This window comes from Apium graveolens, chromosome 8, assembly GCF_009905375.1.
Source record: "Apium graveolens cultivar Ventura chromosome 8, ASM990537v1, whole genome shotgun sequence".
NCBI classification, from domain to species: Eukaryota; Viridiplantae; Streptophyta; class Magnoliopsida; order Apiales; family Apiaceae; genus Apium; species Apium graveolens.
This window is the reverse complement of record NC_133654.1, coordinates 2,345,703-2,409,841: the sequence shown is the minus strand read 5'-3', so window position 1 is coordinate 2,409,841 and position 64,139 is coordinate 2,345,703. Positions and strand designations below refer to the sequence as shown.

General features: G+C 32.8%; 4 protein-coding genes across 4 annotated transcripts; 1 reads left to right on the top strand and 3 right to left on the bottom strand.

Annotated features, from left to right (window-relative positions):
• Positions 1-12,548: 12,548 nt before the first annotated feature.
• LOC141676629 (uncharacterized) lies at positions 12,549-15,321 on the top strand. Its single transcript, XM_074482322.1, has 4 exons — positions 12,549-12,567; positions 13,673-13,721; positions 14,209-14,281; positions 14,989-15,321. Exons 3-4 carry the CDS (start codon positions 14,209-14,211, stop codon positions 15,282-15,284), a joined length of 369 nt encoding a protein of 122 aa, XP_074338423.1. The 5' UTR covers positions 12,549-12,567; positions 13,673-13,721; the 3' UTR covers positions 15,285-15,321.
• Positions 15,322-27,652: 12,331 nt separating this feature from the next.
• Positions 27,653-28,540, bottom strand: LOC141677661 (BURP domain protein USPL1-like). Its single transcript, XM_074483672.1, has one exon. The coding sequence runs from the start codon at positions 28,538-28,540 to the stop codon at positions 27,653-27,655; it is 888 nt and encodes a 295-aa protein (XP_074339773.1).
• A 9,821-nt stretch (positions 28,541-38,361) lies between these two features.
• LOC141677655 (BURP domain protein USPL1-like) lies at positions 38,362-39,249 on the bottom strand. Its single transcript, XM_074483663.1, has one exon. It carries the CDS (start codon positions 39,247-39,249, stop codon positions 38,362-38,364), a length of 888 nt encoding a protein of 295 aa, XP_074339764.1.
• A 9,602-nt stretch (positions 39,250-48,851) lies between these two features.
• On the bottom strand, positions 48,852-49,808 carry LOC141676764 (BURP domain-containing protein 5-like). Its single transcript, XM_074482475.1, has one exon. The coding sequence runs from the start codon at positions 49,728-49,730 to the stop codon at positions 49,071-49,073; it is 660 nt and encodes a 219-aa protein (XP_074338576.1). The 5' UTR covers positions 49,731-49,808; the 3' UTR covers positions 48,852-49,070.
• Between the last annotated feature and the right edge of the window lie 14,331 nt (positions 49,809-64,139).

The following is a 64,139-nucleotide window of genomic DNA, read 5'->3' as shown; positions in this document are numbered from 1 at the left end:
CAGAAGGAAGATCAAAAACACTCCTACCAGGATTCACTAAAGCAAAACAAACTCAACCTTTGAAGACTACTGCAAGTCGTTTTGAAGCTAGAGTAGTTACTGGAAAGGAAGCAAGAGATAAAACTGGATTGGGAAGTGCTGATGAAAGGAGAGTACACAACACTACCAATGATCCAACTTCCTTGTGTGAACCAGGAATTGGAGCAACTCCTGAAAGATTGAATCAATTGGAATCTGTACAAATGGTTTACCATACCTACTTGAAGGAACACATCTTGTTGTATTTCATGACAAATGGTAGGGTTTATCATATAAGACAAAATGCCATTCCATTGAAGTATTTTGAAGAATTAGAGCATGTATTATTTTTACTTCAAGTGGATGACAGATTGACAGGGACTGCTGCAGATTATTTGAAAGAACAGATTCAGAGACAGAAAAGACTTTATTATGTTAAGTCTGACAGCATATATGTTCCAAAGTACAGAAATCACAATGGTGATATTGTTGATATGAAGCCTAATACTGCACAGATTAGAACATATCTTGGTATTAAGGGGCTTGAATTCAATCTAGAGTCTGACAAAGCTTATGTCATAAGACTAGATCGGGAGTTGAGAAAAGCAAAGATTAATGATCTCAGAGCTGCAATATTTCAAACTGGTGAAGATACTGCAGAGCTTAAAGATGTCAAACGGAGAATGATTGATGAACTCAGATATGCTGAGAAATGTTTGTTGAAGAATTATCTCAGAACAACTCCTGACATCAGAGAGATCAGAAAATGATGAAGCCAAGTCAAAGATCTACAACTACTTAAATTATGATGTGTATACAGACTAAAGTTGTTATCAGAAGTGAATTGGTAAAAGCTTTAAGGACTGTAAGTTGTAGTTATCTTGTCTATTTCTCATGCATTTGTACTTAATGTTTTTGACATCATCAAATATCTGTTAAACTTGTATATTTTGCTAATTTACAAGTTGGGGGAGATTGTTAGATATATTTGATAATGTCATGGCTAATATGTTTTATGTTTAGATTTCAGATCTTATTTGAACAGAACAAATCAGTACTTAACTAATCAGTACTTATACTGGACGTCAGAACTTAAGGGATATCAGTACTTATGTTATCAGGAGATAAGCATCAGGAGATAGATATCAGAACTTAAGTGCTGAAGGATGATCAGATAAGGACAGTAGCTGATTAAAGTTAAGAAGATCAAGATAAACATAAGAAGAGATATGCATGAAGAAGGAATTCCGTAAAGAATGGAATACTTGGAAGAAAAGATATCTGATTGATATATATTAGGAAGCAGAATTATATTCCATATCAATTAGCGATTATCTTGTAACTGTGTAATATAAAAACACAGACATAGGGTTTACACCATAAGTGTTATCATTATCGAGAATATTATTTACTGTAACCCTAGCAGCTCTCGTGATATTTTGTTCATCACTGAGAGATAACAGTTCCAGATTGTAACAGAGTTTATTGTTTCAATAAAGTTCGTTTTCTGTTACATAAGTTCTTGAAGTTTGATTTGATTGTAATAAACACTGTATTCACCCCCTCTACAGTGAAAGTGTGACCTAACACATACAACCTGGTATAAAAAATATGCTGAAAAATATTTCATCTCAGCATCCAATAATATTAACAAAGTTATATTTTGTGATGCAGTAGGGATTATATAATTACTTTTCGATCATATATAATATTCGTAAAAGTAATAACTTTTACTGTTATTAAAATTACATGTATATTTTGCTTATTTTATAAATGAATAATTTTATTTATTATCCCTACTATAGTTAGGAGCTCCAGACAACCCTAAAACTTTTATAGTTACATATATCATCTAAATTAAACCAAACCAAACATACCCAGTATATCCCGCTTAACGCAGAGTCTTGGGAGGGTAAGATGTACGCAGCCTTCCCCTCATTCCGACGAATGAAGAGACTATTTCCCGAAAGACCCCCGACTTGTGTGTGCGTGTTAAGAATATAAAAAAATAAAAAGAACAATATAACATATACGCAAGAATTAATACTCACTTCAAACAAACAAAATATCTGATGACTTAAATCGAAAAAAGTTGAAACAAACCTTAGCTCATGGTATAATACATATGGGACATACCTAACTATTTGTTGCTTGTTGTCTCGTCGCCCTCAAGTTGCAACCAATCGGGCAAGAAGTTTGAAAATCCACTTTGAAATGGGTAATGATGAAAAAATACATAAAAAATAACCGCTCGAAAGAAAGTTGGTTCCTATGATGAACAAGATACATTTTCCTAGTATCAAAGTTGCTTCCAAATGAAACTGTATAACGGACAAGAAGATAACCGCTTTTGTTCCAAACTTGATCTCGATCCAGTGTTTAGGGAAAGCGATGATATGGTAGAATCCTCTGCACCCATCCTCTCTCACTCTAATTTTTATCATGTAATGATGTATTATGACCAATCTCCTTGAAATACTGTGCCAATCTTGATTTGCGTTCTTCTTTTGAGGGAGTAGGGGTGATTTTCTTTATTATTTTCATACCAACGGTATCTCTTTCCATGTTTTTATATCATCTATTATCTATTATTTATATAATAGAGTAATTAGGGGTTTATTAAGACAATTTATTCATGTGAAATTACTAAATTGCCCTTCATAAATATATCTTAGTAAATGTCAAATTTAATAAATGTATTAATTACGTCTGCCTCAATAATTATTAATAATTCAATATTTATTACTACAGTATTACTCCCTCTGTTTTTTTTATTTGTCGTTTTGACTTTTGCACACATTTCAATGTGCTTTGACCGGCTAGTTAGAAATATAATTTTAAAAAGTTTCTTTTTGTGAATTATAATATAAGTTCTCTACTTTTATTTAAAAAAAGAAAATTTTACAAATGATAATTCTAACTATCCGATCAAAGTATATTGAAATATCTGCAAAAGTCAAAGTGACAAACAAAAAAAGAGAGGAAGTATTATGTATTAACAACTTATAATTATGTAGGTATTTTTTAGTTATATTTATTATTATAGACTCTTATTATAATTTTATATATTATAATTTCATTTTTAACAAATAATTCAACATGTTGGACCTTCTTTTTGTATACTAATATTACATCCAGTTGTTTTTGACCTTTCAGAAAAAGGTTGAATTTGTCAATTATAAAATTTAAAAATTTATAACATTCACAACTACATCTTTTACCAACATTATCTATTAGGTATTTTATACAGTCGCTATAGACTCAATTTGATGTTGCTATAGGCCTAAAAATGCTATAGCAGCACATTTGCTATGTTAAATCCTGACAGTAACTATAGCTATATATAGCAATATTAAAATTACTCTACTATAACATACCATTTCTCGTCATTATAGAATTATATAGCAACATCTAGAGGATCTTACAGCAACATATTTACTGTGTTGTAATAGATGTTCTGATTTTTAAAAAAAGTGGGCCCCACAGGGGCCCCCATAGGTTGACCCACATGTTGAGACAACCTGCGGGGTCCACGTTTTAGGGCTCATGTACCTATTGCAGCATACCTACTACAACACATAATATTTTACAAAAAAAGCAATTTTCAAAACCGGTTTTATGTTAAAAGAAGCCATCTATGGCGTAGTGGATCGACGAAGATAGAGGTAACATAGAGGATGTCCCCCGGCAGGTAAGTTTCCTTATAATAGGAAGTTGGTTCGACAACTCCTACTGGGTCTCAGAATAGGAAGCCAAGTCCATATTGGTTTTTTTTCCCCAAGAACTACGTCCGACATGATCCTCTATATAAAGAGATACGTAGGCACATTGTTAAGGCTGGAGTTTGATAGATTCGAGAAGGCAAACATAAACTCTAGCGAACTCAACCACTTTTAGGCACAAAACCAACACTCTTCGGTGATTTCTTCGATCATCGGCCACAGTTGCAGATCTTAATTTCGGCCGCGATCCTCAATTCTTTGTTAATCAAATTCCTCCGTTAACACACATATTTATGATATTTCGGGATATATATAGGTCCGTCCCTCGCACGGATTTTTTTATGCTAATTTAATTTTATATGGCTTATGCAACTGATGAGGAGAGGATAAAAAATAAGCCTGATGACATTCCTCTTGAGGATTATGGGGAGATCCTTACGTTCAGGTTAACGTATAATTACATGTTTTCCTTTACAATTATGTTATTTATGTTGGGTTGCGAGCACATAAATGCAACGGAAACGATAATTAAAAATGTGAAAAATCAGAATTTTGAAACCCACCGCAGGATCCATGTGAAAAACAGATATTTAATTCGTAGATCAGATTATTTACCTTAAGAAGCTTTACGAATTGGTTGACTAATGGAGATCCAAAACTTGTTCAATCACCACGCATCCCGCTCTCGCGATCTACGCTCTATCGGTATCCACACGAATGTCTGAACGCAAGGATTGAATGTGTACTAGTACAAAATCGTTTCTTCTTACTCTCCCCATCTTCTCTCATGGTGGCTAGGGATTTTCGTAAAAGTCTTCCTTTTCAAAATCATCCACACAAGTGATATTATATAGAGAGTAGAAAAATAATTATAACTCTTAACTAATTAGGAGTTATTATTAATTCAAAATTCCTATTTGTATAATAATTAAGTCACACTTAATTATTTAACAAATGAATTTCATAATTAATATTAGTAAATTCAAATATCAATATTTATCTAATTAATTAAGTCATACTTAATTAATATTATAAATAATTCGAATTACTTTAATATAATTTAAATCCAATTTAAATTAAATAATACTTCAAGCATTCTTTGTGTGTGACCCTATAGATTATTATTACGTTGGCAACGAATTTTAAATCTAATTTAAAATTGTAAACAATGAGCGGTATCTAGTAATACATCATTGCTACCCAAGTAATAATAATTGAATCGGTGATCGATTAAACCTTTCGTGAATAATGTACAATATAATATAATTCCTTTAACCAAATATTATAGATTAAACTAGAGGCATGTAACGTGTCATCCTCATCATAATTTAATCCAAGTTTGCTTGATCAATGAGTAGACTATTATATCAAACCAACATTTGAGCGTGGCCACACATTTCATAGTCTAGCTCACACAAGAGGCCAATAATATCACTCCTAAAATAGGAGGGTTAAATCCCATCTAGATCATTCATATTTCTCATATGATTCATAATATACCCAATGTCCACTTTTATCATTACCCGGTCAAGGATAACTTTTAATGGAATCAATGTATATTAATTCTCGTATAGAAATATAATGACTTCAGGTCTAAGGACCATTACATCATTATCACTGTGAGAATTACTTATGATACAACAGACATGTAGAATCTCACATTGGGTCTGTCCAGCACCATGTACATATACATCTACTTGTGTTTTTGACTTTAGTATCACTATACCTATGATCAATGAGATGTGATCATCAGTCAACAAACACACCAGTCTTAATGCATTATTATTCTCCCTTAATAATAATACTCGATTAGTGACCTTAAAGAATATTGATACTATTCTCATAATCTCATTTCTAAGTCACGTGCTTAGAGATATAGAATTGCTTATCATATTCCAAGGACATTTATTAATCTAACATTTATATCGCAGTAAATTAAGAATTAATAAATTATAAATGGAATAATCGATAGAACATAAACATTAATAATCCTAATGTCTTAAACTAAAACATCATAGTGTTGTCTCTAGGGCACAAACACTAACAATCTCCCACTTGAACTAGAGCCAATCACCCATGTATCTAATACTCATGGAACTAGTCTGACCATCATGATTATGCTGCGACAAAGCCTTAGTCAGTGGATCTGCAAGACTATCATTACTATGCACTTTACATTTATATCTCCTTGATCATTAATCTCATTAATAAGGTGATATCTCTTAAGGACATGCCTAAACAGTCTCCTTGGCTGTTTCGAAAACATCAATATATTCGGCTTCCATAGAATCATCAATGTTCTTGATGTGAACTTTTCAAGCTAACATCAATTATATTTAGATAAAACACAAACCAGGCACAAACACATAATTATCCTTGTCTATCCAGAAATTAGGTTAAGAAACTAGTATCAGTGTAACCCTTTACAACCAGATTCCTATCTTCTCTATAAACCATAAATAAATTCTTAGTCCTTCTTAAGTACTTGAGAATATTCTTGACAACTATCCAGTGACCCTCACCTGGATTAGGCTGGTATCTGTTCGTCATGCTCAAAACATACGAAATATCAGGATAAGTTAATATCATTGCATACATTATAGATCCAATTGCCGAAGCATATGGAGCATTTCTAAGACGGCCCTTATCATCTAATGATTTAGGGCAGTTATCCTATGAGATCACTATCTCATGAGACATCGATACATATCATTTCTTTGTCTCTTACATCATAAAATACTTTATCAATTCATGTACTCCGACTAGGTCGATTAATCTCTTCAATCTATCTCTATAGATTTTGATCCTTAATATATAGGTAGCATCGCCTAAGTCTTTCATCGAGAAACTATTTATCAACCAAGTCTTAACAGCCTGTAGAGAAGGTATGTCATTTCATATCTGTTATATGTCATCTAAATATAATACTAGGAATGTCACATGGCTCCCACTAACCTTCTTGCAAACACATCCTTTTGCCAAATCTCATAGTCAAAGTAAGCGACTATTGCTAAAAAAATCATGATGGTCTTGACCATATCAACTGGTGAAAAAGTCTCATCATAGTCTATACCATGAATTTATTTGAAACCTTTTACCACTAGTCGCACCTTATAGGTCTGTACTTTACCATCCATGTCAGTTTTCTTCATGAAAACCCACTTGCACCCTATAGGTTTTACCCCTTCGAGTGGATCAACTAAAGTCAATACTTTATTTTGATATATTGATTCCATATCGGATTTCTTGGACTCCAGCCATCTCTCGGAGTCTGGATTGTTCATAGCATCTTGGTAGGTGAGAGGCTTATCATTATCTGTAAGCATCACATCACCATCTTGAGTAAAAAGAAATCCATAATTTCTCCTGGACTTATGGTGAATCCTACTAGATCTACGAATAACCTGTGTTTCCTGAACATGATTACTTTCAACATTTTGATGTACATCCTGATCTTATTCCAACTCTGGTTAAATGTTATCATGTGGTTCTTGATCTTCATCGAGATGTATTATCCTCCTACTGATTTTTTTAAAAAATAGTTCTCCCTCAAGAAATACAACGGCCCGAGCAGCAAACATTTTGTTCTTGTAAGGATTATGAAAACTATACCATAGTCTCACTTGGGTATTCCATAAAATAGCATCTATATAATTTTGGTCCAAGCTTGTCAGAGGCTAAACGTTTTACAAACACTTCACGTCCCCAAATTTTCATAAATGACATGCTATGACGTTTATCAGTCCATATCTCATACGGAGTATTTTAAATCGCTTTAGTCGGAACTTGGTTAAATGTATATGCAGCCGTTTCTAGAACATAACCCTAGAAACTCAATGAAAGATCCGCTTGACTCATCATCGATCGCAATGTGTCCAACAAGGTACGATTTCTCCTCTCAAAATCTCTATTTCATTGAGGTGTTCCAGAAGGAGTGAGTTATGATACACTATCACACTCCTTCAAGAAACTCTTAAAATTGAGGCTTAAGTATTCTCCTTCACGATCTGATCGTAGAACTTTTATACTTTCCTCTGTTTGCTTTTCTACTTCAGCCTTACATTCTTTGAACACTTCAAAAGAATCGGATATGTTCTTCATAAGACACACATATCCATACCTACGGAAGTCAACAGTAAATGTTATGAAGTAGTAAAAGCCACCCATTGCCATCATACGCATTCGACCACATACATCATTATGTATAAGTCCTAATCGTTTGGTGTCCCTTTCACCTGGTCGGGTAAAAGAAGCTTTAGTGGGCCCCGCAGGTGGGGCCCACTTTTTTTTTGAATCAGAACATCTGTTGCAACACAGTAAATATGTTGTTGTAAGATCCTCTAGATGTTACTATATAATTCTATAGTGACGAGAAATGGTATGTTATAGTGGAGTAGTTTTGATATTGTCATAGATACCTATAATTACTGTTGAGGACTTAATATAGAAAATGTATTGCTATAGCATTTTTTTAGGCCTATAGCAACATTAAATTGAGTCTATAGCGACATCGTTTTGATGTTACAAGAAGCCATCTATAGCGTAGTGGATCGACGAAGATAGCGGTAGCGGGGAGGATATCCCCCAGCCGCGAAGTTTCCTTATCCGTGAAGTTCTGAAGTCGTAATCGAGCCTTGGGCCCTTGTGACTAGGCCACATCGTTGGTCACTCCTAAAGCAAATACATGTTCGAGTTATACTAATAAGTTGGTTCGACAACTCCTATTGGGTCTCAGGATAGGAAACCAAGTCCATATTGGTTTCTCGTTCCCCAAGAACTACGTCCTGCTTGATCCTCTACAAAAAGAGATACGTAGGCACATTCTTAAGGCACGCGTTTGAGAGCTCCGAGAAGGAAAATATAAACTCTAGCGATCTCAGTCGCTTTCAGGCACAAAACCGCCGGTCTCCGGTGATTTCTTCGATCATCGGCCCTCGTTGCAGATCTTAATTTCGGCCGCGAACCTCAATTCTTTGTTAATCAAATTTTTCCGTTAACACACATATTTATGATATTGCGGGATATATATAGATCCGTAACTCACACGGTTTTTTACGCTAATTTACTTTTATAACAAATATACATTAATTTCTTGCTGAAATTAATTATTTACGAATAAGAAGGTGGGAGACCCCCTCACGGTTTGTGTATCGATGAGTGATCATTTAAATCTTTTCTCATGTCTAACTCAAAAAGTAAAAGTACACGAGGATAGATATGCATGACATTATTAATTTACAAATAAATACATGTGTGAGGTGGTCATGGCTAGGCATCAAGAATTTTAAAATACATTATAGAAATGAATTACCAAAAAAAATATATTTGAGGATTTTACATTGTGTTACATATTAAATTTCTTTATACTAGTTCACATTTATATTTATATTTGATGAATCTTTATTATACTCTATTTATCTTTTTTTAGTTATCATGTTTAATTTTTAACCGGTCAAACCAACGTTTGCTGAAATTTATATATCATATATAATTGTAAAAATATATATATATATAAATTATTCATCATAATAAAGTACATCCAATTTACTTTAAAATATAATTTTTAGCTTTTAAAAATATAATTTATCATCTATTTAAAAAAAAATGAGATTATTGTTCGTATATCATTTTCGATTCTAAGCCGTGTTAATTACATTTCCTCTATATAACTTAATTCGTTTCAGGTGTTATTTACCTATGTTATAATCTCCCAGCACTACAAGAAATATGGCCATTTGCGACGGAAAAAAGTGTGCGCCCAACTTACGACGAAAAAAGTGAAACGTCGTAATTATTTATGACGAAACCCAAAACCGTCGCAAGTTTAGTATTTTATTAATAAAATTCTGCACGACACGATTAAACAAAAATGAAAATCATTTGAATTTGCGACGATTTGAAGATTTCGTCGTAAGTTAATTATTTTTATTAAAATTTTAACTTGAAATTAAATAAAAAAATATTGTTCATAAATTTACGACAAAATATTTATGACGGAAAAGATTGGATCGTCCAATTTACGACGGAAATTATAAATCGTCATAAGTTATGAAAGAGGGAAATTCAATTTTTTCCCCAAAATTTTGGCGGTAAATTTGATTTTTCTCAAATTTTTGGCGGCGAATAATTTTTGACGAATTTCGTCGTAAATTAGTACATAATTTTTGATATTTTCAATTTTTAAAAATATTATTTCATGATCCAACCATATTAATATCAACCTTTATTTGTTTGGGTGACATTTTAGAAATTTCAGAAAAAAATTAAAGATTTTGATAAAATTATTTAATATGAAACATTGATTATATCACTAATATATATATTTATATATATATATATATATTCATCCATACGGTTGGATATGTGAAAAATATTTTTAAAATAATCAAAACACAAATTCAGAACTAAACACTGGTTAGCTGTACTAGTCAAACTGATACTTGACTATTAAAATGGCAAATCAAATAACATTGTTTTAATATTAAATTTTGGTTATATCACTATTATATATATCTATTGAAATCCAACCGGTTGGATTGTTGAAAAATATTTTTAAAATAATCGAAACACCAATTCAGGATTAAACACTAGTTAGTTGTACAAGTCAAACTCATGTTTGACTGTTAAAATGACAAACCAAATAAAATTATTTTGATATGAAATTTTGGTTATATCACTAATATATATATCTATTTACATCCATACGGTTTGATCGTTGAAAAATATTTATTAAATAATCGAAACACCAAATTCAGGATTAAACACTAGTTAGCTGTACTAGTCAAACTCATACTCGACTGTTAAAATGACAAACCAAATAAAATTATTTTGATATAAAATTTTGATTATATCACTAATATATATCTATTGACATCCATAAGGTTGGATCGTCGAAAAATATTTTTAAAATAATCGAAACACAAATTCAGAACTAAACACTTGTTAGTTGTACTAGTTAAACTGATACTTGACTGTTAAAATGGCAAATCAAATAAAATTATTTTAATATTAAATTTTTGTTATATCACTATTATATATATCTATTGAAATTCAAACGGTTGGATTATTGAAAATATTTTTAAAACAATCGAAACACCAATTCAGGATTAAACACTAGTTAGTTGTACAAGTCAAACTCATGTTTGACGGTTAAAATTGCAAACCAAATAAAATTATTTTAATATAAAATTTTGGTTATATCACTAATATATATATATCTATTTACATCCATACGGTTTGATCGTTGAAAAATATTTTTAAAATAATCGAAACACCAATTCAGGATTAAACACTAGTTAGCTATACTAGTCAAACTCATGCTTGACTATTAAAATGACAAACCAAATAAAATTATTTTGATATTAAATTTTGGTTATATCACTAATATATATATCTATTGACATCCATACGGTTGGATCGTCGAAAAATATTTTTAAAATAATCGAAACACAAATTCAGGACTAAACACTGGTTAGTTGTACAAGTCAAACTCATGCTTGACTGTTAAAATGACAAACCAAATAAAATTATTTTGATATGAAATTTTGGTTACATCACTAATATATATATCTATTAACATCCATACGGTTGGATCGTTGAAAACTATTTTTAAAATAATCGAAACACCAATTCAGGATTAAACACTAGTTTGTTGTACTAGTCAAACTGAAGCTTGACCGTTAAAATGACAAACCAAATAAAATTATTTTGATATGAAATTTTGGTTACATCACTAATATATATCTATTAACATCTATATGGTTGGATCGTTGAAAAATATTTTTAAAATGACAGTTGAGGACTAAACACTAGTTAGTTATACAAATCAAACCGATGCTTGACTGTTAAAATGACAAACCAAAAAAAAATATTTTGATATGAAATTTTGGTTACATCACTAATATATATATCTATTAACATCCATACGGTTGGATTGTTGGAAAATATTTTTAAAATAATCGAAACACCAATTCACGATAAAACACTAGTTACCTGTAATAGTCAAATTGATGCTTGACTGTTAAAATGATAAACTAAATAAAATTATTTTGATATGAAATTTTGCTTATATCACTAATATATACTACCTCCGTCCCTCTCATTTCTTTACAGTTTTTTTCACATGTTTGACACGCATTTTAAGGCAACTATAAAGTATAATTCCGTAATTTATTTTTAAAATTTTCTTTTTTTGTATAAAAATTTGAACATTATATTTTTATTTAGAAGAAAAAAAATTAAAAATAATTATGCAACTACATTTAATAAGAGCAATAAAGTGCGTGCCGAGTCTCCGTCCCCCAATGTAAAGAATTGAGGGGGACGGAGGGAGTATATCTATTGACATACATACGGTTGGATCGTTGAAAAATATTTTTAAAAGAATCGAAACACCAATTCGTGATTAAACACTAGTTAGCTGTGCTACTTAAACTAAATTTAATGATTCATATCTCATCAGTTATATAATATTTAACGCTAACTAAAAAATATTTTTTATAATTTTAAATAATATAAAAATATTAATGAAGATCACAAGGATTGTAAAGCTGGTCATTTTATAAGATATAAGATAGTATAATTTATTAAAATTTTATGATTATAAGAGAAGGAAATATTTTGCCAAAAATGTTGAGCAGCAAATTTGCCGCGTTACCAATTTTTAAGATATTATTGTCCACCTCTCAAATGTTTTATTGTCTCCCTAAACCTTATCTCTAGTTTTCTCTCACTCAGTCAACATAGAAGGAAACTGAAAGTTCAATTAGGGTTTGGATAACAAGTCAGGCTTTTAAGATTAGAGTTTCAATTTATGGCTCAAGCTAAGGTACAGTTAAACCTCTTTAAAGTAATAAGGTCGGGACCAAGAAAAAATATTACTTTAGCGAGTTTATTACTTTACCGGGAGTAAAAATACACTTTGTCCATTATGTTGGGACCGGGGAAAAATATTATTTTAGCGAGGTTATTACTTTATCGATTATTTTAGCTTGATTCACCCTTTTTTTCACGCTCTCTCTCTTCCTTCTCTCTCTCTCTTCCCCCCTCTCTCTATCCCCCGCCTCCCCCTCCCCTCTCTGCGACTCTCTCTCTGTGACCCTCTCTCTCAGGGTAATTGGTTTTGTAAATAATTTTGTGGTCTTGAGTGATTGATTTTTAGCTTTTTAGATATTTTATACGTCCCTCACTCGAAAGTCAATACACAATCATTGTGCGATGAAATTCGACCATTGAATTTATTTGGTTAGTATAAAACAATTGAGATTGTTTATATTCGAATTCAAGATGGAGGAGTCATACTATGTTAGTAATTCTTCTAAAATTTTAAACCATTGAAACAAAATCTTGATACTTAGAGTGATGTATATGTCTGTTATTTGTGCGTGACGGTAATCGTAAAGCTGACACTGGCTCTAATCAAGGCTCCTTTTTCGATTATGAAGTGGTTCACTAAGAAAATCCCCTGTTAAGTGATTAAACTATTATCACTATATTGGATTCTTTATGTTAGTGTCAATTACTAATGATTGGTTGATTTGCTCCTCTTATTCTTCCTTTCTGATTGATGTTTAAAATTTGTTACTGGAGTTTTATGATGATTGATGAATATGGTGCAATTTAAGTGCCTCTAATTTACTGAATCTTCTTTTGATTGGACACAGCAACTTCACTCTAAAGGTGTAAATACTGAATGTGCAGTATTTGTTACTGGAGTTAGAATGATTCCATTTTAACTCTGTCATTATATTCAGCATGAGATTTTGTAATAAGATAACTAGTCACGGTTTATTGATGCAGTAGTTTTAGAAAGTTAGAATAAGTGTTGTATTCCGTATGGCCATGTTATGGTTTGGTTCCGTCGACTAGAAGTATTATATTTATATATATCTAGGATGGTGTCCTATTTTATCTTGCCATTTTTTCTTTTTCAGGATAGCATGGGGTGGTTATAGTGCTTCTCAGTTTGATATTTCAAAGAAGGTATTAATGTCTTAGCGCAGCCTCTTGTTTGTAAAGTTTTTCAAGTATATACAAGGATTTAGTATCATTCGAAATTGTAAAGAAAAAATCTTTCATGCACGAGAAAGAAGATTTGTTAGAGAAGTGATATGTTATGTGCTTGAAATTGGGTTTCACTGCCATAATTTAAGTTAGGATAGGTTAACATGCTTTTGCCAAGATACTTTAAACACAGGAACTTTTCAAGCTTTGTGAGGAAGCTCGATACTTACGTAAGTACTCTAGATTCTTGAAACACTTATGTCCTTATTATATGTTTTGTTTTTAGTTTTGGAGTTTATCTAGTATTGTGAGGAAGGAATTTAAGTGACCTTTGTGAAGTCCTGCACCAAAATAAAAGTTTTACTGGTATAGCTGCAATTGAAATAGTTTAAGTTTCTCCTTTATTTTTTGCGTAAAAGTTTACAAGGGATCCATGTTTCGTATTAACTTCTACTCCCTATATCAGATGGGAGAAGCAGAAAATCCTGTTTCAAGAGGAGCTAGTTGCGGAGGTTACAGAACTTCTGGATCATCACGAGGTATGTTTTATCATGTTTCACTTCTTAAATACTTGTATAATGAATATCATACGGAACTGAATGTGGTTAGGACTCACGAGAGTAATGAGACTTACATTAGCCTTCATCTTTTCTTACAAAAATCTGCCACTCATGCCTATTCTATAGTTGAAAAGATATGAAGTGCTCCAGTCATATATTTAAAAAGAAACAGACTATAATGTACTTTTTTATTATTTGAGAAATGTAAATAGGAAATTGGGTCTGTTTTACTGACATCACTGCTATAGTAAATTGCTAAGAGTTTTGTTTAAGTCGAAATATTTGTTATTGAATGAACATATGCAGCTCAAAATAATTGAGATCAGTATGAACCGAAATACAACTAGAATAAGATTATGATATTCTAAATTCTTATAACAAACTAGGGAATGTGATTTTGTTTTAAAACATATAGGCCACAAAATGCAAAGGGAATTTAGGTTTTGATAAAAGATAAAAAAGCTAATTAGGGAATTTAGGTTATAAGAAATTATGTCTAGTTGGAAGTTGTTTTAGATACATGTATACATGTACAACATTATACCTTGTTTTGTAAACCAAAAACTGTAATACCATATTTGCATTGATCAGAAGATGGTCAAGGCAAGTATATGTTGCTGTAGTTCTTTCTGGAAATGAAATTTGTGTGCCCTGTTGGTAACTATGTTGTTTTTTTATGATTTTAGAAGAGGAAGGAGAAAATGTTGCTGTCGTAATGATTTCTGCCGAAGGATCATGGAAAGCAGCAACTGAAAGCAATGATCAGAGGGACCATGCAACTGAAAGCAATGATCAGAGGGACCATAAAACCTCAATTAATGTTCCAGAAGTCCTATCACAGCAAGAATTATGCACCGAAAATGACGCCCCTGATCTAATGTTTCTTTCTGATGGGGATGATGAGATGGACATGAAAGGAATATGTCCTAAGTTCAATCATGTATTAGGATTTAGGAATTACTTCTTATGTAATCTGTTTTGATTTCATTAATATTAATAAAAGACTTGTTTTATTTTTATTACGGGCTCTATCTATTTAAGTGTTTAAATAAGATATACCATAGTTTAGAGTAAAGCTTTTTATGGATTATGATGAGATCATAATAGTGAGACCTAAAAAGATGATAACTCTAAACTTAAATAGTTCCTGGTCATAGGATTACTAACTGGTAATTAATAATCCGCAAAGATCTGGACATACTATGCTTGCTTCATTATGAAAGATGTCTGTTCTCATAGACATTTGTGTGATGACACTATAGTTAGTATGTAGGTGCTTATTATAGAATAAGTTCACTGAACATGACTCGCCCAGCTGAACAACTGATGGAGTTCATTCACGTGTCAGCAGTTGTTCACATAGTGATAGTTGTACAAGTATCCTTAGACTTGAGGTTATCATAGTCATCATGTGTACACTGAACTATGCTTTGGTTTAGTTCTTAGTCTCCAGGGACAATTATTAGGGCTCTACTGGGTATAGGAATTTGTACATGAAGATAGTGTATGATCAATAAAGGATCTACCCCTTCCAGTGAAAGAAGCGAATGTTCAAGGCTGATCCACTTAGGTTAAGTTCAGGAATCTCTGGCCAGAGTGAATGAAATTAGAAAGAAGTTTCTGATTTGCATAGAACTAAGCATAATAAATGGTAAGCAAGTGATTAAATTAGATAGACTTGACACGAGATCCATGCCTTGTATTTAATCGGGACATTGTAGGGTAGAAGGAGTTTATTGTACGGTAACTATTCACTGAATAGGTTCTTGGTATTCTAAGCAGTGAATTCATATTATCCGGATAGTCGCGATATGCTGAGAAGTATCCCTCACGATGTAGAATAAATGTGATTAATTAATTAATCATATTTAATAAATTAGAGAATTTATAAAAATAATGATAAAATAGTTTTATTATTATTTATTTCTACAACCGGCTTAATACTGAACCTACAGGGTCACACCATAAAAAGAGAATGATTTAATGGTGGAGGAATTAATTAATAATGGCTAATAATTATTTATTTATGAAATAAATAATTAATTGACAAATTTAATAATTGATTAAATGAGATTTAATTGATTATAAATTAAATAAGAAAAGTTCTTAATATTATTAATTAAAGATTTAATTTTTGAAAATTAAATCAAGAGAGAGAGTTATTTCTAAATTGTTTAGAAAAAGGAATAATAATTAAAAGGTGTTTTAATTATTAATAAGAATAATAAATGGGAAAATAATAATAATATTTATGGGAAAATTTCAGCTGAAAATTTTGCCTATAAATATGCTATTATAAACCCTATATTTTATTCTAACCCCAAAATTTTATAAAACTTAATTCTCTCCACCTCCTCCTCCTCCCTTCGAATCGTTTTCTTGGTGGATACCGGTGGAGTGCTTCACGTTTGAGGAGCAACTGCTAAGGATCTCTGATCGTTGTCTCCGAATTAATCTTAAAGGTTAGATTCGATCCCTCAAATTTTTATTCATGATCTGTATGCTTTTTATTTGGATTTTATATGTGTAAAAGTGCTTTTACATGCTTCCGCTGCGTTTAAAATCCAACAATGGTATCAGAGCTTAGGTTGTATGCATATAGATCTGTGGTAAAAATTTCAGAGTTTTATGTGCTTGTATGAATTAATTATGATTTTTACAAGTTATATCATGGATTAATTTTGTTTGATGAGAAATCGTTTCTCAGAATAATTTTGAATGTTGATCTGGATTCTACAAGTGTTGTAGATCGTCTGGGTATTTTTTTTCATAATTTTATGATGTATAGATTTTTTATTATGAATTTTTGAAGTTCTTATAATTAAATTCGTAATTAAATTAGTATAAATATATGTATATATAATATATATATGTTTGTATTGTTTGTATATATCTGCTGCTTTGCTGTTGTCTGCTGTTGGTGTTGCACGGAAGGAGATAAGGCGGCGGCACGGGAATCGAGAATGTCAGACGGCGACTGCTGAAAACAGACGGAGGACCGCGCGTCGACCACGCGCGCGTGGGGCGCACGTGCTGGCGTGCCACGCGCGGCGCGTGGAAGACACGCGCTGGTGACGTTATGCTGACGTCATACTGACGTCATCAGATGACGTCATGCTGACGTCAGCATCAGGGTTCGGGCGCGTGAAGCGCGTGGGGGCGCGTGGAGTGTTGTCGGACACGCGCTGTCAGGCGCGTGGGCGCGTGGGAAATATTCTTTTGGCGCGTGAGGGCGCGTGCCAGCTCAGAAATGGGCGATTTTGGTGCCGTTGGATTCGTCTTTTCGAGACGCTTCTAATGGTATATTATATGATATTTTATGAAATTATTTCGAACTGTTTATAGCTAACAGAAATGTTTTTAAGCTGTTTTTGACTGTTTAAATTGCTTTTAAATGCTTCATGTGATACATAGGGATGTATAATGCTTAGACCTATATGCTAGATGATGTAACATGCCTACCTTGATGTTTATTCATGTTTATATATGTGATATATGCTTAGTTTATCATGCGATGATAGATTTAGGTGAACTTAAATGAACATAAGGCGTTTGTTAGACAATCTAGTATAGTGAAATTGTTTCATAACCTTAATAATAATATTATGAATACAATCATGAGGTTCTTGTGTTTGTGAAACACATAATTGAATATGAATTTTCGATATGAGAGAAAGGATGATTCTGTCAACAACAGATTTGTATCTGTAAGAAAGAGTTATTAAGTGACGCATCTTGACAATGCTCCACCCGATCTGGGAATCATCTGATTATTGATTATTGATTTGAAATATTTAATTTAAAAGAAAAATCTCTTTATAATATGATTATGATTGTAACGTAATATAATCCCTCTAAAATTAAATAATATCAAGTAGTAATTGGCCAATGATACAACGGGCTTGTGTCGGTCATAGCCTTCCAACATGATAGAAAAGTAGTTTTTATTTTTGAATCATTGTCGGTTCGTGCTACAGCCGAGGGCTTTGATTTCGAAATAAGAAATACTTGTCTATTACATAGAGATGTGTACATTGAATAAGAATCTAAAGGTCGGTACGTGCCACAGCCGTGGGCCTTTTGGGGACTGATTCAATTGTACGGAATGTTGGGTTAGACTTGACTTAGAATATTGAGTTTGTCGTGCCACAGCCGAGACTCAATTATTCAAGAGGCTAAAGTTTGATTAGGGAATAACATAAGATGTAATTGACAAGAGTTGTCTGCCTATTGAACATTACATGGTGGTTCGTGCCACAGCCGGGGTTGTGTAATGGAATGTAGGATCCCTATTCCCACTAGCATTATGAATGCTTAATTTTCACGTAGGGGGTTGAATAAATTATGTAAACTAGTGGGAGTCACTTATGAATAAAGACCCGATTCATATATTATTTTAAAATGAAATCGAATATTTGCTAAGTGTTGTTATGTGTTTATCATTTACAGATTTACTATATACGTTATGTCTTCTGCACTATCACTCAGGAGCATACTAGATGCTCACAAATTGACTGGTCCTAATTATGCTGACTGGCTTCGAAACTTGAGAATTGTTCTCAGGATTGAGAAGCTGGAATACGTGATTGACTCACCTAAGCCTACTGAACCTGCTAGTGATGCACATAATGATGAACATGTTGTGTATCGTAAGTGGATAGATGATGCAAATGTTGCACAATGCATCATGCTAGCTTCCATGAACATTGAGCTACAGAAGCAACATGAGCATATGGATGCTCACATTATCCTCATGCATCTACAAGAGTTGTATGATGTGACGGGGAGGACAGCTCGATATGAGATATCGAAGAAGTTGTTCGGTTGTAGGATGTCTGAGGGATCATCTGTGAATGACCATGTACTTAAGATGATCAATTTGATTGAACGTCTTGGACAACTTGGTTTTGCCATGGATGGGGAGCTGAGCCAAGACTTGGTCTTGCAATCACTTCCGAGTTCGTTCTCGCAGTTTGTTGTGAACTTTCACATGAATAAGTTGGATGTCAGCCTGCCTGAACTCCACAACATGTTGAAGACTGCGGAGTCAAATTTTTCCCCTAAGAAGAGTTCTGTTCTTCTAATTGGTGAAGGTTCTAATCCTAAGAAAAGGAAGAGAAACTCTTCCAAGAAGAAGAAAGTAGGTGAGAAAATGTCGGTTCCACCAAAAGCTGAAGACCCCAAGAGCAAAGTTATTTGCTTTCACTGTAATAAGGTGGGGCACTGGAAGAGGAACTGCAAGGTCTACCTTGCAGAATTGAAGAAGAAGAAGGGTAGTGAGACTGCCGCTTCTGATTCAGGTATGTTCATGATAGAAGTGAATATGTCATTAAGCCAAATTTCTACTTGGGTATTAGATACCGCCTATGGTTCTGACATCTGCAATTCGTTGCAGGGACCTAGGAGAAGTAGGACTCTTGAGGAAGAGGAGGTGATTCTACTGATGGGAAATGGAGCAAGAGTTGCTGTTCAAGATGTAGAATCATTTCATTTACGTATGCCTACGGGCAAGACTATTGTTTGAAATAATTGTTATTTTGTTCCCTCGATTGTGAGGAATATTATTCCCATGTTAGAATTGGCTGGATTTTCATTTATTATTGAGAATAATGAATGTTCTATTCTTAGAGATAATATTCTTTATGTACGTGGTACTTTAAATAATGGTCTGTATATATGTGATATAATTTACTTCAGATTGAACAAACTAATAAAAGAAATGGGATGATGAAAATCTCACTTTATTGTGGCACTGCAGTCTCCATTTAGTGGACATGGAGAGAGGGCTGCAGATTTGCTAGGATTGGTACACACAAATGTATGTGGACCAATGTCTACGCATGCCATGGGTGGATTTTCATACTTCATTACTTTCATAGATGATAGATCTAGATTCGGATATGTGTTTGATGAAACACAAGTCTGAGGCCTTTGAAAAGTTCAAAGAGTATAAGTATGAAGTGGAGAAACAAACCAAACATAGTATTATAACTCTTCAATTAGATCGAGGTAGTGAATACTTTAATGGAGTGGTTCTAGATTATCTCAAAGTAAATGGTATAGTCTCCCAGTGGACTCCTCCAGATTGGTATCTGAAAGGAGAAATCGAACTTTGTTAGACATAGTTCGGTCCATAATGAGCTATGCGAATCTTCCAGTATTCCTATGGGGTTATGCATTGGAAACCTCAGCATATTTTACTGAATAAGGTGCCTTCCAAATCTATTCCTCAAACTTCGTATGAGATATGGAAAGAAAGGAAACCGAGTCTTAAACACGTTAAGATTTGGGGATGTCCAGCTTATGTCAAGAAAGTTGACCCAGATAAGCTGGAATATCGATCCGTAAAATATAGTTTTGTGGGATATCCTAAAGAGACTTTAGGGTATTACTTTTACACCGATCATCGGGTGTTTGTCTCCAAACATGCTACCTTCTTGGAAAAGGAGTTTATCCTTGAAGGAAATAGTGGGAGCAAAATTGAACTTGATGAAGTTCAAGAAGCACAAACTACTACGGATCAAGTGGAAACACCTGTTCTGACTGAACAACCTTTTGTGGAATAACCCATTCATAGAACAGGGAGAGTGTCTCGCCAACCTGAGAGGTATTATGGTCTTGTCATTGAGAATGACAATGAGTTGTCGATCATTGATGATGACGACCCTGTAACCTATAATGAGGCTATGAGTAGTGTTGACTCAGAGAAATAGCATAGTGCCATAAAATCCGGAATGGAATCTATGTATATGGTATACAAAAGAATGATTAGAGCAGATGGCCAGGTGGATACCTATAAGGCCAGGCTTGTGGCAAAAGGATTCAACAAAGGCAATGGATTGACTTTGATGAAACCTTTTACCTGTAGCCCTGTTAAAATCAGTTCGGATTTTGCTTGCGATTGCTGCTTACTACGACTATGAGATCTGGTAATTGGCCAGATGGTTTTCTTTCCAAGGGAAATGAAAACCTAGTGTGTAAGCTGCTGCGAACCATGTGTGGTTTAAAGCAAGCTTCTCGAAAGATGGAACATTCATTTTGATGAGACAATCAAAGAGTTTGATTTTATCAAAAACGTAAATGAACTATGTGTCTACAAAAGGGTTAGTGGGAGCGCGATAACATTTCTTGTATTGTATTGAAATAGAATTGACACACATAACAATATAGCAGACCCACTCACAAAGCTACTTTCTGAAAGTCACTTTGATCGTCATAAAGACTAGATGGGTATTAGTTATCAGAGTGATTGGCTTTAGTACAAGTGGGAGATTGAAAGGAATTTGTCCTAAGTCCAATCATGTATTAGGATTTAGGAATTACTTCTTATGTAATCTGTTTTGATTTCATTGATATTAATAAAAGACTTGTTTTATTTTTATTACGGGCTCTATCTATTTAAGTGTTTAAATAAGATATACCATAGTTTAGAGTAAAACTTTTTATGGATTATGATGAGATCATAATAGTGAGACCTAAAAAGATGATAACTCTAAACTTAAATAGTTCCTGGTCATAGGATTACTAACTGGTAATTAATAATCCGCAAAGATCGGTACATACTATGCTTGCTTCATTATGAAGGATGTCTGTTCTCATAGACATTTGTGTGATGACACTATAGCTAGTATGTAGGTGCTTATTATAGAATAAGTTCACTGAACATGACTCGCCCAGCTGAACAACTGATGGAGTTCACTCACGTGTCAGCAGTTGTTCACATAGTGATAATTGTACAAGTATCCTTAGACTTGAGGTCATCATAGTCATCTTGTGTACACTGAACTATGCTTTGGTTTAGTTCTTAGTCTCCAGGGATAATTATTAGGGCTCTACTGGGTATAGGAATTTGTACACGAAGATAGTGTATGATCAATAAAGGATCTACCCCTTCCAGTGAAAGAAGCGAATGTTCAAGGCTGATCCACTTATGCTAAGTTCAGGAATCTCTGGCCAGAGTGAATGAAATTAGAAAGAAGTTTCTGATTTGCACAGAACTAAGCATAATAAATGGTAAGCAAGTGATTAAATTAGATAGGCTTGACACGAGATCCATGCCTTGTATTTAATCGGGACATTGTAGGGTAGAAGGAGTTTATTGTACGATAACTATTCACTGAATAGGTTCTTGGTATTCTAAGCAGTGAATTCATATTATCCGGATAGTCGCGATATGCTGAGAAGTATCCCTCACGATGTAGAATACATGTGATTAATTAATTAATCATATTTAATAAATTAGAGAATTTATATAAATAATGATAAAATAGTTTTATTATTATTTATTTCTACTACCGGCTTAATACTGAACCTACATGGTCACACCATAAAAAGAGAATGATTTAATGGTGGAGGAATTAATTAATAATGGCTAATAATTATTTATTTATGAAATAAATAATTAATTGGCAAATTTAATAATTGATTAAATGAGATTTAATTGATTATAAATTAATTAAGAAAAGTTCTTAATATTATTAATTAAGGATTTAATTTTTGGAAATTAAATCAAGAGAGAGAGTTATTTCTAAAGTGTTTAGAAAAATGATTAATAATTAAAATGTGTTTTAATTATTAATAAGAATAATAAATGGGAAAATAATAATAATATTTATGGGAAAATTTCAGCTGAAAATTTTGCCTATAAATATACTATTATAAACCCATAAACCCTTTATTTTATTCTAACCCCAAAATTTTATAAAACTTAATTCTCTCCACCTCCTCCTCCTCCCTTCGAATCGTTTTCTTGGTGGATACCGGTGGAGTGCTTCACGTTTGAGGAGCAACTGCTAAGGATCTCTAATCGTTGTCTTCGAATTAATCTTAAAGGTTAGATTCGATCCCTCGAATTTTTATTCATGATCTGTATGCTTTTTATTTGGATTTTATATGTGTAAAAGTGCTTTTACATGCTTCCGCTGCGTTTAAAATCCAACAGGACATAGTGGGTGCTTCTGAAAATGAAGTGTAGCTCTTCACTCATACTTTCCTTATTCTCGAAATCTCATAATCTTCCTCTCATTAAGGCGATTTCTGGAGGGGATTCTTCCACCACTCCTAATTTTTTTTGTTAGGGTTCCACCTTGAGGCGATTTTCGGCGTCCTTCATTCATCACATTTTTGGGGTTTTGATTGAAGATCTATTAGATCTTCATCTCTTTCACTCAATCTTGCCAATCGAGCCTTCATCCCAAGAATTTCCATGGCGGACCGCGATCTTGCTAGGTTGGCAAAGATGAATTCTTCAAAGAGAGGTACTGTTATTGACATTCTCACATCCAAATATTCATCTATTATAGACATGATAAATGTTAGGGGGGATGAATATCCCTCATTAGCTAACCTAGATTCTTATAACCATGGAAATAAATATCATGATGAAGATGGTAGGATATAAAATTTTAACCGCCTTTACGGACTTCCACCCTACTTAGGATTACTCCCGCTCTTCCCGGTGACTGTAAAACACAAACCAGGCACAGACATATAATTATCCTTGTCTATCCAGAAATTAGGTTAATAAACTAGTATCAGTGTAACCCTTTACAACCAGATTCCTATCTTCTCTATACACCATAAATAAATATTTAGTCATTCTTAAGTACTTGAGAATATTCTTGACAACTATCCAGTGACCCTCACCTGGATTAGACTGGTATCTATTCGTCATGCTCAAAGCATACGAAATATCAGGATAAGTTAATATCATTGCATACATTATAGATCCAATTGCCGAAGCATATTGAGCATTTCTAAGACGACCCTTATCATCTAATGATTTAGGGCAATTATCCTATGAGATCACTATCTCATGAGACATCGAAACATATAATTTCTTTGTCTCTTACATCATAAAATACTTTATCAATGTATGTACTCCGACTAGGTCGATTAATCTCTTCAATATATCTCTATAGCTTTTGATCCTTAATATATAGGTAACATCGCCTAAGTCTTTCATCGAGAAACTATTCTCAACCAAGCCTTAACAACCTGTAGAGAAGGTATGTCATTTCATATCTGTTATATGTCATCTAAATATAATACTAGGAATGTCACATGGCTCCCACTAACCTTCTTGCAAACACATCCTTTTGCCAAATCTCATAGTCAAAGTAAGCAACTATTGGTAAAAAAATCATGATGGTCTTGACCATATCAACTGGTGAAAAAGTCTCATCATAGTCTATACCATGAATTTATTTGAAACCTTTTGCCACTAATCGCACCTTATAGGTCTGTACTTTACCATCCATGTCAGTTTTCTTCATGAAAACCCACTTGCACCCTATAGATTTTACCCCTTCGAGTGGATCAACTAAAGTCAATACTTTATTTTGATTTATTGATTCCATATCGGATTTCTTGGACTCCAGCCATCTCTCGGAGTCTGGAATGTTCATAGCATCTTGGTAGGTGAGAGGCTTATCATTATCTGTAAGCATCACATCACCATCTTGAGTCAAAAGAAATCCATAATTTCTCCTGGACTTATGGTGAATCCTACTAGATCTACGAATAACCATTGTTTCCTGAACATGATTACTTTCAACATTTTGATGTACATCCTGATCTTATTCCAACTCTGGTTCAATGTTATCATGTGGTTCTTGATCTTCATCAAGATGTATTATCCTCCTACTGATTTTCTTAGAAAGTAGTTCTCCCTCAAGAAATACAGCGGCCCGAGCAGCAAACATTTTGTTCTCGTAAGGATTATGAAAACTATACCATAGTCTCACTTGGGCATCCCATAAAATAGCATCTATATAATTTTGGTCCAAGCTTGTTAGAGGCTAAACGTTTTACAAACACTTCACGTCCCCAAATTTTCATAAATGACATGCTATGACGTTTATTAGTCCATATCTCATACGGAGTATTTTAAACCGCTTTAGTCGGAACTTGGTTAAGTGTATATGCAGCCGTTTCTAGAACATAACCCTAGAAACTCAATGAAAGATCCGCTTGACTCATCATCGATCGCATTGTGTCCAATAAGGTACGATTTCTCCTCTCAAAATCTCTATTTCATTGAGGTGTTCCAGAAGGAGTAAGTTATGATACACTATCACACTCCTTCAAGAAACTCTTAAAATTGAGACTTAAGTATTCTCCTTCACGATCTGATCGTAGAACTTTTATACTTTCCTCTGTTTGCTTTTCTACTTCAGCCTTACATTCTTTGAACACTTCAAAAGAATCGGATATGTTCTTCATAAGACACACATATCCATACCTACGGAAGTCAACAGTAAATGTTATGAAGTAGTAAAAGCCACCCATTGCCATCATACGCATTCGACCACATACATCATTATGTATAAGTCCTAATCGTTTGGTGTCCCTTTCACCTGGTCGGGTAAAAGAAGCTTTAGTGGGCCCCGCAGGTTGGGCCCACTTTTTTTTTGAATCAGAACATCTGTTGCAACACAGTAAATATGTTGCTGTAAGATCCTCTAGATGTTACTATATAATTCTATAGTGACGAGAAATGGTATGTTATAGTGGAGTAATTTTGATATTGTCATAGATACCTATAATTACTGTTGAGAACTTAACATAGAAAATGTATTGCTATAACATTTTTTAGGCCTATAGCAACATTAAATTGAGTCTATAGCGACATCGTTTTGATGTTACAAGAAGCCATCTATAGCGTAGTAGATCGACGAAGATAGCGGTAGCGGGGAGGATATCCCCCAGCCGGGAAGTTTCCTTATCCGTGAAGTTCCGAAGTCGTAATCGAGCCTTGGGCCCTTGTGACTAGGCCACATCGTTGGTCACTCCTAAAGCAAATACATGTTCGAGTTATACTAATAAGTTGGTTCGACAACTCCTATTGGGTCTCAGGATAGGAAACCAAGTCCATATTGGTTTCTCGTTCCCCAAGAACTACGTCCTGCTTGATCCTCTACAAAAAGAGATACATAGGCACATTCTTAAGGCACGCGTTTGAGAGCTCCGAGAAGGAAAATATAAACTCTAGCGATCTCAGTCGCTTTCAGGCACAAAACCACCGGTCTCCGGTGATTTCTTCGATCATCGGCCCCCGTTGCAGATCTTAACTTCGGCCGCGAACCTCAATTCTTTGTTAATCAAATTTTTCCGTTAACACACATATTTATGATATTGCGGGATATATATAGATCCGTAACTCACACTATTTTTTATGCTAATTCACTTTTATAACAAATATACATTAATTTCTTGCTGAAATTAATTATTTACGAATAAGAAGGTGGGAGACCCCCTCACGGTTTGTGTATCGATGAGTGATCATTTAAATCTTTTCTCATGTCTAATTCAAAAAGTAAAAGTACACGAGGATAGATATGCATGACATTATTAATTTACAAATAAATACATGCGTGAGGTGGTCATGGCTGGGCATCAAGAATTTTAAAATACATTATAGAAATGAATTACCAAAAAAAATACATTTGAGGATTTTACATTGTGTTACATATTAAATTTCTTTATATTAGTTCAAATTTATATTTATATTTGATGAATCTTTATTATACTCTATTTATCTGTTTTTAGTTATCATGTTTAATTTTTAACTGGTCAAACCAGCGTTTGCTGAAATTTATATATCATATATAATTGTAAAAATATATATATATAAATTATTCATCATAATAAAGTACATCCAATTTACTTTAAAATATAATTTTTAGCTTTTAAAAATATAATTTATCATCTATTTTAAAAAAAAAACGAGATTATTGTTCGTATATCGTTTTCGATTCTAAGCCGTGTTAATTACATTTCCTCTATATAACTTAATTCGTTTCAGTGTTATTTACGTATGTTATAATCTCCCAGTATGTCTAATTTTGCTATTATGATGAGTATTTAGATTTTCATATGTTCCAATAATCTGATGAGTCCGTATATAATCCTTTTTTCCTTTCATGGATAAGATGATGATTATATCCTTTGATTATTAAGTAAAACATTAAGTTAGCCATTAGTCGAAAATTTCAAAACACGTTTATTTTATAACAGTAACGTAATAAGACTTACATGCATGCTTCTGAGTCCAATTAATGAACAAGCAAAGGAAAATAGGTGCAACAAGTTTGGACATTCCATGTTAAAATACACATTTGTCCGCTAACATGTTAAAAACAGAGACTTGCATGGTATTACTTGCAAACAAAGACGAATATATATTGTACGAAGCAGCGTACATATCCAACCACAAATGAAAGCAACTAGAAAAACCACAAACGACCGACTTAACCAACTACATATTGATAATGGAAGACTGGACGGTACAGTCCGCAACACGAAGAACTGATTATTTAGCTAGCTAGTCCAGTCTTCTTCATCCACAGATTAGTTTCCTAGCCACATTATGTCGTCTGTGGAAAGAAAATGACAGACCGGAACAAAGCCAGGCTTTATCCCGAGGACTTGAAAAGCTATGTGGTCTGCGGACCAAGATCTTGTATCCATGTGACATACAGATACAGCATCCATTCTTGTACCATCATGATCCCCAACAATCGGCACAACTCGGGCTATGCTATTTTGCACCTTATGGCAACTGTACATAGCATACGGTAGATAACTCATCTTATGACACCCGGCCACGGGCTGGTGCGCCATAGTTTTCGGGGTGTCAACAATGGTGTAAAGCTGCCATCTCCCGGCATTGGCAGATATAGGGATCACCTTCCTACTCCCTATACTTGAAGTGACAAACTCGAACATTGATTGAAACGAATACACACAAGCTGCGTCCATCTTTGGGACAGCCGGATCACCGCATTGTAGTTGATCATTGGTCGCATGGTTGGTTGGGGGTTCCTTCAGCAGTTGTGCGGAGGCAGGTCCATTATTGGAGAAGAACAACGGTAGCTTCTTTCCCACGGGATAAACATCCTCGTAACGGTGGAAGAGGGTGAGGTTTATAAAAGAGAAATCAACTTTTGGGGCTCTCTCTCTGAGGCCGTACACTTTAACATCAAGAGCAGAGTATAATTTGGCAATCATATCCAAGGTTACCCCATCCTTAAAGTTTTCCTTGTTCCTCAGGATTGCTTCCGCTTCCTTTACACTTAAAATGGTTTCGTGAAGAGGAGCGTTTCGAGCGTTTAGTATCGTGGAGTTTCTTTGATGTGCCTTTATTTGATTGTACAAATTTTCTTCTTCAGTATTCAGTGAAGCACATAGTGGAAAGACGATGACAAGGAAGACACAAAGGTTAAGCAGCAGATTCATCCTTACTGTGTTTGCTTTAGCAGAATGTGATTTTGAATGCAACCCATGGCCCCTTTTTATATAGTTTGATGTGGACCAAATTCCACTTTATTTATCAATTATATAATTCTAATATAAAATCATCCATTGATATCTAGAGGGATCTTTTGGCTTGTTCCAACCCTAGAAATATTTAACTAAAAAAGCTATGAATGTTTATTTGAATTAAATAAATCTTAATTTATTATATTTAAAATCCTTATGGGACGACATGATAAGCTCTTAATCACTTGAAACCGTGCTCAATTCCGTACCTATTCTACTTTCACATAGGGCATAATATAATTTCAGACCGGCCGCAAGAGCGCCCTCAAATTTTAAAGGACACGTTTTATTCGTTAAACACAAAATCTGTGAAAATATTCCCTTATCTCTGGGAAGAAGTGTAAATTTTGTGGAGGTTAAAAAATAGAACAAGAAAACTGACTCCAACCTATCAACCATTACCTTATTCATGTTCCTAGATTTATGCTAACAACCAAATTAAACTATTTAAATAACTAGATACCACAACTAATAATACTCAATTCAATTATTCAGACACTAAGATTAGATTACCAAAGTTCCCACACATTTGTATATATATTTTGTATAAAAAAATTAAAAATAAGCATAAATTTATTTTTTGAACAAAAGTAATGAACAAGTAAAAGAGAAGTCAAAAAATTATAATTTATTATATTGAGCGAAATTATAAGATATCATTTATGAAATATTAATTTTTTAGTAAATAATTTATACTATTGATTTTAATAATAAAATACAACGACGAACAATAATTTTCATTTAAAACATGTGTACACTATTCATTTTTCAATAATTATTTTTAGGTGATTAATTAAAATTTAGATTATATTAATATATATTTAATATTTATATATTAAATGTACGAGGCCGTCCGTCAGCGATTGCAAGTGAAGCTGACAGCCCTCCAATTTTCATGGGTCCACCTATTTAATTCCAACTACTCTTACTTAATTTTCTCATGTACAATTTTGGAGTTTTTCTTTTTTTTGATAAATCACAAGTAATAATGGAGCCTTTTTCTTTCACAATAAACGTATCCTCACATATTTCATTTCCACCGCCTTTAAATAATTTTTGCAGTTATAATTTTGGACATTTTCCTTTTTTGCAAATTACAAGTACAATAATGGATTCTTATTTTTCGCAATGAATAGATGTCCACATATTTTATTACCACCATCTTAAATAATTTTTACATGTACAATTTTGGAGCTTTTCTTTTTTTACTAGTATAATAATGGAGCAATTTTTTTTTTACAATCAATCGATGTTCACATACTTAATTCCAATTATCCCGTATATAATTTTTGAGTGCATCATATCACGTGATCGCATCAAGACGTAATTTGTGTTCCTGTAGTTGTGTGTAATGCACACATCTTGCTAACATTTTGCTACGTCCCCGTAAGGTTTTTAACACGATTCTACTAATCTTGTTTAGGCTTGTGCTTAATTCGCTACTCATTCCGTCCTTATTTCATCGACATGTTTGATTATTCAATGGACAAGTTGACTAAAAATTTGAATTTATTTATTTATTTTTTAAAAAATAAAAAGTAAAAATTAAATTTTAGTTAAATTGATCACACATCAAGAACTAAAAATGAATAAGCGATTAGGAACGGGGAGTAATATCTTTTTTTCTCCATCATAACCCATATAAGCATTTTAAGAGAGAAGGAAGTTGCTTTCAAAAAAAAAGAGAGAAGGAAGTTTGTACCACACAACAGGGGCGGACCTAGCTCATGGCTAGAGTGGGCTCCAGCCTCTGTGAAATTTTAGTGACCCATTAATATATTATATATATAATTCAGTCTACTATAAATTAGCCCATTTAAATATTTGAAAAATCCCGTTTATATATAGCCGCGTTTATATATAGCCGCGTAGATTTTGAACTATTGCATAATAATATGAAAACTAAATGGATCACTATCTTAAAAATAAGGTAGTCCATTATCATATTTAATGTTGTAAACATACTAGAAAAAAGACAAGCACACCGGGCTACACTACTGCAAATAAAAAAGGTCTTTTTATCGGTTATTATATTGTTCATCAATCATTTTTGAATAGATTTTTGTTCTTTAATGATATTATTTATTTATTTATTTGATCTGTTGGGTTGATTGATTTATTTTGTTCCTTATTTGAAGTTATTTAGTTTTCTTTTTATTTATAATTGAATATAATGCAATTGATTGAATGTGAGTACCAATATATCATTAAATTAAATATGTGTATATTATAATTTTAATACACTAAATGTGTATTAGGTCAAATATTTATTTTTATTCCGAATAAATTTTACTTTATTTTTTCACCATAAATTAGTATTTTATTACTTGTTTTTGTTGAACTCTGGTGATTTTACTATTACATATATAGGATTAGCAAAAAAAAAAATATTCCAGCCCCAGTAAGTTAAGAATCATGGGCCCGCCCCTGCCACACAGGGTAGCTTTGGTATCCCCATCGATTGCTTATAAGTCAAAATTAAATCATAATTTTTAACAGAATATTTCAAACGATTTCGTATTTATATACTGTCAATAATCAAATCAAGTAATATAAAATGCGGCGAAGGGGATGACATTCGAATGTCCATCACGCTATCTTAAGAGGTGGCTATATAAATATGTAAACGGTTTTTTATTATATATTTATGGTTATATAATAAGCGCGAAATTTTATAAATTTAGCATTTTGATTGATTTTATAACGGTTTTCTATTATATATTTATTTTATTTAAATCAAATAAAATAATCAAAAAATTAAAAATAATTAGTTGATAAAATTTTAAAAATCTAACAATATTATCTAAATTAGTAGAACTCAGAACCTTTCATTTGGATATAATATCATTCATAAAAAATGTGTGAAAATCAATATATAATATTTTTAAGAATTTCGACTAACAATAGAGTGTTATTTTTTCTACAATTTTTAAATGAGTGTCTAATTTGAGTCAGTTTTGTAATCAGTGACTCACTTGATACATTTGTATGCATTAAGTGACCTATTTCATAATTAAGCCTTATTTAAAAACGAAATAAGATACTTCTAGGATAACCTGATAACCTTAAAAATAGGTCAAATGAAAGATGTACTAGTATTTTAAGACACTTCAAATATACCGTTGGAGCTTTCTATTTTCTCGTTTGCGTTAAATTTTGGTTTAGGACACCATTTAAGGTATCCGTTGGGCTTGCTCTAACGTATTGTGGCCTAACTGGATCAAGTTTCTTGTTTATGCTTACTTGATTGAAACATAATACAGGGCCAACAAGTGTCCCTTTTTTTACTAGCGTTAAAAATTGAAACTGATTTATAAAAATTGTTCTGTTATTTCTTAGAGCAACTTCAACGGTGGGTGCCAAGAGGGGTGCCAACATTAAGTGGCATGATATGACTTGACACTCTTGTTAGCACTCAATTGAAGTGAAGGGTTTCGAGGTGTATACGCAACAAAAAATAATGAATAAAAACTATAAAAAAATGAAAACTTTCGAAACCCCTCGCAGGATCCATGCAAAAACTGATATTTAATCTGCGGTTTATGTTATGGGTAAAAAAACTAAGGTTGATTTAATGATGTATTTAATGCTAAGGTTTGTGAGCTCAAGGCTCTATTTTACTGCTCTCGTGTTTCCGTGACTCGATCTGCCTTCATAAGATGCCTCTTTGTCAAGGATCAAGTCAAAAAACGTAGTCCTGATTTATGGGGTGATGCCCCTTATATAGGCATGAGAAGTCTTAAAATAGACTAGGCTTAGGAGACTTGGTGGACAAGTCTCAGATTGAGAATGGACTTTGGAGTCCTAGAATATATGGATTTGCTTCCTTAGAGGACTGTGTGGCTTGAGGACTACTCTTTTGAGAGTTTGATTCTGATTTGAACTTGATTTCCCAATTATAACTTGGCTGATACATGACCTACAAATTTAATAATAAATCCTTAGTATCTGGGTACTTTGATCCCAATTAATGTCATATCAATTATCGAGCCTTAATAATCGGGCTTCATCCTTAGACCAAATCGAGTCTAATTAATGGGCTTATTTATATGCAGCCTGGATTATTTTTATCCCCTATCATTTTCCCCCAACTTCAAGGAAAACATATAAAATTTTGTAGAAGTTAAGTTCCCATATACCCTTGCAGGGTATCATTTTCAAAGCAAAGTGTGGAGCGACCTACACATTCACAACTATTTTACCTTTTCTCGAGGCTTGAGAATGGGTTCCTTGTCCTTTTAGTGGAACAGATTTGAGCTTCCTGATCTATTCAGCTCCTCGGATGTAATTATCCTTATTGTCCTAGTTGCCATTGGACACAACTAGATAATATTTTCCTGGCATGTTATTGACCCCAAGATCATCTTTCCAATTTTTCTAGAATTTTTTGGCACCTTCCGATATTTTCGTAATTTTCCCTAATTTTTAGGAACATTTCTGTACTCATAGGTATTTTTCATGATTTTATCAGAAAATATCACATCATATAAATAATTTTTAGAATTATGTTGTAAATTTCTTGACTTTTCTGGGATTTTTTAATTTTTTTTGTGAATTTTCCTTATTTCTGGTCAAAATTCGATCAGGATGCATCCTGGTCGAATTCGACCAGAGCTCTAGTCGAATTATGGACCATTTCTTCATCTTGGTCGAACTGATCTTCGACTAGAATGCCTTCTTCCTTCGACGAGAAGGATGTATCCTGGTCAAAATTTGACTAGAACTCTAAACGAGTTAAAAACCATTTCATTAATCTGGTCGAAGAAAATTTCGATCAGGATATTTTCTTACTTTGACGAGAGTTTCTGTCGAAATTTGATCAGAATGCATCTTAGTCGAATTTTGACAAGAACTCTAGTCGAATTATGAGCTGATTTGTCATCTTGATCGTATGAAATTTTGACTAGGATTCTCTCGTGTTTCGACGAGCACTCTCGTCAGATTATGGGATATTTCGTCATCCTGGTCTTATGAAATTTCAACCAGGATTCCCCCATGTTTCGACAAGAACTCTCATCAGATTATGGCCTATTTTGTCATCCTGGTCATATGAAATTTCAATCAGGATTCTCCTTTGTTCGACGAGCACTCTCGTCGAATTATGGGCTATTTTGTCATCCTGGTCGTGCGAAATTTTGACCAGAATTCTCCCATATTTCGATGAGCACGTCTCCTCGTACCTTCTAAATTTTTTTAAACTCTTCCTTTTATGGGCTTCCGTTTTTAGGCTTTTGACCTAATGAGATTTCAATCTATTCAACTTCCCTATTTGAGCTATATATAAGAGTGGAATGAAGTTTAGCTCTTCACTCATACTTTCCTTATTCTCGAAATCTCATAATCTTCCTCTCATTAAGGCGATTTCTGGAGGGGATTCTTCCACTACTCCTAATTTTTTTTTAGGGTTCGACCTTGAGGCGATTTTCGGCGTCCTTCATTCATCACATTTTTGGGGTTTTGATTAAAGATCTATTAGATCTTCATCTCCTTCACTCAATCTTGCCAATCGAGCCTTCATCCCAAGAATTTCCATGGCGGACCGCGATCTTGCTAGGTTGGCAAAGAAGAATTCTTCAAAGAGAGGTACTGTAATTGACATTCTCACATACAAATATTCATCTCTTATAGACATGATAAATGTTAGGGGGGATGAATATCCCTCATTAGCTAACCTAGATTCTTATAACCATGGAAATAAATATCATAATGAAGATGGTAGGATATAAAATTTTAACCGCCTTTACAGACTTCCACCCTACCTAGGATTACTCCCGCACTTCCCGGTGACTGTACCTGTCAATGGGAGGGTGACACCTTATTTATATACCGTGGAGTCTTAATTTCAGGCCTTAGGTTTCCATTCCATGAGTTTATTCCCCGCTTACTTGCGGATGTTCAAATAAACCCTTGTCAACTTCCTCCAAATGCATGAAGGAATATTATTTGTTTTATGGTTTTGTGTCTCAGAAACAATTTCCCCCCTCTCTGTTCCTCTTTTTAGAAAAATATTTCAATTTTACAACAGCCCTTTGAGCCATTTTACCGCAGCTTGGGCTTGAGAACCCAGAAGCTTAATAGTCTCGATATCACTCCACGTAACAATGTCAGTAAAGTCATGGGGAGTGATGGAATGGTAGGACCAATCCTTAGCATGTTTAGTGGATCCAACCACCGTATCGCTCCTCCTGAAGCCCCAGTTAGGCCTGAAGGAATGTGCCTTAAGTGGAGGATCCACATCGTCCCCCAACTCGACCACTGGGATATGGGGCTTAAGAAAAGAAGGACCGTCAGGTTTGCTCCTGGGATCCTTGTTTAGCTTGGCCCTCTTCTGGCGACCTGACTCCCCTTCCTTGGGCCTGTTGACATTATTGATGGCCTCGCAAGCTGAAAAAGAAAGATAGAAAGAATATTAAATTGCAGGAGAGATAAAACGTTACAATTAAAGGGAAGGAAAAATGGTTATCCAGTTATAAATTTACCCTTATCACTGGCCTGAGAGAGAGACCGACTTTCTTCAAGGAAAACTCCTCTAAGAGGGTCCAGGTGTCTGTTTTCCCATCATCTGAAATTAAGACTTGGTAGGCCACCTCCTCCTCATCAGATAATCTGATGCTACCTGGACTCCCATCTGACACTTTGCAAAAGGGCCTACGAAAGAGTGTGGCCCAATCACCCCCAGCCCAGGTCAGCCTCACAAACTCGTCCCTCCATTTGGGGTTGTTCTCAACTATGGAATTACTATCAAAGATATGAGGGATTTTGAAGGACAAGGGAGGGGTAGACTCTGGTACTATGTGTGCTAGATGGACTACCAAAGGTACCGCAGGCGAATGTACTCAGTGTACTCAGGAACTTGTGAAGTATGTGTATACCCGAAAATGGGACATGTAGCCCGAATGCGGCAAGGGTGATAACCGGGATACGAAGGTGTCATCTTTCTACTAGTAGAAAAGGTTACTATTATCGTATCACGACTGATCATCGTATACGGTGGCTCCAACGAGTGTCCTAATTCTTCCAATTTGAATTGAGATGCAATACCGTAACCCAAGCCTAGGTGCTGGGATTACTATTAAGGTATTCGCAGGATATTAAAATCCCTTAAAAAATTATTTTCATAAGAATGTGTGTATCACCAAGGAAAACTATTTTCGAATAAAACATAATTATCATATATGATGTTACCATACAGTCATTTTCATACTGTACATTATTATGCTGGGCATTATAGCTCACACTTGTTTTCTTAAATTGACACAACACAACAGTGAATCAAGATGCCTGCCATGAGAACCACAGCCAGGAAATGGGTAGGAAATGGCTAGTTGTTCCTTAGATTATTTAAATGAAAGATCCGCTTGACTCATCATCGATCGCATTGTGTCCAATAAGGTACGATTTCTCCTCTCAAAATCTCTATTTCATTGAGGTGTTCCAGAAGGAGTAAGTTATGATACACTATCACACTCCTTCAAGAAACTCTTAAAATTGAGACTTAAGTATTCTCCTTCACGATCTGATCGTAGAACTTTTATACTTTCCTCTGTTTGCTTTTCTACTTCAGCCTTACATTCTTTGAACACTTCAAAAGAATCGGATATGTTCTTCATAAGACACACATATCCATACCTACGGAAGTCAACAGTAAATGTTATGAAGTAGTAAAAGCCACCCATTGCCATCATACGCATTCGACCACATACATCATTATGTATAAGTCCTAATCGTTTGGTGTCCCTTTCACCTGGTCGGGTAAAAGAAGCTTTAGTGGGCCCCGTAGGTTGGGCCCACTTTTTTTTTGAATCAGAACATCTGTTGCAACACAGTAAATATGTTGCTGTAAGATCCTCTAGATGTTACTATATAATTCTATAGTGACGAGAAATGGTATGTTATAGTGGAGTAGTTTTGATATTGTCATAGATACCTATAATTACTGTTGAGAACTTAACATAGAAAATGTATTGCTATAACATTTTTTAGGCCTATAGCAACATTAAATTGAGTCTATAGCGACATCGTTTTGATGTTACAAGAAGCCATCTATAGCGTAGTAGATCGACGAAGAGAGCGGTAGCGGGGAGGATATCCCCCAGCCGGGAAGTTTCCTTATCCGTGAAGTTCCGAAGTCGTAATCGAGCCTTGGGCCCTTGTGACTAGGCCACATCGTTGGTCACTCCTAAAGCAAATACATGTTCGAGTTATACTAATAAGTTGGTTCGACAACTCCTATTGGGTCTCAGGATAGGAAACCAAGTCCATATTGGTTTCTCGTTCCCCAAGAACTACGTCCTGCTTGATCCTCTACAAAAAGAGATACATAGGCACATTCTTAAGGCACGCGTTTGAGAGCTCCGAGAAGGAAAATATAAACTCTAGCGATCTCAGTCGCTTTCAGGCACAAAACCACCGGTCTCCGGTGATTTCTTCGATCATCGGCCCCCGTTGCAGATCTTAACTTCGGCCGCGAACCTCAATTCTTTGTTAATCAAATTTTTCCGTTAACACACATATTTATGATATTGCGGGATATATATAGATCCGTAACTCACACTATTTTTTATGCTAATTCACTTTTATAACAAATATACATTAATTTCTTGCTGAAATTAATTATTTACGAATAAGAAGGTGGGAGACCCCCTCACGGTTTGTGTATCGATGAGTGATCATTTAAATCTTTTCTCATGTCTAATTCAAAAAGTAAAAGTACACGAGGATAGATATGCATGACATTATTAATTTACAAATAAATACATGCGTGAGGTGGTCATGGCTGGGCATCAAGAATTTTAAAATACATTATAGAAATGAATTACCAAAAAAAATACATTTGAGGATTTTACATTGTGTTACATATTAAATTTCTTTATATTAGTTCAAATTTATATTTATATTTGATGAATCTTTATTATACTCTATTTATCTGTTTTTAGTTATCATGTTTAATTTTTAACTGGTCAAACCAGCGTTTGCTGAAATTTATATATCATATATAATTGTAAAAATATATATATATAAATTATTCATCATAATAAAGTACATCCAATTTACTTTAAAATATAATTTTTAGCTTTTAAAAATATAATTTATCATCTATTTTAAAAAAAAAACGAGATTATTGTTCGTATATCGTTTTCGATTCTAAGCCGTGTTAATTACATTTCCTCTATATAACTTAATTCGTTTCAGTGTTATTTACGTATGTTATAATCTCCCAGTATGTCTAATTTTGCTATTATGATGAGTATTTAGATTTTCATATGTTCCAATAATCTGATGAGTCCGTATATAATCCTTTTTTCCTTTCATGGATAAGATGATGATTATATCCTTTGATTATTAAGTAAAACATTAAGTTAGCCATTAGTCGAAAATTTCAAAACACGTTTATTTTATAACAGTAACGTAATAAGACTTACATGCATGCTTCTGAGTCCAATTAATGAACAAGCAAAGGAAAATAGGTGCAACAAGTTTGGACATTCCATGTTAAAATACACATTTGTCCGCTAACATGTTAAAAACAGAGACTTGCATGGTATTACTTGCAAACAAAGACGAATATATATTGTACGAAGCAGCGTACATATCCAACCACAAATGAAAGCAACTAGAAAAACCACAAACGACCGACTTAACCAACTACATATTGATAATGGAAGACTGGACGGTACAGTCCGCAACACGAAGAACTGATTATTTAGCTAGCTAGTCCAGTCTTCTTCATCCACAGATTAGTTTCCTAGCCACATTATGTCGTCTGTGGAAAGAAAATGACAGACCGGAACAAAGCCAGGCTTTATCCCGAGGACTTGAAAAGCTATGTGGTCTGCGGACCAAGATCTTGTATCCATGTGACATACAGATACAGCATCCATTCTTGTACCATCATGATCCCCAACAATCGGCACAACTCGGGCTATGCTATTTTGCACCTTATGGCAACTGTACATAGCATACGGTAGATAACTCATCTTATGACACCCGGCCACGGGCTGGTGCGCCATAGTTTTCGGGGTGTCAACAATGGTGTAAAGCTGCCATCTCCCGGCATTGGCAGATATAGGGATCACCTTCCTACTCCCTATACTTGAAGTGACAAACTCGAACATTGATTGAAACGAATACACACAAGCTGCGTCCATCTTTGGGACAGCCGGATCACCGCATTGTAGTTGATCATTGGTCGCATGGTTGGTTGGGGGTTCCTTCAGCAGTTGTGCGGAGGCAGGTCCATTATTGGAGAAGAACAACGGTAGCTTCTTTCCCACGGGATAAACATCCTCGTAACGGTGGAAGAGGGTGAGGTTTATAAAAGAGAAATCAACTTTTGGGGCTCTCTCTCTGAGGCCGTACACTTTAACATCAAGAGCAGAGTATAATTTGGCAATCATATCCAAGGTTACCCCATCCTTAAAGTTTTCCTTGTTCCTCAGGATTGCTTCCGCTTCCTTTACACTTAAAATGGTTTCGTGAAGAGGAGCGTTTCGAGCGTTTAGTATCGTGGAGTTTCTTTGATGTGCCTTTATTTGATTGTACAAATTTTCTTCTTCAGTATTCAGTGAAGCACATAGTGGAAAGACGATGACAAGGAAGACACAAAGGTTAAGCAGCAGATTCATCCTTACTGTGTTTGCTTTAGCAGAATGTGATTTTGAATGCAACCCATGGCCCCTTTTTATATAGTTTGATGTGGACCAAATTCCACTTTATTTATCAATTATATAATTCTAATATAAAATCATCCATTGATATCTAGAGGGATCTTTTGGCTTGTTCCAACCCTAGAAATATTTAACTAAAAAAGCTATGAATGTTTATTTGAATTAAATAAATCTTAATTTATTATATTTAAAATCCTTATGGGACGACATGATAAGCTCTTAATCACTTGAAACCGTGCTCAATTCCGTACCTATTCTACTTTCACATAGGGCATAATATAATTTCAGACCGGCCGCAAGAGCGCCCTCAAATTTTAAAGGACACGTTTTATTCGTTAAACACAAAATCTGTGAAAATATTCCCTTATCTCTGGGAAGAAGTGTAAATTTTGTGGAGGTTAAAAAATAGAACAAGAAAACTGACTCCAACCTATCAACCATTACCTTATTCATGTTCCTAGATTTATGCTAACAACCAAATTAAACTATTTAAATAACTAGATACCACAACTAATAATACTCAATTCAATTATTCAGACACTAAGATTAGATTACCAAAGTTCCCACACATTTGTATATATATTTTGTATAAAAAAATTAAAAATAAGCATAAATTTATTTTTTGAACAAAAGTAATGAACAAGTAAAAGAGAAGTCAAAAAATTATAATTTATTATATTGAGCGAAATTATAAGATATCATTTATGAAATATTAATTTTTTAGTAAATAATTTATACTATTGATTTTAATAATAAAATACAACGACGAACAATAATTTTCATTTAAAACATGTGTACACTATTCATTTTTCAATAATTATTTTTAGGTGATTAATTAAAATTTAGATTATATTAATATATATTTAATATTTATATATTAAATGTACGAGGCCGTCCGTCAGCGATTGCAAGTGAAGCTGACAGCCCTCCAATTTTCATGGGTCCACCTATTTAATTCCAACTACTCTTACTTAATTTTCTCATGTACAATTTTGGAGTTTTTCTTTTTTTTGATAAATCACAAGTAATAATGGAGCCTTTTTCTTTCACAATAAACGTATCCTCACATATTTCATTTCCACCGCCTTTAAATAATTTTTGCAGTTATAATTTTGGACATTTTCCTTTTTTGCAAATTACAAGTACAATAATGGATTCTTATTTTTCGCAATGAATAGATGTCCACATATTTTATTACCACCATCTTAAATAATTTTTACATGTACAATTTTGGAGCTTTTCTTTTTTTACTAGTATAATAATGGAGCAATTTTTTTTTTACAATCAATCGATGTTCACATACTTAATTCCAATTATCCCGTATATAATTTTTGAGTGCATCATATCACGTGATCGCATCAAGACGTAATTTGTGTTCCTGTAGTTGTGTGTAATGCACACATCTTGCTAACATTTTGCTACGTCCCCGTAAGGTTTTTAACACGATTCTACTAATCTTGTTTAGGCTTGTGCTTAATTCGCTACTCATTCCGTCCTTATTTCATCGACATGTTTGATTATTCAATGGACAAGTTGACTAAAAATTTGAATTTATTTATTTATTTTTTAAAAAATAAAAAGTAAAAATTAAATTTTAGTTAAATTGATCACACATCAAGAACTAAAAATGAATAAGCGATTAGGAACGGGGAGTAATATCTTTTTTTCTCCATCATAACCCATATAAGCATTTTAAGAGAGAAGGAAGTTGCTTTCAAAAAAAAAGAGAGAAGGAAGTTTGTACCACACAACAGGGGCGGACCTAGCTCATGGCTAGAGTGGGCTCCAGCCTCTGTGAAATTTTAGTGACCCATTAATATATTATATATATAATTCAGTCTACTATAAATTAGCCCATTTAAATATTTGAAAAATCCCGTTTATATATAGCCGCGTTTATATATAGCCGCGTAGATTTTGAACTATTGCATAATAATATGAAAACTAAATGGATCACTATCTTAAAAATAAGGTAGTCCATTATCATATTTAATGTTGTAAACATACTAGAAAAAAGACAAGCACACCGGGCTACACTACTGCAAATAAAAAAGGTCTTTTTATCGGTTATTATATTGTTCATCAATCATTTTTGAATAGATTTTTGTTCTTTAATGATATTATTTATTTATTTATTTGATCTGTTGGGTTGATTGATTTATTTTGTTCCTTATTTGAAGTTATTTAGTTTTCTTTTTATTTATAATTGAATATAATGCAATTGATTGAATGTGAGTACCAATATATCATTAAATTAAATATGTGTATATTATAATTTTAATACACTAAATGTGTATTAGGTCAAATATTTATTTTTATTCCGAATAAATTTTACTTTATTTTTTCACCATAAATTAGTATTTTATTACTTGTTTTTGTTGAACTCTGGTGATTTTACTATTACATATATAGGATTAGCAAAAAAAAAAATATTCCAGCCCCAGTAAGTTAAGAATCATGGGCCCGCCCCTGCCACACAGGGTAGCTTTGGTATCCCCATCGATTGCTTATAAGTCAAAATTAAATCATAATTTTTAACAGAATATTTCAAACGATTTCGTATTTATATACTGTCAATAATCAAATCAAGTAATATAAAATGCGGCGAAGGGGATGACATTCGAATGTCCATCACGCTATCTTAAGAGGTGGCTATATAAATATGTAAACGGTTTTTTATTATATATTTATGGTTATATAATAAGCGCGAAATTTTATAAATTTAGCATTTTGATTGATTTTATAACGGTTTTCTATTATATATTTATTTTATTTAAATCAAATAAAATAATCAAAAAATTAAAAATAATTAGTTGATAAAATTTTAAAAATCTAACAATATTATCTAAATTAGTAGAACTCAGAACCTTTCATTTGGATATAATATCATTCATAAAAAATGTGTGAAAATCAATATATAATATTTTTAAGAATTTCGACTAACAATAGAGTGTTATTTTTTCTACAATTTTTAAATGAGTGTCTAATTTGAGTCAGTTTTGTAATCAGTGACTCACTTGATACATTTGTATGCATTAAGTGACCTATTTCATAATTAAGCCTTATTTAAAAACGAAATAAGATACTTCTAGGATAACCTGATAACCTTAAAAATAGGTCAAATGAAAGATGTACTAATATTTTAAGACACTTCAAATATACCGTTGGAGCTTTCTATTTTCTCGTTTGCGTTAAATTTTGGTTTAGGACACCATTTAAGGTATCCGTTGGGCTTGCTCTAACGTATTGTGGCCTAACTGGATCAAGTTTCTTGTTTATGCTTACTTGATTGAAACATAATACAGGGCCAACAAGTGTCCCTTTTTTTACTAGCGTTAAAAATTGAAACTGATTTATAAAAATTGTTCTGTTATTTCTTAGAGCAACTTCAACGGTGGGTGCCAAGAGGGGTGCCAACATTAAGTGGCATGATATGACTTGACACTCTTGTTAGCACTCAATTGAAGTGAAGGGTTTCGAGGTGTATACGCAACAAAAAATAATGAATAAAAACTATAAAAAAATGAAAACTTTCGAAACCCCTCGCAGGATCCATGCAAAAACTGATATTTAATCTGCGGTTTATGTTATGGGTAAAAAAACTAAGGTTGATTTAATGATGTATTTAATGCTAAGGTTTGTGAGCTCAAGGCTCTATTTTACTGCTCTCGTGTTTCCGTGACTCGATCTGCCTTCATAAGATGCCTCTTTGTCAAGGATCAAGTCAAAAAACGTAATCCTGATTTATGGGGTGATGCCCCTTATATAGGCATGAGAAGTCTTAAAATAGACTAGGCTTAGGAGACTTGGTGGACAAGTCTCAGATTGAGAATGGACTTTGGAGTCCTAGAATATATGGATTTGCTTCCTTAGAGGACTGTGTGGCTTGAGGACTACTCTTTTGAGAGTTTGATTCTGATTTGAACTTGATTTCCCAATTATAACTTGGCTGATACATGACCTACAAATTTAATAATAAATCCTTAGTATCTGGGTACTTTGATCCCAATTAATGTCATATCAATTATCGAGCCTTAATAATCGGGCTTCATCCTTAGACCAAATCGAGTCTAATTAATGGGCTTATTTATATGCAGCCTGGATTATTTTTATCCCCTATCATTTTCCCCCAACTTCAAGGAAAACATATAAAATTTTGTAGAAGTTAAGTTCCCATATACCCTTGCAGGGTATCATTTTCAAAGCAAAGTGTGGAGCGACCTACACATTCACAACTATTTTACCTTTTCTCGAGGCTTGAGAATGGGTTCCTTGTCCTTTTAGTGGAACAGATTTGAGCTTCCTGATCTATTCAGCTCCTCGGATGTAATTATCCTTATTGTCCTAGTTGCCATTGGACACAACTAGATAATATTTTCCTGGCATGTTATTGACCCCAAGATCATCTTTCCAATTTTTCTAGAATTTTTTGGCACCTTCCGATATTTTCGTAATTTTCCCTAATTTTTAGGAACATTTCTGTACTCATAGGTATTTTTCATGATTTTATCAGAAAATATCACATCATATAAATAATTTTTAGAATTATGTTGTAAATTTCTTGACTTTTCTGGGATTTTTTAATTTTTTTTGTGAATTTTCCTTATTTCTGGTCAAAATTCGATCAGGATGCATCCTGGTCGAATTCGACCAGAGCTCTAGTCGAATTATGGACCATTTCTTCATCTTGGTCGAACTGATCTTCGACTAGAATGCCTTCTTCCTTCGACGAGAAGGATGTATCCTGGTCAAAATTTGACTAGAACTCTAAACGAGTTAAAAACCATTTCATTAATCTGGTCGAAGAAAATTTCGATCAGGATATTTTCTTACTTTGACGAGAGTTTCTGTCGAAATTTGATCAGAATGCATCTTAGTCGAATTTTGACAAGAACTCTAGTCGAATTATGAGCTGATTTGTCATCTTGATCGTATGAAATTTTGACTAGGATTCTCTCGTGTTTCGACGAGCACTCTCGTCAGATTATGGGATATTTCGTCATCCTGGTCTTATGAAATTTCAACCAGGATTCCCCCATGTTTCGACAAGAACTCTCATCAGATTATGGCCTATTTTGTCATCCTGGTCATATGAAATTTCAATCAGGATTCTCCTTTGTTCGACGAGCACTCTCGTCGAATTATGGGCTATTTTGTCATCCTGGTCGTGCGAAATTTTGACCAGAATTCTCCCATATTTCGATGAGCACGTCTCCTCGTACCTTCTAAATTTTTTTAAACTCTTCCTTTTATGGGCTTCCGTTTTTAGGCTTTTGACCTAATGAGATTTCAATCTATTCAACTTCCCTATTTGAGCTATATATAAGAGTGGAATGAAGTTTAGCTCTTCACTCATACTTTCCTTATTCTCGAAATCTCATAATCTTCCTCTCATTAAGGCGATTTCTGGAGGGGATTCTTCCACTACTCCTAATTTTTTTTTAGGGTTCGACCTTGAGGCGATTTTCGGCGTCCTTCATTCATCACATTTTTGGGGTTTTGATTAAAGATCTATTAGATCTTCATCTCCTTCACTCAATCTTGCCAATCGAGCCTTCATCCCAAGAATTTCCATGGCGGACCGCGATCTTGCTAGGTTGGCAAAGAAGAATTCTTCAAAGAGAGGTACTGTAATTGACATTCTCACATACAAATATTCATCTCTTATAGACATGATAAATGTTAGGGGGGATGAATATCCCTCATTAGCTAACCTAGATTCTTATAACCATGGAAATAAATATCATAATGAAGATGGTAGGATATAAAATTTTAACCGCCTTTACAGACTTCCACCCTACCTAGGATTACTCCCGCACTTCCCGGTGACTGTACCTGTCAATGGGAGGGTGACACCTTATTTATATACCGTGGAGTCTTAATTTCAGGCCTTAGGTTTCCATTCCATGAGTTTATTCCCCGCTTACTTGCGGATGTTCAAATAAACCCTTGTCAACTTCCTCCAAATGCATGAAGGAATATTATTTGTTTTATGGTTTTGTGTCTCAGAAACAATTTCCCCCCTCTCTGTTCCTCTTTTTAGAAAAATATTTCAATTTTACAACAGCCCTTTGAGCCATTTTACCGCAGCTTGGGCTTGAGAACCCAGAAGCTTAATAGTCTCGATATCACTCCACGTAACAATGTCAGTAAAGTCATGGGGAGTGATGGAATGGTAGGACCAATCCTTAGCATGTTTAGTGGATCCAACCACCGTATCGCTCCTCCTGAAGCCCCAGTTAGGCCTGAAGGAATGTGCCTTAAGTGGAGGATCCACATCGTCCCCCAACTCGACCACTGGGATATGGGGCTTAAGAAAAGAAGGACCGTCAGGTTTGCTCCTGGGATCCTTGTTTAGCTTGGCCCTCTTCTGGCGACCTGACTCCCCTTCCTTGGGCCTGTTGACATTATTGATGGCCTCGCAAGCTGAAAAAGAAAGATAGAAAGAATATTAAATTGCAAGAGAGATAAAACGTTACAATTAAAGGGAAGGAAAAATGGTTATCCAGTTATAAATTTACCCTTATCACTGGCCTGAGAGAGAGACCGACTTTCTTCAAGGAAAACTCCTCTAAGAGGGTCCAGGTGTCTGTTTTCCCATCATCTGAAATTAAGACTTGGTAGGCCACCTCCTCCTCATCAGATAATCTGATGCTACCTGGACTCCCATCTGACACTTTGCAAAAGGGCCTACGAAAGAGTGTGGCCCAATCACCCCCAGCCCAGGTCAGCCTCACAAACTCGTCCCTCCATTTGGGGTTGTTCTCAACTATGGAATTACTATCAAAGATATGAGGGATTTTGAAGGACAAGGGAGGGGTAGACTCTGGTACTATGTGTGCTAGATGGACTACCAAAGGTACCGCAGGCGAATGTACTCAGTGTACTCAGGAACTTGTGAAGTATGTGTATACCCGAAAATGGGACATGTAGCCCGAATGCGGCAAGGGTGATAACCGGGATACGAAGGTGTCATCTTTCTACTAGTAGAAAAGGTTACTATTATCGTATCACGACTGATCATCGTATACGGTGGCTCCAACGAGTGTCCTAATTCTTCCAATTTGAATTGAGATGCAATACCGTAACCCAAGCCTAGGTGCTGGGATTACTATTAAGGTATTCGCAGGATATTAAAATCCCTTAAAAAATTATTTTCATAAGAATGTGTGTATCACCAAGGAAAACTATTTTCGAATAAAACATAATTATCATATATGATGTTACCATACAGTCATTTTCATACTGTACATTATTATGCTGGGCATTATAGCTCACACTTGTTTTCTTAAATTGACACAACACAACAGTGAATCAAGATGCCTGCCATGAGAACCACAGCCAGGAAATGGGTAGGAAATGGCTAGTTGTTCCTTAGATTATTTAAATGAAAGATCCGCTTGACTCATCATCGATCGCATTGTGTCCAATAAGGTACGATTTCTCCTCTCAAAATCTCTATTTCATTGAGGTGTTCCAGAAGGAGTAAGTTATGATACACTATCACACTCCTTCAAGAAACTCTTAAAATTGAGACTTAAGTATTCTCCTTCACGATCTGATCGTAGAACTTTTATACTTTCCTCTGTTTGCTTTTCTACTTCAGCCTTACATTCTTTGAACACTTCAAAAGAATCGGATATGTTCTTCATAAGACACACATATCCATACCTACGGAAGTCAACAGTAAATGTTATGAAGTAGTAAAAGCCACCCATTGCCATCATACGCATTCGACCACATACATCATTATGTATAAGTCCTAATCGTTTGGTGTCCCTTTCACCTGGTCGGGTAAAAGAAGCTTTAGTGGGCCCCGTAGGTTGGGCCCACTTTTTTTTTGAATCAGAACATCTGTTGCAACACAGTAAATATGTTGCTGTAAGATCCTCTAGATGTTACTATATAATTCTATAGTGACGAGAAATGGTATGTTATAGTGGAGTAGTTTTGATATTGTCATAGATACCTATAATTACTGTTGAGAACTTAACATAGAAAATGTATTGCTATAACATTTTTTAGGCCTATAGCAACATTAAATTGAGTCTATAGCGACATCGTTTTGATGTTACAAGAAGCCATCTATAGCGTAGTAGATCGACGAAGAGAGCGGTAGCGGGGAGGATATCCCCCAGCCGGGAAGTTTCCTTATCCGTGAAGTTCCGAAGTCGTAATCGAGCCTTGGGCCCTTGTGACTAGGCCACATCGTTGGTCACTCCTAAAGCAAATACATGTTCGAGTTATACTAATAAGTTGGTTCGACAACTCCTATTGGGTCTCAGGATAGGAAACCAAGTCCATATTGGTTTCTCGTTCCCCAAGAACTACGTCCTGCTTGATCCTCTACAAAAAGAGATACATAGGCACATTCTTAAGGCACGCGTTTGAGAGCTCCGAGAAGGAAAATATAAACTCTAGCGATCTCAGTCGCTTTCAGGCACAAAACCACCGGTCTCCGGTGATTTCTTCGATCATCGGCCCCCGTTGCAGATCTTAACTTCGGCCGCGAACCTCAATTCTTTGTTAATCAAATTTTTCCGTTAACACACATATTTATGATATTGCGGGATATATATAGATCCGTAACTCACACTATTTTTTATGCTAATTCACTTTTATAACAAATATACATTAATTTCTTGCTGAAATTAATTATTTACGAATAAGAAGGTGGGAGACCCCCTCACGGTTTGTGTATCGATGAGTGATCATTTAAATCTTTTCTCATGTCTAATTCAAAAAGTAAAAGTACACGAGGATAGATATGCATGACATTATTAATTTACAAATAAATACATGCGTGAGGTGGTCATGGCTGGGCATCAAGAATTTTAAAATACATTATAGAAATGAATTACCAAAAAAAATACATTTGAGGATTTTACATTGTGTTACATATTAAATTTCTTTATATTAGTTCAAATTTATATTTATATTTGATGAATCTTTATTATACTCTATTTATCTGTTTTTAGTTATCATGTTTAATTTTTAACTGGTCAAACCAGCGTTTGCTGAAATTTATATATCATATATAATTGTAAAAATATATATATATAAATTATTCATCATAATAAAGTACATCCAATTTACTTTAAAATATAATTTTTAGCTTTTAAAAATATAATTTATCATCTATTTTAAAAAAAAAACGAGATTATTGTTCGTATATCGTTTTCGATTCTAAGCCGTGTTAATTACATTTCCTCTATATAACTTAATTCGTTTCGGTGTTATTTACCTATGTTATAATCTCCCAGTATGTCTAATTTTGCTATTGTGATGAGTATTTAGATTTTCATATGTTCCAATAATCTGATGAGTCCGTATATAATCCTTTTTTCCTTTCATGGATAAGATGATGATTATATCCTTTGATTATTAAGTAAAACATTAAGTTAGCCATTAGTCGAAAATTTCAAAACACGTTTATTTTATAACAGTAACGTAATAAGACTTACATGCATGCTTCTGAGTCCAATTAATGAACAAGCAAAGGAAAATAGGTGCAACAAGTTTGGACATTCCATGTTAAAATACACATTTGTCCGCTAATATGTTAAAAACAGAGACTTGCATGGTATTACTTGCAAACAAAGACGAATATATATTGTACGAAGCAGCGTACATATCCAACCACAAATGAAAGCAACTAGAAAAACCACAAACGACCGACTTAACCAACTACATATTGATAATGGAAGACTGGACGGTACAGTCCGCAACACGAAGAACTGATTATTTAGCTAGCTAGTCCAGTCTTCTTCATCCACAGATTAGTTTCCTAGCCACATTATGTCGTCTGTGGAAAGAAAATGACAGACCGGAACAAAGCCAGGCTTTATCCCGAGGACTTGAAAAGCTATGTGGTCTGCGGACCAAGATCTTGTATCCATGTGACATACAGATACAGCATCCATTCTTGTACCATCATGATCCCCAACAATCGGCACAACTCGGGCTATGCTATTTTGCACCTTATGGCAACTGTACATAGCATACGGTAGATAACTCATCTTATGACACCCGGCCACGGGCTGGTGCGCCATAGTTTTCGGGGTGTCAACAATGGTGTAAAGCTGCCATCTCCCGGCATTGGCAGATATAGGGATCACCTTCCTACTCCCTATACTTGAAGTGACAAACTCGAACATTGATTGAAACGAATACACACAAGCTGCGTCCATCTTTGGGACAGCCGGATCACCGCATTGTAGTTGATCATTGGTCGCATGGTTGGTTGGGGGTTCCTTCAGCAGTTGTGCGGAGGCAGGTCCATTATTGGAGAAGAACAACGGTAGCTTCTTTCCCACGGGATAAACATCCTCGTAACGGTGGAAGAGGGTGAGGTTTATAAAAGAGAAATCAACTTTTGGGGCTCTCTCTCTGAGGCCGTACACTTTAACATCAAGAGCAGAGTATAATTTGGCAATCATATCCAAGGTTACCCCATCCTTAAAGTTTTCCTTGTTCCTCAGGATTGCTTCCGCTTCCTTTACACCCAGATTCGCGGGGGATCGTTTTTATATCTGATAACCCTAAAGAGGGAAGGCACACAGATATATAAATCATATTTTATTATTTCTCTACAATCCATAACAAAATTTCGCGGGGGATCGTTTTTATATCTGATAACCCTAAAGAGGGAAGGCACACAGATATATAAATCATATTTTATTATTTCTCTACAATCCATAACAATTTACACATAATAGTTAAATATATATCTAAGCATCTTAACATATTAATCGTATACCGAATAAGCAAAAACCATTTAAACAATTATAAAGTTGATGAATTAAGAACAGCTCACCGGAGTCCCTGGTGAATGCTATGCCCCTATTCTGACTTCCCCGTCATCTTGGGCTCTGCAACTTCAGGCGTCTCAACGGACTATCCACCGTTCCCTGCTTCTTCATCTTTATAATTATTATTATAGTAAATGTTTATTGGGTACTTGATCTGTATGAAATTTAGCCTAAATATATGTATTAACTGTTATGCTTTCTTGTTATAGATTGCAGAGATGAGGTTTTTTAGCTTGCCATTAGTGTATAAAGAAAAAGAAATTTGTATATGAAAACTCAGAGAATAACTTGGCAGATGATTTTAAACTCTTAAACTTAATTCAAAGAAATACTGATGCCTCTCTCTTCATTACAATTCCTCCTTTTATAGAAGGAGAGATTTCTATTACATCATATATTTTCCGACATAATATTCTTCTTCTTCTGTCTTCTTTTGCATTTATTTTCTTCTGTCTACTTTTTCTTCTGTCTTCTTTTCCTTTATGTCCTCTTTTTCAACTTTCCATCTTTTTCTTCTGTCTTCTTTTGCAAATTTTTCTTCCGTCTACTTTTTCTTCTGTCTTCTTTTCCTTTATGTCCTCTTTTTCAAAAGCTGAATCCACTTTCTGTAATTTGTCTGCCATTCCACCTTCTTTTTGACTTTAGAGATAAAATTTCTGGTAAATGTCCTTGTCTTTTCTGCTGCTGTCTTTTTCTTCTAGTAACCTTTCTTCTTTGTTGCTGCTGTCTTTTTCTTTTTCCTGAAAATTATTTAAATTATTTTTTTTTTTTTTTTTTTTTTTTTTTTTTTTTTTTTTTACAGTCACCAATATAATTTGGGCCGTAGCGTTATTTGTAATATGTTTTCAGTCACCAATTCTTATTGGGCCGAAATATCATTTGTAATATGCTTTCAGTCACCAATTCTCATTGGGCCGAAATATCATTTGTAATATGCTTTCAGTCACCAATTCTCATTGGGCCGAAATATCATTTGTAATATCCATAGGTCACCAATTCTCATTGGGCCTATCAATTCATCGTTATTATTACATTGTTAGGTCACCAAATTCTATTGGGCCTAACTTTCATCAAATAGTATTACATTGTATTATATGGTTAGGTCACCCTTTCAGGGCCTAACAAATATTTATGCAAAGGGATCAGAACATCCTTCTTCTTTTGTTGCTATATTCTTTAGAGTTGCCACTGGTCTCCGTCTTTGTCCTGATAATAAATTCTGATAAATTTCCTTTGTCTTCTGAGCATGATTGTGCTTTAAATCTGATAATCTTGCATGCATTTCGTTCAAAGCTGTAGTATCCCTGCTAATTATATCATTATTATAATAAATAGTTAGTATTTCTTCTGCTAATCCACCTTTACTTGTGCCAATGACACATGCCTTTCCTCCTCGTATCATATCTTCAAGTTTAGACTTCAATGTTGCTATGCCGATTGCTCTCTTGTTACACAACCAGTCGCCAAATTGCTCTATTGTACATGCCATGTCCGTCTTTAGGCTAGTATTTTCGCCTTCTATAGTAGTATTCCTGCCATACTTAAATATTTGACAGAGTAATATGGGTTTTCCTGTTAAGTCAGTACAGGCATCAAAAACCTGTATACCATAAATTCCTCCTGGTCCGTATGAATTCATGTAAGATTGAAGGCTTTGTGTTATAGTTGATGGTAGTTGTGCTATACTTGATAAGGTTTCATCTACCATTATTTTATCAATAAATCCTAAGAGTAATAGGTTTTTTACTACAGTTGAATCTGCGTTTTCCCTACAGATATACCTTGGGTATTTTCCAAATTTCCCATTTCTCAGGATTGTAGTATTGGTTTTATAATCATAGTACTTTTGTATTTTTTCAAAGGACTCGGTATATTCTTTGGTAAAGGTTACACGATCTTTTAGGGTAATGGTGTTGATAGTATTTTCTGGTATGGTTATTGTTTTGATAGTAGGAGTATTGGCTAGTCTTGATACAAAGGTTTCTGGGGTTTTTTGTAGGTTGTTTAATATTCTGAGTTTTCCTTCTAAAGTAGTAGTGAGTTGGCTGATTTCCTCGTTAATAAAGTTTATCTGGTCATTCTTTTCCTTTATCTTCTGAATTACTTCTCCCACCTGTATCATTATACTGCTAATACTTTCCATTTTCCCTGCTAAGATAGTCTGCAAGAATATTTTTAGTACCTGATATGTTTTTTACAATAAAATCATAATAACTAAAAAATGCTTGCCAATTTCTTCTTTTATTTAATTCTGGTAAAGGGTCAATTTTATTGAATATAAATGATCTTACTTGAGTATTATCTGTTCTTACAACAAATTTTACAGGTAGTAAATGATAATGAAATCTTTTAATCCCTAATTTTACAGCTAATAGTTCCTTTTCATTAATATGATAATTCTTTTCATTGGGTTTCCATGTTCCAGCTGCATATCCACATATTAAAGGGTTTTCTTTATCAATATCATCTTTTTCAAAAGCTACTAATACTGCTCCCCATCCTATATCACTAGCATCTGTAAATAGTTCTAACTGATCACTATCTTTGGGTAATCGTAGTTTAGGTAAATTTTCTACCTTTGTTTTTAATGTTCTTATTGCATTTGTATGATCTTCCTTCCACTCAAAAGTTTTATTTTTCTTTATTAAATCTTGTAGTGGTTTTCTTAATTTTGGTAAATCTTTTATATAATCTGAAGCGTAATTTATTATTCCTAAGAATTGTTGTACTTCTTTTTTATTTTCTAAAATTTCTTTAAAATTCTTTATTTTTGTTGATATATGTTCTTGTAATTGAATTCCTTCAGAGTCTATAATATATCCTAAATATTCTATTTTGTGTTTAAATATTTCTGATTTCTTTTCTGATAGTAATATTCCATGTTTTCTAATAGTCTGAATAAATATTTCTAGATGTTTTGAATGATCTGTTAAATTATCACTAAATATTAATATATCATCTATATATACTAGAATAAAATCATTCATTTCTCTAAATATTTTATCCATTCTTCTTTGAAATATTTGTGGAGCTGTTCTTAATCCAAATGGTAGTACTATCCATTCATAATGTCCTTGTGGAACGCTAAATGCTGTTAAACATCTGGATTCCTTAGTTAATTTTATTTGCCAGTATCCACTTTTACAATCAAATTTACTAAACCATTTTTTATTACTTGTTTGGTTGATTAAATTTCTTTTATATGGTAAAAAATATCCATCAAATACAGTCTTTTTATTTAGTTCTCGATAATCTATTACCATTCTAGCTTTTCCTCTTTTTACTTCATTATGATTTCTTACTAAAAACGCTGGGCTACTATGCGGACTTTTACTTTCTTGTATTAGTCCTAAGTTTAATAATTCTTTTATTTGAACTCCTAACTCCTTTTGATCTGTTGGGCTATATCTTATTGGTCTGTTTCTAATTATATCATTAGGGTTTATTAGTTTTATTTCAGCATATATTTTTTCTGTTTCCCATAACTTCATTGGATGTTCTCCAAAATTTATTTCTAAGGCCTTTAAATATTTTTGTTTTAATAGTTCTAAATTCATTTTTCTTTCTGCTTTAATATTACTTATTTCTATTGATTTTACAGGTATTATTCTTTTTAATACTATCCATTTTTCGCAAGGTGTTAGCAAACTTATCCTATCTTGTTTTATTATTTGAGTTTTAAAAGAATCTAAAAAGTTATTTCCTAGTAACATTTGTTGTTTCATATTATTTTCTTGGTATATTATAGGTAACCTAAATCTTATTTTTCCTAATATAAATCTTACATTTTCTGCTATTATATCTATCTCTTTTTTATGGTTATTGAATCCTGTTACTATTATTCTATTTTTTGTATGCTTCCATTTGTGTTGAGTAAATACTTCTTCTTTAGCTAAACAAATATCTGCTCCGCTATCTATAAATATCTTTTGTTTTATATATTTCGTAGGTTTATATTCTACCTGTGCTTCAATATATATAGCCACCATTTTATTCTATTCAGTAGTTAAACTTTCATTATTACTATCATTTTCATTTATATAATTTATTTCTTCTGGTTCTGTTTCACTTATATAGAATACTTCTTCATCATACCAGTTATTATTATCTTCTCTTATGTATTCTAGTTTCATTATTAATTCGGTGGTATCTATGTATTTTACTCCCTTTTGCTGTAATTTAGGACACTTATTTGCATAATGTCCCTTTTCATTACAATTCCAACATTTACAATCTGCTATTTTTGTTTTATTTCTTTTTCTAAACTTTCTCTTATATCTAAATCTCTTTCTATTTTCAGGAGTATTTCTATATTTTTTAAATTTTCTTCTTTTAAATCTTCGATTAAATGGTTTATAAGGTCTATAGGTTTTATTTTGTTTTCTATAATATTCATTTTGATTATTATAATCTAGTTTCCTATATTTCCTATACTTCTTTCTAGTTTTATAATCTTGATTATCACATCCAAATATTAATTTTTTCTCTGTAAAATTACAGATTTCTCTTAATCCTTGTTTTTTATCCTTTTTAATTTTCTGTTGAATTCTATATTCTTCACATTTTCGAGTTAAATATGCTCTTAATAATCTAATTCTTTCTCCTAATGTATTTTCTTTAGGTTCTAGATTATTATATTCTTTAGTTATTTCGGTATTATAAGGTGAAGGTAGATGATCATAATACAGTTGTTGATATACTAAGCTTTCATTAGGTAAAAACTTAGCTTCATAAAAGAATTTAGTAAAACTTATAGTATATTCTGGTAATTTACTAATCCTGCAACATTTCATATTATTTAGATACATTGTTATTTCTAATTTTCTTTCTACTGTTATATTTTCTTGAGCTACAAACCATCTTTCTCCTAGAAATTCTCTTTTTAATAATATATCAAATGCGTTTAACGTATCTTTCCAGCTTCTAGCATACGTTCTTACTTGTCCTTTTAATTCATAAATAATATTTTCTAACCAAAATGCTGCTTTTCCTATAATTGTTTTTGATATTAGTTCAAAAACATAATCCAGATCTTCTATATTTTTTGAATTCATTAAGGCTATATACATCCCTAAATTCCAATCTTTTATCCTTCTACTTATTTCTTGATCGTCGTAGACATTATCTAAATCTAGAAAATATCCATTTATATTTATTCCTTGGTGTATTGATCCTATGAAATCTTGTACTTCATTTTGTTGTCCTATAGGTATATTTCCTGGCATTTTAATATTATTTTTAGTTATTATATGATCTTCTATTTCTTCTTCCGGGTATGCATCGTTATCCATTATATTATCTGATTCGGTTTCATAATTTGTTTGTTTATGTGAAGTTTCTCTTTCTTCTATATCACCTTCATCGCTTTTCTCTTCATTTGTTATTATTGCATTTACGGTTTTTCCGAGGGCTTCTAATATTTCTTTATTTTCTTTTAATATTATTTCCTTTTCCTCATTATCTGATTCCTCTAAGTAATTTAATCCTTCTTCTCCTAGATTACTATCTGATATACTTGTATTACTGCTCTCATCTTGTTCTTTGTTCGTTTCTGGATTACTATCGTCAGACTTAATAATTTCCTTTCCTTTTAATTCTATTTTTAATTGATTAATCTCATTTTTTAAATTATCTATTTCTTTTAGTACACTTATTACTTCTAACTTTGTTTCTTTTAATTCTTTCTTTTGGGTTTTATATTTTTTTTTATAAAATTTATATTTATTTAACCATTCTATATTAGTTTTAGTTTTTAATTTAGCATTTTCTTTTCTTAATTCTTTTAGTTCATCTTCTCTTATTTCTTGTTTTATAGGTTCATATTTTTGTCTTTCTTTTTCCAGTAACTCTTTTCCATGTTTTTTAAGAAATGTTATAGCACTATGTTCTGTTATAGACATTTTCCTAAAATTTTCCTGATTTATGAAGCTCTGCTAAACCATTTATTGTTCTTTTAACGCCTATAGTTATTTTCGGTTTTGATTTGCTTATATCCATTAATATAGGTTCTTTAGTTCTTCCTATTACTGTTATAGGTACTAGTTCTGGTTCTTCTGTTTCATCTTTAATTATTTTCTTTTCTTTATTTTGTTCTAAACTATTTTGTATAATGGTTAACTTATCTAATATTTGTTTAAAGATTGGGATTTCTGATATATTCCATAACGCTGTTATTTCTTCCTTAATTATCTTTCTACTAATTTCTTGATTTTCTTCCATCTTTTTTAATATAGCGTTTAAACTTTCCTTTATAAATATTTCGTTCCAAATATCTTTTATTTGGTTTTCAGTATTATTCATATTTATAGACTCGTTTTCTCCATTCTCCTTTAATTATCCATATTTTTCTTTTCTTACCTTTTATTTTCTCTAATTCTTTTACTTCTTCCTCTAGTTTTTCTTTTTCTTTTAAGTATTGTAGTTCTTTTTCCTGAGACATAATTAATGTTTCTTTTATTATCCTATTAATAGTTTCTATTTCATCTTTCTTTTCATTTATTTCCTTTTCAGGGTTCATATTCTGTCTATAAATCTTAATTTATTCTGATCATTTATTTCTATTCCTTCATTGGTTATATTATATTTTATTTCATTTAAGAAATCCATTCCTAATAATAGTTGATAACTAACGTCATTTTCTATTACTCCTAGGCTTATATTATATTCTAAGTCTAAGATTTTTAATCTTAATTTTATACTTTTTGTTATTATTGTTTCTCTCGAGCTATTTGGTTCAGTTATTATTTGAGGTTCTATTTCCTCACATTTGTTTGAGTCAACTTCAGTTATATGTATTTGACTTTTTGTTGCTCCGGTATTTATTTCTGTTATGACTTCTTTGGCAAATATTCCATTAAATATTATTGTTTTTATTCTTAATTTATCTGATTCATAACACGGTAATCTTATTAAATCTAATTTTCTACTGGTCATACTCATTGATCTAACTAAATTTATAGGGTTGTGTTCTCTTCTAAAACTTAATCTAGATCCTTCTAATATTGGTTTAATTCTTTGTGTTGGAATTATTTGTCTATTACTAAAGTCTATTGTAAATTCTTCTGGGATTGTTATTTGAGATTCTTCTTTATGTTCAATTTTTTTTTAATATATCATTATATAATTTTGGTACTATTATTCCTAATTCCGTTTGTTTCTTTACATGATGGTTTCCAGTCATAGCATATACTATTTTAGTTTCTATACTAATTACTTTACTTCCCTTTTGCATTTTTATTCCATCTAATTTATAATATAATGTTAAAGATCTTTCTTTATTTTCATCTCTTAATGATATGCTGAAATCAGGTTGTATTATAAATTTTAATTTCTGATATATTAAGTTTCCTTTTACTACTGCTATTAATGAATCTTGTATATTTCCTATTATTCTATCGTCTAGTACATATATTTGTATGGGAGTATCAATATTTTTCTGAAAATATGCTTTTATTGTAAATTCTATTGCTCCAAAATAAATATTTTTTAGTTTATTTGCTTCCTTTTGTTTTAATTTAGATAGTTCTTTTTTTATCAAACCATCTGTTATTAAATTTATTTTTGCTTTTCCATTTATTGTATCTATGTCTATTATATTTTCATGTTTTTGAGCTATATATCTAACTTCTTTATTTCTTTCAAAATATGATGTTTTGAATATCTTTTTTATTGTTAGTTCTTCTGTTTCACTTTGGATTTGATTATATATATCTGGTTTAAAACTTAGAGTTTGTGATGTTCCTTCTTCGTATTCATCCATTTGATAATATACATCTTGTGTTTCACTTGATTTCTCTAATGACATTTTTTCAAACTATATTATTATCCAGTTATATTACTTGATAAAATTATTCTTTTAAGTCCTTGAATTCTTAGTTTATTATTTCTAAATGTTATTATCATATTTCCAAGTTGTTGATAACATCTTATTATTTCGTCCGTATTTTCTCTTGTCCATTCAATTTCATTTTTTCTTTCTTGCAATTTTTCTAGTTCTATTTCTAGTTTTTCTTGATTTTTTATTAATTCTTTTATTTTTCTATTATTTCTAGTTATTGCATTTGGATCTATCCAATTCATTTTTTTAAATTTTTTGCCTTAAATCATCTATTAATTTATATTGTTCAGTTAATACTTCTTTTAATTCTTTTATTTGAATTTTTAAATTAGTTTCTTTAATAAATTTTTCTCGTTTTATTAAAAGTTTTTCTTCTTCCAATCTTCTAATTTTTTCATCTCTCTCTTCCAACATTGTTCGTAATCTAGCTATAATATCAGATTTTTCATTTATTATTTGCATACTTATTTTACAACTTTCAATATGTTGATTTATATCTTTATTAAAAGTAAAGTTTTTATCTGCTATTAGTTTAATACTTTCTAACTTATAGTCTTCCATATAATATTTATTTTATTTATATAAATATATTAATTGTCTATATAGATTTTTCTTACACATTTGTTTTGTTTCTTTTTTCTCTACTATAAAATAAATTAATAGATTTGCTATTATTTTAGATTTATAACTTTTATTCTTATTTTTTAGTAATTTTGCTGGAGGTCTCATTTAATTTTTAATTTTTACTATTCATAATTACTATTCATTTTTTACTATTCATCAGTTACTATTCATTCCGAAATTTTGCTACAGTAATTTACTGTTCATTTTTTCCGGCCTATTTTCAGGCTCTGATACCAGATTCGCGGGGGATCGTTTTTATATCGAGCGTTTAGTATCGTGGAGTTTCTTTGATGTGCCTTTATTTGATTGTACAAATTTTCTTCTTCAGTATTCAGTGAAGCACATAGTGGAAAGACGATGACAAGGAAGACACAAAGGTTAAGCAGCAGATTCATCCTTACTGTGTTTGCTTTAGCAGAATGTGATTTTGAATGCAACCCATGGCCCCTTTTTATATAGTTTGATGTGGACCAAATTCCACTTTATTTATCAATTATATAATTCTAATATAAAATCATCCATTGATATCTAGAGGGATCTTTTGGCTTGTTCCAACCCTAGAAATATTTAACTAAAAAAGCTATGAATGTTTATTTGAATTAAATAAATCTTAATTTATTATATTTAAAATCCTTATGGGACGACATGATAAGCTCTTAATCACTTGAAACCGTGCTCAATTCCGTACCTATTCTACTTTCACATAGGGCATAATATAATTTCAGACCGGCCGCAAGAGCGCCCTCAAATTTTAAAGGACACGTTTTATTCGTTAAACACAAAATCTGTGAAAATATTCCCTTATCTCTGGGAAGAAGTGTAAATTTTGTGGAGGTTAAAAAATAGAACAAGAAAACTGACTCCAACCTATCAACCATTACCTTATTCATGTTCCTAGATTTATGCTAACAACCAAATTAAACTATTTAAATAACTAGATACCACAACTAATAATACTCAATTCAATTATTCAGACACTAAGATTAGATTACCAAAGTTCCCACACATTTGTATATATATTTTGTATAAAAAAATTAAAAATAAGCATAAATTTATTTTTTGAACAAAAGTAATGAACAAGTAAAAGAGAAGTCAAAAAATTATAATTTATTATATTGAGCGAAATTATAAGATATCATTTATGAAATATTAATTTTTTAGTAAATAATTTATACTATTGATTTTAATAATAAAATACAACGACGAACAATAATTTTCATTTAAAACATGTGTACACTATTCATTTTTCAATAATTATTTTTAGGTGATTAATTAAAATTTAGATTATATTAATATATATTTAATATTTATATATTAAATGTACGAGGCCGTCCGTCAGCGATTGCAAGTGAAGCTGACAGCCCTCCAATTTTCATGGGTCCACCTATTTAATTCCAACTACTCTTACTTAATTTTCTCATGTACAATTTTGGAGTTTTTCTTTTTTTTGATAAATCACAAGTAATAATGGAGCCTTTTTCTTTCACAATAAACGTATCCTCACATATTTCATTTCCACCGCCTTTAAATAATTTTTGCAGTTATAATTTTGGACATTTTCCTTTTTTGCAAATTACAAGTACAATAATGGATTCTTATTTTTCGCAATGAATAGATGTCCACATATTTTATTACCACCATCTTAAATAATTTTTACATGTACAATTTTGGAGCTTTTCTTTTTTTACTAGTATAATAATGGAGCAATTTTTTTTTTACAATCAATCGATGTTCACATACTTAATTCCAATTATCCCGTATATAATTTTTGAGTGCATCATATCACGTGATCGCATCAAGACGTAATTTGTGTTCCTGTAGTTGTGTGTAATGCACACATCTTGCTAACATTTTGCTACGTCCCCGTAAGGTTTTTAACACGATTCTACTAATCTTGTTTAGGCTTGTGCTTAATTCGCTACTCATTCCGTCCTTATTTCATCGACATGTTTGATTATTCAATGGACAAGTTGACTAAAAATTTGAATTTATTTATTTATTTTTTAAAAAATAAAAAGTAAAAATTAAATTTTAGTTAAATTGATCACACATCAAGAACTAAAAATGAATAAGCGATTAGGAACGGGGAGTAATATCTTTTTTTCTCCATCATAACCCATATAAGCATTTTAAGAGAGAAGGAAGTTGCTTTCAAAAAAAAAGAGAGAAGGAAGTTTGTACCACACAACAGGGGCGGACCTAGCTCATGGCTAGAGTGGGCTCCAGCCTCTGTGAAATTTTAGTGACCCATTAATATATTATATATATAATTCAGTCTACTATAAATTAGCCCATTTAAATATTTGAAAAATCCCGTTTATATATAGCCGCGTTTATATATAGCCGCGTAGATTTTGAACTATTGCATAATAATATGAAAACTAAATGGATCACTATCTTAAAAATAAGGTAGTCCATTATCATATTTAATGTTGTAAACATACTAGAAAAAAGACAAGCACACCGGGCTACACTACTGCAAATAAAAAAGGTCTTTTTATCGGTTATTATATTGTTCATCAATCATTTTTGAATAGATTTTTGTTCTTTAATGATATTATTTATTTATTTATTTGATCTGTTGGGTTGATTGATTTATTTTGTTCCTTATTTGAAGTTATTTAGTTTTCTTTTTATTTATAATTGAATATAATGCAATTGATTGAATGTGAGTACCAATATATCATTAAATTAAATATGTGTATATTATAATTTTAATACACTAAATGTGTATTAGGTCAAATATTTATTTTTATTCCGAATAAATTTTACTTTATTTTTTCACCATAAATTAGTATTTTATTACTTGTTTTTGTTGAACTCTGGTGATTTTACTATTACATATATAGGATTAGCAAAAAAAAAAATATTCCAGCCCCAGTAAGTTAAGAATCATGGGCCCGCCCCTGCCACACAGGGTAGCTTTGGTATCCCCATCGATTGCTTATAAGTCAAAATTAAATCATAATTTTTAACAGAATATTTCAAACGATTTCGTATTTATATACTGTCAATAATCAAATCAAGTAATATAAAATGCGGCGAAGGGGATGACATTCGAATGTCCATCACGCTATCTTAAGAGGTGGCTATATAAATATGTAAACGGTTTTTTATTATATATTTATGGTTATATAATAAGCGCGAAATTTTATAAATTTAGCATTTTGATTGATTTTATAACGGTTTTCTATTATATATTTATTTTATTTAAATCAAATAAAACAATCAAAAAATTAAAAATAATTAGTTGATAAAATTTTAAAAATCTAACAATATTATCTAAATTAGTAGAACTCAGAACCTTTCATTTGGATATAATATCATTCATAAAAAATGTGTGAAAATCAATATATAATATTTTTAAGAATTTCGACTAACAATAGAGTGTTATTTTTTCTACAATTTTTAAATGAGTGTCTAATTTGAGTCAGTTTTGTAATCAGTGACTCACTTGATACATTTGTATGCATTAAGTGACCTATTTCATAATTAAGCCTTATTTAAAAACGAAATAAGATACTTCTAGGATAACCTGATAACCTTAAAAATAGGTCAAATGAAAGATGTACTAGTATTTTAAGACACTTCAAATATACCGTTGGAGCTTTCTATTTTCTCGTTTGCGTTAAATTTTGGTTTAGGACACCATTTAAGGTATCCGTTGGGCTTGCTCTAACGTATTGTGGCCTAACTGGATCAAGTTTCTTGTTTATGCTTACTTGATTGAAACATAATACAGGGCCAACAAGTGTCCCTTTTTTTACTAGCGTTAAAAATTGAAACTGATTTATAAAAATTGTTCTGTTATTTCTTAGAGCAACTTCAACGGTGGGTGCCAAGAGGGGTGCCAACATTAAGTGGCATGATATGACTTGACACTCTTGTTAGCACTCAATTGAAGTGAAGGGTTTCGAGGTGTATACGCAACAAAAAATAATGAATAAAAACTATAAAAAAATGAAAACTTTCGAAACCCCTCGCAGGATCCATGCAAAAACTGATATTTAATCTGTGGTTTATGTTATGGGTAAAAAAACTAAGGTTGATTTAATGATGTATTTAATGCTAAGGTTTGTGAGCTCAAGGCTCTATTTTACTGCTCTCGTGTTTCGTGACTCGATCTGCCTTCATAAGATGCCTCTTTGTCATCAAGGATCAAGTCAAAAAACGTAGTCCTGATTTATGGGGTGATGCCCCTTATATAGGCATGAGAAGTCTTAAAATAGACTAGGCTTAGGAGACTTGGTGGACAAGTCTCAGATTGAGAATGGACTTTGGAGTCCTAGAATATATGGATTTGCTTCCTTAGAGGACTGTGTGGCTTGAGGACTACTCTTTTGAGAGTTTGATTCTGATTTGAACTTGATTTCCCAATTATAACTTGGCTGATACATGACCTACAAATTTAATAATAAATCCTTAGTATGTGGGTACTTTGATCCCAATTAATGTCATATCAATTATCGAGCCTTAATAATCGGGCTTCATCCTTAGACCAAATCGAGTCTAATTAATGGGCTTATTTATATGCAGCCTGGATTATTTTTATCCCCTATCATTTTCCCCCAACTTCAAGGAAAACATATAAAATTTTGTAGAAGTTAAGTTCCCATGTACCCTTGCAGGGTATCATTTTCAAAGCAAAGTGTGGAGCGACCTACACATTCACAACTATTTTACCTTTTCTCGAGGCTTGAGAATGGGTTCCTTGTCCTTTTAGTGGAACAGATTTGAGCTTCCTGATCTATTCAGCTCCTCGGATGTAATTATCCTTATTGTCCTAGTTGTCATTGGACACAACTAGATAATATTTTCCAGGCATGTTATTGACCCCAAGATCATCTTTCCAATTTTTCTAGAATTTTTTGGCACCTTCCGATATTTTCGTAATTTTCCCTAATTTTTAGGAACATTTCTGTACTCATAGGTATTTTTCATGATTTTATCAGAAAATATCACATCATATAAATAATTTTTAGAATTATGTTGTAAATTTCTTGACTTTTCTGGGATTTTTTAATTTTTTTTGTGAATTTTCCTTATTTCTGGTCAAAATTCGATCGGGATGCATCCTGGTCGAATTCGACCAGAGCTCTAGTCGAATTATGGACCATTTCTTCATCTTGGTCGAACTGATCTTCGACTAGAATGCCTTCTTCCTTCGACGAGAAGGATGTATCCTGGTCAAAATTTGACTAGAACTCTAAACGAGTTAAAAACCATTTCATTAATCTGGTCGAAGAAAATTTCGATCAGGATATTTTCTTACTTTGACGAGAGTTTCTGTCGAAATTTGATCAGAATGCATCTTAGTCGAATTTTGACAAGAACTCTAGTCGAATTATGAGCTGATTTGTCATCTTGATCGTATGAAATTTTGACTAGGATTCTCTCGTGTTTCGACGAGCACTCTCGTCAGATTATGGGATATTTCGTCATCCTGGTCTTATGAAATTTCAACCAGGATTCCCCCATGTTTCGACAAGAACTCTCATCAGATTATGGCCTATTTTGTCATCCTGGTCATATGAAATTTCAATCAGGATTCTCCTTTGTTCGACGAGCACTCTCGT

Excerpts from the sequence above, each read along its gene's own strand:
- LOC141676629 (XM_074482322.1), top strand. The coding sequence starts at position 14,209 with ATGGGAGAAGCAGAAAATCCTGTTTCAAGAGGAGCTAGTTGCGGAGGT. Across the intron at positions 14,282-14,988 it reads AACTTCTGGATCATCACGAG|AAGAGGAAGGAGAAAATGTT; the intron begins GTATGTTTTATC and ends TTATGATTTTAG.
- LOC141677661 (XM_074483672.1), bottom strand. The coding sequence starts at position 28,540 with ATGAATCTGCTGCTTAACCTTTGTGTCTTCCTTGTCATCGTCTTTCCA.
- LOC141677655 (XM_074483663.1), bottom strand. The coding sequence starts at position 39,249 with ATGAATCTGCTGCTTAACCTTTGTGTCTTCCTTGTCATCGTCTTTCCA.
- LOC141676764 (XM_074482475.1), bottom strand. The coding sequence starts at position 49,730 with ATGATTGCCAAATTATACTCTGCTCTTGATGTTAAAGTGTACGGCCTC.